Genomic DNA, 62,859 nt, shown 5'->3' on the forward strand with positions numbered 1-62,859 from the left:
GGGGACGAGAGCTAAGGAAGCGTTGTTCTAAGTCAGCCATAAAAATGTTGGCATATTGTGGGGCCATGCGGGTACCCATAGCAGTGCCGCTGACTTGAAGGTATATATTGTCCCCAAATGTGAAATAGTTGTGGGTGAGGACAAAATCACAAAGTTCAGCCACCAGGTTAGCTGTGACATTATCAGGGATACTGTTCCTGATAGCTTGTAGTCCATCTTTGTGTGGAATATTGGTGTAGAGGGCTTCTACGTCCATAGTGGCCAGGATGGTGTTTTCTGGAAGATCACGGATGGATTGTAGTTTCCTCAGGAAGTCAGTGGTGTCTCGAAGATAGCTGGGAGTGCTGGTAGCGTAGGGTCTTAGGACAGAGTCTACATAACCAGACAAGCCTGATGTTAGGGTGCCAATGCCTGAGATGATGGGGCGTCCAGGATATCCAGGTTTATGGATCTTGGGTAGCAAATAGAATACCCCTGGTCGGGGTTCTAGGCATGTGTCTGTACGGATTTGTTCCTGTGCTTTGTCAGGGAGTTTTTTTAGCAGATGGTGTAGTTTCTTTAGGTAATCCTCAGTGGGATCAGAGGATAATGGCCTGTAGAATGTGGTGTTAGAGAGCTGTCTAGCAGCCTCCTGGTCATATTCCAATTTATTCATGATGACGACAGCACCTCCTTTGTCAGCCTTTTTGATTATGATGTCAGGGTTGTTTCTGAGGCTGTAGATGGCGTTGTGTTCAGCATGGCTGAGGTTATGTGGCAAGTGATGTTGCTTTTCCACAATTTCAGCCTTTGCACGTCGACAGAAGCAATCTATGTAGAAATCCAGTCTGTTGTTTCGACCGTCCGGAGGAGTCCATGCAGAATCCTTTTTTTTGTAGTGCTGGTAGGGAGGATTCTGTGGGTTAGTATGCTGTTCAGAGGTATGTTGGAAATATTCTTTGAGTCGGAGACGTCGAAAGTAGGATTCTAGGTCACCGCAGAACTGTATCATATTCATGGGTCTGGAGGGACAAAAGGAGAGGCCCCGAGATAGGACAGACTCTTCTGCTGGGCTAAGAGTATAGCTGGAAAGATTAACAATGTTGCTGGGTGGGTTAAGGGAACTACTGTTGTGGCTGCTTGTGGCATGTAGCAGTTTAGATAGTTTAGTGTCCTTTTTCCTTTGTAGAGAGGCAAAGTTTGTCTTGTAAATGGCTTGTCTAGTTTTTGTAAAGTCTATCCATGAGGAAGTTTGTGTGGAAGGTTGGTTTCTTATGAGAGTATCCAGTTCTGAGAGCTCATTCTTAATCTTTCCCTGTTTGCTGTATAGGATGCTGACCAGGTGGTTTCGCAGTTTCTTTGAGAGTGTGTGACACAGTCTCTCAGCATAGTCTGTGTGATATGTAGATTGTAATGGATTTTTTACCTTTAGTCCTTTTGGTATGATGTCCATCTGCTTGCATTTGGAAAGGAAGATGATGTCTGTCTGTATCTGTACGAGTTTTTTCATGAGGTTGATGGATTTCCATTCCATACGGCTAAATGCAGTGCCTTGCATAATGACAAGGACTAAAGGTAAAAAATGCCTGGATATAGTTTGTATGGGCCAGATCCTTTCCTCTGTGAGGGGAAAAAGCTTGCGTAGGGCACAAAAATTATGCAAGGTTTCCCCTTTCGAGCTTCTGTTCTGCTGCTCACAGTTGAGGTATTGTGGGATGATGCTGGTGCAGAGCGGCGACAACTCCTAGCCCTGCACCCTGCCTTCAGCCAGTGTTTCCAAAGGATTGGAATGACACTGCAGAGCTGACATTACCTTACCTCTTTCCACTTCCCCCACCGCTCAGATCAGTGGAGTTTCATGCCTTCCACTCGTGGAAGCATAGAAAAGATTTGGGCCATGTAAAGCACTTCGGAATCCTTCAGCACAAAAGGACCAGAGGAATACAATATACAGAGCCAAATTCGTTTTACATTTACAGTACAAACCTATGAAATCCTATTAATACCAGTGGAGTTACATAGATGTAATAGAAGGCAGAATTTTGCCAAATCTTATTACAAGGTTGTGGAAAGCTTTAAAATATTGTCCTTAGTCATACTTTTAAAAATGTAAAATTTTTAATTGCAACAGAACACTTTACAGCACACAATATACTATCACACAAAATAACATTGTTTGCCCTCTTGTTGTAGCCATGTTGTCCTGAGAGAGACAAGATGAGGTAATATCTTGTATCGGACCCAGCTTCTGCTGGTATAAGACAAACTTTCAAGCTCCACAGAGCTCTAATTCAGGTCTGGGCAGCAGAAGTGCTTTAAATGCTTCTGTAGTTTGGGTTTTTGTACAGGTTGCAAGGAATCTCCTTCCTATTGAAGGGGCTGTAACGACTTCACGCAAATAATTACATGAATTGAGCTAAATTTCCTTTCCCCTTCTATTTACTGGAAATAACGAGAGAGTAAATATCATGGCGGCGGCTGCTACTGTCCCTGTGCTGTGTGTGCACTGCGGCAAGATCGCCTTTATGGCATCTGTTACACCGCAACCCCTTGTGTGCTCCAGCAGACACTGAGCTTAACTGTTGTGTCTGAGGGAGATACCTTGGGCGGCGGAGTTAAATTGCACACTGAGTCCCTAAACTCTGCAGCTTGCCACCACCGAGAAGAATTATTGTCTTTCCTGCCTATTGCCACCTCCCACACATGCAGTTGCTGTTAAGGCAAAAGGCCTTATTCTCCAAGCACAATACGCTAGAGAATGCACGTCATTTTGCACACACCCCTCCCCCACGCCAGCTGAGCAAAAAGCAACTGAAGAATTTAACGCAAAATGGAAGGCTCTTCCTTCCCTAACCCCAGCTCGGAACAAGCGACAGCTACGAAACTTTCGTATATTATTTACGTAATATGCCGCTTGGCCAGGGTTTTCCTCACAGTTCGTAGGTGGGTTACATGATTGGCATTTTGCGCAGTCGAATTTCGGGAATAGGGAGAGCGTTGTCTCCACACGCAAAAAGCCGACTCAGCTACCAGGCACTACGTAATTTGCGTACACTGTTCTGTTTTTTTCCGGCCTCGTACGTACCCGGATTTCGAGAATAGGCGCAGCGGCATTCACCCCCTCCCCCCGGCTATTCAGGGACGGAGTTTACGCAAAGTTCAAGCCGCCCTTAACGTAAGTAGAGCGGGCTAGGGCGGCGGCGGCCATTTTGTGCCGGGAGTCCGGAGGAAGAGGACGCTGTCTTGTCTCCGCGCTCGACGGGCCCTGACGCTAACCGAGCCGCTCTCGGCCCCGCGAACCAATCCCGGCCGGATCTCTAGCCTCCCCGCCCCCTCCCCCGGGAAGTGAGGCGACCAAGGGCGACTCCGCCGGGACACAACTGCCGCCGCCGGCCGAGCCCCCCGCCCCGCGCCGCCCCCAGCTCGCGCCCCTCGGTGCCCCCTCTGCGGGAAAATGCGAGGCTTCGGAGACCGGGGCCGCGACCGTGACCGCGGCGGGTAAGAGGCCCGGGGTGCGGCAGCCCGGTGTGGAGGAGGGTCGGGGTGGGGCGGAGAAGCCGGGCAAGGCCCCGAGACTTGGGCGGGGGGTGCTCGATCCCCGGCGGGAGGGGGCCTAGCCTAGGTCGGGGCCTCGGAGTCAGGGTCACGTCCTAGGGCCACGGGAAGGGCTGGGTCCGGGCCTGTGAGGAGCCGAGTGACGGGCTGGGAACCCGGAACTGGGGGTGCCCGCGATGGGAGGAGCCCGGTGGGATCCGGGGTGGGGGAGGGGGACGGTGAGGGGCTCTGGGTAGCCACAAGGTGTGGAAGGAATCGCCCCCGCACACCGTTGTTCCTGCTCTGCAGTGTTTGGTGCGAGAAGACAGGGAAGTTTCTCCTGTGGCTGGCAGGATACTTCTTCCCTGTCCCTAGGCCTGATTTCATGGCCTTTAGGGGTGAGGGCTTTGACTTTGCCTTTCCTTCCTCCACACTGTTCCCACTTCGCGCCGTAGGGATCTCTCTTCCTCTACCTGCTAACCTCGCTTTAGAAGCCTTTGCTCACCATGGACGACACACATAACTTGTAGAGTGGGCTGGACCTGATCACTTCTCCGAATGTTATTACCATTAAAATGACCCGAAAGATTGCTGTTAAGTAACAATACATCTCTGCAGTATTCCCAGCCCCTGCTGACTGAGGGAGTGGAAACAGACCTGAAGTTGAACGTGGGTCTCTTGTGTAGTAGCAGAGCCCTGATCCCAGGGACCATGGCCCTGGATTAAGCCTCAGGAGTGTGTCCAGGGTTGGGAAAAAGAAATCAGCAATCAAACACAATCTTCCATATTGCTGTGCAAAGGCCTAACAATTTGGTTCCCTGCTCTTTTTATTATTCTTGATATCACTTATCATGGGGCCTCATTCAGTTTAGGAGAATCAGGTTCAGTTGAGCTCTGATTTTTGGGAGCAAAACAAAAGTATAAGAAATCATCCAATATCATAAAATGCTTGATAGAAAATATATAAATGGCCCAGGGTTGTTGTTTGTGGTGGTGTGGTGTTTTTTTGTTTTAGTAGAAGGGGGTTAAGAAATGGCAGTACCCCAAGATTTCCCTGAAAAAGACAAGTAGTGGGGATTAAAAAGGAGGAATCAGGCCCTGAGAGAGAGCAAATAATAAAATATACTCGCTGCTCCTCTTATTTCTTCTTTGATGATTGATTTTTAAGTCAGGAAAAATGCCTGCTTGTCCCATTTAAATTTATTTCCCCCTTTACTTTAGGTGACGTTCAAGAATGTTTTCCTTGCACATGGAAGGGCTTGTTAACATTATCTTTCCTAGTAGAGCAGGGGAAGCTAGGAGTTCCACTCTAATTTTATATTCACATCCTACATACATACAAACAACCCCCTTATGAAATAAAAAGATCCTTTCAGTTGTATTGCAGAGAAGAGGGCCCCACAGATACTTAAAGGGGGACTATCCAAATTTTAAGGCATCAGCATTTGACCTGCCTTGACATTTACATGATCTCATTTGGGATAAAGAGATGTTTCTTCTTTTTAAGAACTTTGCTTTCAGATTTTAAGCCATCATTGGTGTAGAACCTACAAAAGCACAATACTTTGTTCTCTTTAGAATTTTGCTGACGTTGTTACACATTGCATCATCAAAATGTATTGTGACAGGGTTTAGAGTGACCACAGGAAAGGTAATTTAAAATCTTATTTCATCTCCATGCTAAATGAAGAGATGAGAAAAATATTGTAATCAAATAGAAAAGGACAGAATCGGGAATGGGGAAACTACTTGACAATGGATTTTTTTTTTTAAAAAAAAGTTTAATTCACATAAATGCATAAGTAATGGGCTTTGGCCCTGATGTTATTCCAAGTACTACTTTGCTTTGTTGCATATCTTTATGAACTGCTACAAAAATCTCACAAAACTTAGTTTTCTGTAATATCAAAAACTGGGTTGCATTTGTCTATATCTATATTGTAAATTTGTTTTGATATCGAAAACTCTGTTCCTGGACAGTTTTGTACCAGAAGTTCAGCACATCATGACTTTTTTTGAAAAAATCATTTCTGAGATGTAAAACAATATTTCTAATGATTGCAGTCATCAAAAATTGTATGGTGGTATTTGAAAGATAATTGGGTACTCCACCCAGTGTGCTGGACAAACTCCAGTTGGATGTTTACTTTCTGTTTACTGTTCATTCCTGTTGTAGGGCAAACTAGATCTGGAATTTTTCTTTGCTTCTTGTCATCTGCAACTCATTCAGGACTTTTTAGGACTGGGATGGTGCAGTTTTACTTTGACACTTGAATAAGCTGCTGCTGCATTCAATTCTGGAGATGGCTGCATTTCATTATTGGTGAAGTGATCACTCAATATCTAAGACCAATTTGGACTCAGTCACTTCTGAATCAGGGAAAATGAAATAACTCTATGCAAGTAAATAGAATTACTTGAGATTTACATCAGTGTAACTGGAATTGTAATCTGTTCCATATCAGTATGTAAAATGTCGGTTACCTCAGGATCAGTGAATGAAATGATACATATTGGGGTATTATAAATGCTAAAAGACTCACTTTTTGGAAAGCCAATCTAAAGCTATATTGTGTATAAGCAAAGCAACATGGAATTGAAATTCTGCGAACTGCATCGTGGTTTTGTTTATTGATGACACTAAAGCAAACAATGTCCAAATATCTAAGGCTCTGAATTTGCAAGCATTCATGCATATATTTAATTTTTACTCACCTATGTAGTCCTATTGCCTTCATCAGAAAAATTACTCAGGTGCACACCTTCAGGTTCTAAACTAGCATAGTCTGAAGAATGTATTTAATGATTGTGAAATGCTCCTGTAACTAGTAACTTACATTGACAGTCCTAAGAAGTCATAAAAGATTCAAATCACTATTTAATTACAGATGGTTGTAAACTACTTTTTATATGTTTTATAGTGTTAAATATGATAAAAGTAAATAAGCAGCCGTTTTAGCAATCTGATACGGAATAGAACTACATTTACAGAAAGGAGAAAAGGGCTGTCAAGACTGCAGCTTAAGCAACATTTTTGAACCTATAACTTTATAGTTAATTTGATGTTGGTTAAAACACTTGCCTTCTACAAGTGTAATCCCGTTTCCCGTTCTGCTTTCTCTGAGTTCTGCTCTGTATTATCACTCTAGCTTCTCTTGGGAAATAACTTTCAGAGGACACTTATTTAACATTTAAAACATTTCCTTGCCAATATTACAAATAAAACCATGGATTATTAAAACAAAAACACTTACATCTAATTTAGTTTTGACCAGAGTGTAAATTTAAACATTTTTTTCTCAGCTTGGATCAAGTAAACCTTTTTTGTTGATAGTTTCTAGTTAGTTTCATTTTCTGGTACTCCAGTATTAGCATAATATTCAGTTGTTTCGATGGAAATACTGCAGGAGTCTTTATTCAATTGGAGTTTTAAAAAAATCAAACACTCTTTCTTGTCTACATATTTTTCAAAAGCTTATTCTTTATCATACCTAAATTTAGAATAGCGTTTGACCTGACACTATTTAAAATAGCAGCTTCTATTGAAATCTGGCACAATAGTGAAACAATAACAGGTTTTTCTAAGAACTATTTAAAAGATGTACTATTAAGTAAACATTTATAATTATAATAGCTAAACACTTCATGCCAATCTGTGCTTCAGTTTTCAATACTTCCCAACTGTGGTGTAGGCCAGAAAAAACATGTTTATTCTCCTTTGGATAAGTGAATAATTACATATAAATCCCCACCTCTTTTAAAAATAAATAAAAATTAAAAGCAGGGTGGAGTGTATTCCTTATGTAGCAGATAAACTGTACTAATTTCTGAGTAGCTCTGCCAGGTATTAAAGAATAAAAACTGACATTTTATTTTCTCTCGAGACTTTCTCAGAAGTGTCTAAGAAATGGGACTCAGTTTTTTCCCCCCATCCAAATATTTCTGCTGTGACCCTGGTCAAAATTGTGGCTGCTTTGTAATTGCTTCAGATCTGCCTAGCAAAAACTCTGATACTGACATCAGCTTTTCTCTGTGCTTTATTTGTACGTTGACTGGGGCATATTGATGAGGAGGGAAAGAAAAGGTGAAAGAGGAATGATGAAATAGTTACTTTTAATGTAGAATCTAACATCATTGGAGGAGTGGTAATTGGGCGATAGACTTTACTGAAGGGAGCAAGAGTACTGAAGACCTTCCCAACTCTTGTGTCTAGCAGTATTTTAAGGGCATTTTCAGAGTAACTAAAATTTCAATATTTATTTTAACTTAAAGATAACTATAAAAGCATCTGAGGAATCTACAAATGCCAGAGCTGTGAAATCCTTTTATAAATTGTTTTTTAAAAACTTATGTTGGTACCCCCAGGTTTGGTAGTCCTCTGCCCCCAAAGAAATTTGGTAATCCAGGGGAGCGTCTACGCAAAAAGAAGTGGGACCTGAATGAGCTGCCCAAATTTGAGAAGAACTTTTATGTGGAGCATCCAGAAGTGGCCAGGCTAACCCCCGTAAGTTTCCTTCTCCTGTCCTTTCCGTTTTCAGTGCACCAGAGAATCTTTAAAAGTGGGAAAATTGGGGATATGCAGACTATATTCTAATTGTATTTTCCCGTATTGTTTTATATATACACTTTGGAGAAAGGTATTTTGAGTGCTTGCTCATGTCCATTCCAATGTAGGTGTGTGCTCGCACTGCCACTGGAAAATTTTTCCCTTGGTGGTATCTGTTGGGTTGGCACTGGTGCCCCCTAGAGTCATGTGCTCATAGTGCCAGTGTAAAGGTTCTGCTGACCCGCAACTCCCTTAGTTCCTTTTTATTGCCTGTCACAGTCACTGGAACTTCACCTTGTTCCTGATTTTTTCCACAAGTACTCCTCTCAGTGGACTTTGATTGTAATAGTTATCTTCGTTCGTAGTAGTAATGTTTCAGTTGTTAAGTTAGTTAGGGTACGTCTTCACTACCTGCCAATTCGGCAGGTAGTAATCGATCTATCAGGGATAGATTTATTGCATCTCGTCTAGATATGATAAATCGATCCCCAAACGTGCTCCCCGTTGACTCTGGAACTCCACCAGAGCGAGAAGTGGAAGTGGAGTCCCCTGTGGAGCGCCACCAAGCGCTGCTGAACACCCCCCACCCCCCGGAGCGCCGCTGCCGAACCCCCCTCCCCCCCCCATCAACCCCGGAACTCCACCAGAGCAAGAGGCGGAAGCGGAGTCGATGGGGGAGCCGTGGCTGTTGATCCCGCACCGTGAGGACCCGAGATAAATCGATCTAAGATATGTCGACTTCAACTACGCTATTCTCGTAGCTGAAATTGCATATCTTAGATCGATTCCCCCTCCCTTCCTCCCAGTGTAGACCAGCCCTTAGATTAGCAAACCCTGCTCAGCGGAACTAGTCCTTCCTGGCACCGGGGAGCGCCTTGTGCTTCATGCCACAAACTGAAGCCTGTCAGTGACCCCCATTCCAGCTGCCTTAAGTGCCTGGGGGAAGCTCACATGTGGGAGCACTTCAGAATCTGCAGACGCTTCAAGGCCTGCACCAAAAAAGAAACGGACACCAGGCTTTGGTTCCTCCTAGGAGGCAGCACTTTGCCCTCCTTCAGAGCCTAGTCACTCGGACTTGGTGCCGAGTACTTCAGCCTCAATAAGCACCCTGGCTTCTGTCAGGAACACTCAGTGCCATTCCACACTTCTGGCGCTGAAAAAGACGCTGCTTCTTCTTGGGACTCCCAGCACCATCCATCATCCTACGTGCCAAAGATGATCACTCTGGCAAGGAACTTTCTGCACTGTTCTCCATCGCCAGTGCTGAGAAAGAAACCGAAGACGTGGACAGGGTGCGATCCCTAACTCCAAAGTCCATGAGGCAAAGAGACGCTAACAGAGTGCGACCCATGCCGGGCCACTCTGAGACCCCTGCAACTTGCCTGATGCTGTTGACTTTGGCCCCAGAATGGACACCCTTGAGGCTGGCACCGATGGACTCTCCGCCATACTCAGACATGACTCGGAGCCATCAGAGCTCTGCTGCCCTTGCAATACCATCTGTGCCAGAGGTGTTTGAGGCTGCGAGACATTTACTATCTCTCCAGGTACCACCATCCCCTGCCGTATGGGAGATGTCAGTGGTGGCAAGAGCTCCCATGGCACCAAGGCCCCAGGTGCTGTCATAAGGGAAACCAGTCATCCTGGGGCAGCCCCGGTCTCCTCCCTCCTGGCACTGTTTCCCGGTAGCAGTCGGCACCACTCCACTCTGGTTGCCTGGAAGGGAATCCTTGGAGGCGGAGTCATACGTCTCCTGCAGAAGCCGGCACCAACACTCTAGCCAACATCACTCAATGGCTGACATGGGCCAGGGCATCCCTCCTGCGGTTTGGCCACCAGCACAGTGGCAAATGGAACCTCTGGGTTTTTCCTTCAGTCTAGGGTTCATAGTCCATAAGGTCTTACTCCATTGTATTGGAATCTAGAGCACCCCCAGTGCCGTCCTAGGAGCAGGACCCAGATCTAGGTACCGAGCCTGGGGCTGAATATCAAGACCTGGCACCATGAAACCCGTCCTGTGCTGAGAGCAAGGAGCAGTGCCCCCTGTATGCGCAGGTTTTCTCTTCCTCCTCTCCAAATGAGGCAGTGATGGGAACGGACATTGTGTCCTCTCAGGTTGATTACAGGGCGCATAAGTAGCTCCTCAAAAGAGTAGCACAAAACCTGTGGCTCCAGGTAGAGGCGATAAAGGAGTCCTCACATCCTCTGGTGGATATACTAGCTGCATCGGTCCCCTCGAGTGACTTTGCCCTTCAATGAGGCTACTATGGACCCCATCCAGGCCTTAGGGCAGACCACAGCATTCCTTCAGCCGATGGCAAAAAGGGTGGAGAAAAAGTACTTTTTTTCCAGCTAAAGAGGTACGCTCATCCACCACCAGGCTCACTGGTATAGTATCAGCAGCCAACGAGGAGTGACAGTGTCAGCAAGGTCCAAGGCCAAGGATGCCGAAACTAGACCTTTTTGACAGAAAGGTCTATTCAGCTGGCAGCCTCCAGCTCAGCAAGTGCTCCTGAGCAACTGTGATTTTAATTCCTGGGACTGTGTGGCAAAACGTAAAGAATTATTACTGTAGGAGTCCAGATGCGAATTTGCAGCCCTAGTTGAGGGAAGATTAGTGGTAAGGGTGTCCTTGCAGGATGCCTTGGATGCGGCAGACTCTGCAGCCTGATCCGTGGTCTCAGTGGTGGCAATGTGGAGAAGCTCCTGGCTTCACTCCTCGGGCCCACCCCATGAGATGCAGCAGACATTGCAGGACCTTCCTTTCCAGGATACATTGCTCTTTTTGGAGCGGGCAGACTCCAAACTGGACAGCCTGAAGGACATGAGAGCCACGCTGAAGTCCCTAGGGCTGCGTACACCAGCTCCCTCTAGGAAATACTTCAGGCCCCAACCAGCTACTGGTTTCTTCCAGACACCTGCCTCGTCACTCTACAGTAAGAGGGAGGAGCAGGGGCTATAGGAGAAGACCTCCGCCCCAGTCTTCGTTTGGGGGGTGGGGTGCGACACCGGGCAGTATCTAAGCAGGCCTTTTGATAGGACACTTTGGTACGACGTACCGGGAAAATTTGTGGAGCCAGTTTCCTAATTTTTTTTTTTTTTTTTTTTGAACAGATTATCCCACTTCTATCAGGCGTGGGCCCGTATTACTTTGGATCTCAGGGTGCTATGCACAGTAGCACTGGGACACACCCTTCAGTTCAGTTGTTCCCCTCCTTCCAACCCCCTCTCCCTGTTCCTCTTCAGGGACCCTTCTCACAAACAGCTTCTAGCCCAAGAGGTGCAGTCGTTCCTAAGGGTGAGAGCAGTGGAGGAGGTTCCACAGGAGTTAAGGGGCTGGGGGCTCTACTCCATTATTCTCTAATCCCAACAGCCAACGGCAGTTTCAGACCAATTCTGGACCTGTGAAACCACAACAGATCTATGAAAAAGCTCAAGTTCCGCTGGTTTCCTTGGCCTCCATCATCCTCTCCCTGGATCCAGGGCATTGGTATGCCGCCCTCGATTTGAAGGATGCTTTCTTTTACATTTCAGTCTTTCAGGGACACAGAAGGTTCCTCAGATTTATTGTGAATCATGTGCTCCTGTTCAACCTATCAGTGGCCCCTCAGATGTTCATGAAGTGCATGGCAGTTATGGCAGCCTTCCTGAGGAGACAAGGGGTTCACATCTACCCTTACCTCGGTGACTGGCTGATCAAAGATCAGACCTTGCCCAGGTGGAATCCAATATAAAGTTAATACAGTCAACATTCCAGGACTTAGGTCTGCTAATAAATGTGCAGAAGTCTACTCTCTCCCTGGTTCAAAGAATAGAATTCATCGGGGCGATCCTCAACTTGGTCCCAGACAAAGCCTTCCTCCTGGAAGCTCGATTCCCAGCAATAGGGATGCTTATCGAGAACCTCCGAAATCACCATAGCACCTCTTCAGGCGTGGTTGGCATCTGTATACTCAATGGGCCAACACCACGTAGACACGGTCATCCAGTGATCACCTCCCTTCTTTGGTGGTTGGACCCACTGGCAATGTTTGCAGGAATCCCATTTTCAGGATCCCAACCATCAGTGTCTCCCATAGCAGATGCTTCTCGAATGGGCTCGGGAGCTCACTTAGGGTCCCTCAGAACCTCTAGTCTCCAGAAGAGCTCTCACTACACGTCGTCGGGGGAACTTTTGCCTGGGCTGCCAAGCATTCCAACCCCACATGGCGGGCAAGTGCATGTGAGTTCTCACAAACAACACAACGGTGATGTTCTATATCAACAGGCAGGGTGGCGCACGCTCCTCTCACCTGTGCCAAGAAGCACTTTGCTTGTGGGAATTCTGCTTCACCCACTCAATCCACCTCGAAGCCTCTTATCTCCCGGGGTCACAGAACAAGTTAACGGACTACAACAGCTGATCTTTCTCCAGCCATCACAAGCGGTCCATCCATCCAGATGTTTTAAAACGCATTTTCCAGAAGTGGGGGGACTCCCCAGATCTGTTCATGATGAAGCACAACAGGAAGTGTCTCCAGTTCTGCTCCTTCATGGTTCACAGTCCGCAGTTACTTGCAGATGTCTCTTTTCTCCCTTGGATGGGCTATCTTTTCTACACATTCCCTCCCATTTCTCTCATACACGAGGCCTTGCTGAGGGTCAGAAGGGACGAAGCGTGTCTTATCCTGACTTGGCCATGTCTGCACTGGTTCACCACGGTCCTAGACCTTTTAGTAGAAACGCCAATCCGTCCGCCAGCATTTCCAGACCTGATCTTCCAGGACCATGGCCATCTAAGTCATCCAAACCTCAAGTCCCTTTGTCTCATGGTCTGGAAGCTCTGTGGCTGAACCTCACAGAGCTAGCATGCTGAGGGCTGGTTTGCAAGATGCTTTTAGGGAGCAGAAAATCCTCCACTAGAGCCACTTACCTGGCAGAGTGGAAAAGATTCTCGATCTGGTCTACGAAGAAAGGTGCTACACCTACACAGTTAACTCTACATTCATTCTAGATTACTTGCTGCACTTGAAACAGGAAGGTCTAACCATGTCATCTATTAGGTCCATCTAGCTGCATTCTTGGCCTTTCACCCATGGGTGAACAGCTGTTCCGTTTTCTCAAAATCCATTTGCAGTTGGTTTCTTAAGGCCATGAGAAATTGTATTCCCATGTATGGCAACCAGTCCCTCCCTAGGATCTCAACTTGGTGTTGGCAAGGCTAACAGAACCTTCATTTGAACTGTTGGCAACATGCTCTCTGCTGTACCTGTTCTGGAAGGTGGCCTTCCTGGTGGACATTACTTCAGAACCACCCCACACGATACTCTTCAAGGACAAGGTCCAGTTGTGTCTGCATCCGTCCTTCCTCCCTAAGGTGATTTCACAATTCCATAGTAACTGGGATATCTTCCTACTGGTCTCCAAAGCCTCATGTCAACAGGAGGAACAGAGGCTCCACTTGCTGGACATCAGACGTGCACTAGCCTTCAACGTAGAAAGGACTACATGATTTTGGAAATCTATTCAGCTATTTGTAGCCATTGTACACAGGATGAAAGATCTTCCAGTCTCAGCCCAGAGAATTTCATCATGGATCACCTCCTGTATTCGTACATGATACGATGTGGCCCCTCTCCTCCTGAACTGGTGACGTATTCCACAGGGGCCTAAGCATCTTTGGCAGCATTTATGGCTCAAGTTCCTATCCAGGACGTTTGTAGAGTGGCATTGTGGTCGTCAGTTCACACTTTTGTATCTCACTACACCATCACCCAGCAGGCTAGAGATGATACTGGGTTTGGCCGAGTGGTATTACAATCAGCATATTAGAGAGCACACGAAGAAGAAGAAAAAATGGTTACTAACCTTGCATAACTGTTCTTAGAGATGTGGTGTTCATGTCCATTCCAAGCCCCCGTACTCCCCTCCTGTCCCTCTGTTGGAGTTAGCCAGCAAGAAGGAACTGAAGGGGCTGTGGGTCAGCGGGACCCTTTATACCAGACTTTTTCATCTGTCCTGTGTGCTTCCGAATTTCCTTTTTCCCCATTGTTAAATTGGATTTTAAATACAAGACTTCAATTTAATGATTTTCTAATCCATCATCTCCTTGGTTGACCTGTCTGGTTCTATTAGTGAGGCATATCTGATGCCATGATTTATTATTGTGGATAGGAGCTACATTATTGCAAGCACTACATCAGGAAAGTTTTTGAACAAACTAAACAGTTGAAGGAAAACAAAACACAACAGTTCGTTGGAATCACAGATGCTGCTGCTAATGGATGAGAAATTTAGGAACAGTCTGTTGCCCTTTTCATAATTTATTTTAATCCTATTTTTCCCGTTTTTTTTCCCTTTAGACCCCCCCCATACAGAAAATAATTCAGTTTATTATACTCCTTTTATCTTTTTAATCACCTTTCTTGACAAATTCCATACACCCTCCATAGGAAATAGGGTTTGTTTTTGTTTTTTTGTTTTTTTTATGTTCATATAAGTGCTCAGCTGTAGGATGCACACACCTGTGTGCTCAGTCGGAAGACTGAATCAGCAAGGTCCTCATCTTCACACTATGCAGCCTCGTGCCTCAAGCAAGGATATGTAGAGAGGCACAGATCTGCTGCTGCTGCAGTTCCTTCTCAGACACCTGCAGCTCAAGACAGCAAATGCGTGTCCACTGCGTCCTAGAAGCTCTTTCCAGCCTGTGTTGTACTTATTTATTTCCTCTTACTTTGCACAAGATTGTGCTTTGGAGGGAGGGGGATTCCACCATCTCAGTTTCTTGGGAACATTTCCTTGGCCTTTCTCTTCAACCTAGTTTCTGAGGTATGCCAAAGGCCCCAGAATTCAAATCCTGCCAGACCTGCAATACATTTTTCCCCCAAAGGCAAAAGGTTTTCTAGCTGTCTTCGGTGTCCCAGAGACTCTCACGTCCCATCCAAGTGCAAAGTTTGCACTGGGTTTAAGAACAGGTTTCACAAAGAAATGTTCTTGAAATCAGGGGAGTTTGTGTGCCAGTGTTTTTCCCACAACATTCAGGGTCACACTACTAGAGTAATGGATGGACAACAGGGTGGATGTGTACTATATAAATTGGGGGGGGGGGAGCAAAATCCCAGTCTTTGTGCATAGAGTTACTAAAACTATGGAACTGGTGTATTGCCTATCACATAGAGATCTCCACAGGATCATGTGTGGGAGCTCAATAATCTGATCTGCCACAGCAACTGTGAAGCATAGGGCCCCCCCATAGTGGATCTCTTTGCAAGCCTGACCAGTATGAAATGCCAAATCTTCTGCTCCAAAATGGGATGCAGTTGAACTTCTTTAGGGGAGAACCATTCTAGTCCCCTGGTCCTGTGCTGTTCTCTGTGCCTACCCTGCAGCACCACTAATCCCCAGCACTTTAGTCAAATTGAGGCAGGAGCAAGTGAGGGTCTTCTTAGTAGTACCGTCTTGGCCCAGACAAGGGTGGTACTCATATCTACTCCACTTTTCTGGAGGAATATCTCAACACTTCCCTCTCAGCTGGGAGCTCCTGACACCCCAACTGTGTTTATCTGATGTTCAAGGCTTGGCTTTCAATGGGTCTCAAATTTTAAAATGGGACTGTGTGGTTTAGGTCCAGGCTGTACTTTGAATAGTAGGAAGCCTTCCACATGTAAGACGTACCTGCAGAAGTGGAAACGCTTCCTTTCCTGGTGTTCCTGTCACTCCATATCCATTTCTGAAACTACTCTCTCAAGGATCCTTGGTTGCCTGTTAGAAATTACCGTCTTTTTACCTGAGTTTTCTTTCAGGGTGCACCTAGCAGCTACTATGGCCTTCCATTTGCCTGTTTGAAAAATTGTTTTTGTTTTTGTTCACCCTACCGTGGCCAGATTCTTTAAGGATCTGTCCAACTTTTCCTCATATCTGGAACTCCATATCTCCTGAGGACCTTAACTTGGTCCTCAGTGCCTTAAACTCTCCTTGCCAACCTATGGCCACCTACTCATTCCTTCATCTCTCCGTCAAGACCTCATTCCTGGTAGCTTTTGTCTCAGCTGGAGGCTGATCTGCCTTACACTGCCTTCTGTTGTGACAGGGTCATGTTATGTCCTCATCTTTATTTCCTGCTGAAGGTCAGGATATCAATCTACCAGTATTTTCCCCAAATCTCACCCATTAAGGGAAGAGGCTTGCCACCATACGTTTAGATGTTTTGAGGCCCCTCATCATCTATCTGGATAGGACTAGATCCTTTAGAATGTCCCCATAACTGCTAGTAACCTCTGAAAGAATGAAAGGACAGTCTGTTGCCATTCAGACTATTAAAGTGAGTTTCAAGTTATATCATAGCTTGTTCTGAGGCTGCCAGGGTACAATTCCCAGCTCCAGCTTACAGCCCCCTCCATCAGGACTCAGTCTGCTTCTTTTGCCCTTCTCAATGACATTCCTATCGTAAAAATTTGCAGGGCTGCAACCTGATCCTCAGTTCACGTGTTCTCCAAATGTTATGCTATCCTACCTGTGTCCAAGATGAATGTGTCCTTTGGCTACACAGTTCTCCAAACTGTCCTGGATCCACCTCCTCAGCACCCACCTTCTTTGCTGAGTTACTGCTTGTGAACCTCCTGTGGTGGAGCACCCATAGGGATATATACTTGAAGGAGGAGAAGTTACTTACCTTTCAGTAACTTGAGTTCCTTGAGATGTTTTGTTCCTGTGGGTACTCTACTTCTTGCCCTCCTTCTGCTCTGCTGTGGAGTCTTTGGGTATGTCTACACTACCCGCCAGATCGGCGGGCAGTGATCGATCCGGCAGGCAGCGGTTTATCGCGTCTAGTCTAGACGCGATAAATCGACCCCCCCCACCCCCGGGCGCTCTCCCGTTGACTCCTGTACTCCCAACACCTCGAAAGGCGCAGGCAGAGTCGACGGGGGAGCGGCAGCAGTCGACTCACCGCAGTGAAGACACCGCGGTAAGTCGATCTAAGTACGTCGACTTCAGGTACATTATTCACGTAGCTGAAGTTGTGTAACTTTGATCCCCCCGTCCGCTTCCCTGCCCCCCAAGTGTAGACTTTCGCTCTGTAGTTGAGAAGGACCTGGAGCGTCAGCAAATCTATGCCTCCATATACATCCTCGCTTGGGAGTAAGAGGCTTCGTAGTGTGTAGTTGATTCACATGGCCAGTCGAGCAAGTGGGGGTGCGTGCATCCTACAATGATGCATCCCTGGGGACAAAACATCTTGAACTCAAGTTACTGAAAGATAAGTAGTCTTTCCTTAATTGCCTTATTTACACAATGCAAAGAAATATCAACTTTCACTCATTTAAAAAAAAACAACGAATTTCATTAGTTGCAAGTACTGCACTGCACTTGAATGCCCCTGTTAATTTTTGTTTTACAATCCCATGTTTGTATTTTCAGAATGTTTTTCCTCTCCTCTGTGTCGATGTGAAGGAGTCACACAAATGGGAAAGTAACCACAGGTTTAATCAAAAACGTACATTAGTGGGAGTCTTTCCACTAAGTTCCCTAGGTTTTGGATTAGGCCCTGTACTGGGGGAACAGTGAAACTGACTTTGTGCAAAGTGCTGTCAAATGTGCAAAGTTAAACTGGAAAGGTAGAGAAATATTTTTCCTGATCCTTCAGTTAAGCTAACCTGGGATGTTACTTATAACAATAAATAAGTACAAATGTTTCAGAAAATGTTGTCCGTATCCCACTTAAAAAATATTTGGGCCTTAATTTATCGTTGCTATGTTTCTGAGTAATGTTTTCCCCAAGAAAGGAAATGTTAGTTCACAAGTGGTTCTGAGCAGCAGTTCTGAGTCAGGGTGTTACTGATGGAGCTCTGCATGGAGCTCCCATTTAACTGCATTGGAAAGAGAGGGACCACCCTGCTTCATGCCCCATCCTTAGTGAGCAGAAATCTATTTTGCTTCCTTCCTCTCAGCCAGGCTGTCAGCTAAAGCGTTTATGGAATTTATTAATCTAGGCATGGCGCAATATCTCAATGAATATTTTGCATCGGTGTTTAATGAGGCCAATGAAGGTATTAGGGATACTAGCACCGTTACAGAGGGGCATACAAGATGGGGGATTACCGCATCCGAGGTAGAAACAAAACTAGTACGCCTTAATGGGACTTAGTCGGGTGGACCGGACGATCTTCATCCGAGAATATTGAAGGAATTGGCGCGGGAAATAGCAGGCCCATTAGCGACTATATTTAATGAATCTGTAAACTCGGGGGTGGTCCCGTTAGACTGGAGAATAGCCAATGTGGTTCCTATTTTCAAGAAAGGGAAAAAAAGTGACCCGGGTAACTATAGGCCTGTTAGTTTAACATCAGTAGTGTGCAAGGTGCTGGAGAACATTCTGAAAGAGAAACTAGTTGAGGACCTTGAGGCTAATGGCAAATGCGATAAATTACAGCATGGTTTTACGAAGGACAGATCGTGCCAAACGAATCTGATCTCCTTCTTTGAGAAAGTAACGGACTTATTAGATAAAGGAAATGCGGTGGACCTAATATACCTGGATTTCAGTAAAGCGTTTGATACAGTACCCCATGAGGAATTATTGGTTAAAATGAAAAACATGGGGATCGATATGAAAATCCAGAGGTGGATAAGGAATTGGTTAATGGGGAGAATGCAGCGGGTCGTATTAAAGGGTGAATTGTCGGGTTGGAGGGAGGTTACTAGTGGAGTGCCTCAGGGTTCGGTTTTGGGACCCATTTTATTTAATCTATTTATAACTGACCTCGGGACCGATTGCAAGAGTGGGCTGATAAAGTTTGCGGATGATACGAAGGTGGGAGGAGTTGCAAACTCGGAGGAGGATAGGGATATTCTGCAGGGAGACTTGAATGAGCTTGTGAATTGGAGTGTCAGAAATAGGATGAAATTTAATAGTGAAAAGTGTAAGGTGATGCACTTGGGGATGACTAATAAAAATTTTAGTTACAAGATGGGGACGCATTGGTTAGAAGTAACGGAAGAGGAGAAGGACCTAGGGGTCCTTGTGGACCGCAGGATGACTATGAGTCGACAATGTGACGTGGCGGTGAAAAAAGCCAATGCGGTCTTGGGATGTATTAGGCGAGGTATATCTAGTAGGGATAGGGAGGTCCTGCGTCCGTTGTATAAGGCGCTGGTGAGACCTCATTTGGAGTACTGTGTGCAGTTCTGGTCTCCAATGTTTAAAAAAGATGAACTCAAACTGGAACGGGTGCAGAGAAGGGCGACTAAGATGATCAGAGGAATGGAAAACCTGTCGTATGAAAAGAGATTAGAGGAGCTTGGGTTGTTTAGTCTGACAAAGCGAAGGCTGAGGGGGGATATGATTGCTATCTTCAAATATATCAGAGGGGTTAATATAAGGGAGGGAGAAGAATTATTCCAGCTTAGTACTAATGTGGACACGAGAACGAATGGATACAAACTGGCCGGGGGGAAGTTCAGGCTTGAAATTAGACGAAGGTTTCTGACCGTCAGAGGGGTGAAATATTGGAACGGCCTTCCGAGGGAAACGGTGGGGGCGACGGACCTGTCTGGTTTTAAGATTAAGTTGGATAAGTTTATGGAGGGAATGGTTTAATGGTAAAACATAGTAGCCAAGGAAAACCAAGCAATGGTACATGAACAGCATAATGGCCAACAAGGGTTAGGCTAGAGACTCTTGCCTATATGCTCGGGGTATTACTGATCGCCATATTTGGGGTCGGGAAGGAATTTTTATCCAGGGTAGATTGGCTGAGCCTCTGGAGGTTTTTCGCCTTCCTCCGCAGCATGGGGCAGGGATCACTAGCAGGAGGGTCTCAGCCGATTGAAGTCACTAAAACACAGGATTGGGGACTTCAACGGCAGAGTCCAGGGAAGGGTATTGCGGCCTGCAGCATGCAGGGGGTCAGACCAGATGATCATAATGGTCCCTTCTGACCTTAAAGTCTATGAGTCTATGAGAATCAGAAACGTGTATTAAATTGCTGCTGACAACCTGGAATTTTATGTTTTTTGTTTCCCCCTCCACCTAAATAGTATGAAGTTGAAGAACTGCGACGAAAGAAAGAGATTACCGTTAGGGGGACAGATGCCTGCCCCAAACCTGTTTTTGCCTTCCACCATGCTAACTTCCCACGTGAGTATTCTGTCATTCAAGATGCTGATCAGCTTTGTTGTTGGAGTAAAGGAGGAGTGCTGGGATAACACCCTTCTGATCAGACCTATTTGGTTCTAGACAGAGGTCATCAGATCTAGTGTAGCTTTAGAGATCTTAATCAGAAAAGTAAACCTTTAAGGAATCCTCCAGCTTGTCATATCTGAGATTCTCAAAGTGAGAAACTTTTAAATTGCTCCCAAACTGGGTTCTGTAGGAAAATTTCCCCAGCACTTCTGTCTTCAGACTGATGGCTTTTACTCAGACGTACATAGTTTGTGTTCTTCACTTTTTTGTTTAACTTGCAGAATATGTAATGGATGTCTTGATCGATCAGAATTTCACAGAACCCACTCCAATTCAGTGCCAGGGCTTCCCATTGGCCCTCAGTGGCAGAGACATGGTGGGCATCGCTCAGACAGGCTCCGGGAAGACGTTGGCAGTACGTGTTTGTGACCATTTCCTCTTAATTGCTTTTTATGAGTTTCTTCTTGCTTTGCATCTCTTGGTCATTCAGACATGTGCAAAGGGAGAGTTACAGCATTTTAAAACATGTTCGGTCTGTGTTGTAAGTGGGATAGTTAAGTAGTAATGAGCACGTGGTTTGTTTTGTGTGCCTGATCTTGTCTGTCTTCTACTTGGCTGTCCCACAGCCAATGTTTCCATTTTTTAGAGGGGAGCATATGTTTGGTTTTTTTAAATGGACCTCACTTACTGGTTGACTTAGTTACACATTTTAAAATCACAAAGAATAATACAGGCTTGTACTTCCCACCGACATAGGCAGGAGTTGTAGGCAGTGTTCCCTCTAATTTTTCCACATCACCTCCATAATGTGGCGGGGGTGGGGCCAAGGGGTTCCGCGTGTGGGATGGGGCAGAGGGGGGCTCTGGGGTGGGGCCAGGGACAAGGGGTTTGAGGCTGTGACAGGGAGAGAGGACTCTGCCCAGCTCTCTCTCTCCACAGCAGCACCTGTGCTGGGGAGGAGAGGTGCCTCTCACATGGCCCCGGCAGGTCTGGGCTGGGTTGGAGCCAGGGGAGGGGCGCCCCTCCCCTGGACTCAGCCCAGCCTGGCCCAGAGCTGCCGCAGCTGTGGGAGAGGCGCCCCAGCCCAGCCTGGCCCGGAGCTGCTGCCCAGAGTGCACTCAGCGCTCGCTATTGCCTGGGGGAGCACGTTGAGCCGCCGTTCGGGGCATAATGGCAAAGAGACGCTCCTCCCGTTTCGTGCACTGCGCGTCTGAATTGCCTTGCTGCCAGTGTGCCAGAGCCTTGGTGTGAGCGGGGCTCTATGGCAGCTCTGGGCCAGGCTGGGTTGGGGCTGCGGGAGAGACGCTCTCCCCTGGCCGCAACAGGTCTGTAGCTGGGTTGGGTTGCATCCAGGGTTGGGGGAGAGGAATCTCTCCCCCTCACAGCCCTGAGCACCTGCACAGAGCTTAATAGGCCATGCAGCTTAGAGGGAACTTAGGTTGTAGGTGCTCATTAATTCAGAAAGTCAGGCAGTCTTTTATTATATATCTAAATGTAGACATCCAAGTTTGAAAGGTTTATTTTGTAGCCACTAAAGCTTGTGGTACTTGCCACTGCTTGAGGAAGGATGTTAAGCTAAATTCCCCATTACCAGGATCCAATATGATGATCATTGGCATGATCTAATATGGAAAACCCGTCTCTTAATTTTCTTCTGTTTCAGTACTTGCTGCCTGCAATTGTTCACATTAATCACCAGCCATACTTGGAGAGGGGAGATGGTCCAATTGTAAGTGCTCCTCAGTTTTTTTTCCTTTTTACATGTATAATATGCAGATAACAGAAATGTGTAGATGAATTTTGCACCACAATGCCATAAAGAGGAAGTGTAGAGAACTGCTCATTGTAGCAGTGTGGGTAGCACATTCCGTGTATCAAAAGCCCAGTGATAATTATCAGCATGTACTAGAGCCGCTATTAGTTGTTTTTTAGGTAATTGAATGCTGACAATCTAGTCAATTCTGCCTCTGATATCTGAGCAGAGATGATTAATTATCTTAGCTTGAGACAGTGTTCTCCACTCAGCTATCCTGGATGTATTTTTTTTTTTGTTTTTTCCCCTCTCCCGTAGTGTTTGGTTCTAGCTCCTACCAGAGAGCTGGCCCAGCAAGTCCAGCAGGTGGCTGATGATTATGGCAAATGCTCAAGACTTAAGAGTACCTGCATATATGGAGGGGCACCCAAAGGTCCCCAAATCCGAGACCTGGAGAGAGGTAATGGTATTCTTGTGTGTTTACAAATTCAGTGTTGTAGGAACTGTGCTTAAGGTAGCAGGAAAATATGCTATTGTAAAATATAGTAAGAAGTAGTGGTGTGGTGTTTTTGTTTTTTTAAGCCTGTTTGGGAAGGTGCTAAGCATCATCACAGCCCTATCTACTGCTACAATTCACGGCAATTGTACCTCCAGTCAGAGTGGTGGTGTGCATACAACAGTACCAGTTATCCATATTTGTCTTGTAACTTATTTAGATGGCTGTTTTTCCTCCCCTCTTCTCTGTACATCCTCCCCATATGACCATCTTTACAGTTGCCAACTTCCTAATTGCACAAAATGGAACACCCTGCCCCCACCCCTTCCCTGAGGCCCACACTGCTACACTACCCCTTCCCCGAGGCTCTGCCCCCCGCTCACTACATTCCCCCTCCCTCAGGTGCTTACTCTTCCCCACCCTCACTCACTTTCATGGGGCGGGAGGTTGGGGAGGGGGTGAGGGCTCTGTCTGGGGGGGTGTGCTCTGGGGATGAGGGGTTTGGGGTGCAGGGAGGGAGTTGGGTGGGGCAGAGGGGTTCAGGGTGTGGGAGGGAGCTTTGGGCTGGGGCAGGTGGTTGGGGTGCGGGCTCCATCTGGGGGTGCGGGCTCTGGGATTGGGCTGGGGATGAGGGTTCAGGATGCGAGAGGGGGCTACGGGTTGAGGCTGGGGATTGGAGTGTAGGGTGGTGAGGGCTCTGTCTGGGGGTGCAGGCTCTGAGGTGGGACTGGGGATGAAGGGTTCAGGTTGCAGGAGGGGACTCCATGCTGGGGGGCAGAGCAGAGGAGTGCAGGGTGTGGGAGGGGGCTTTGGGCAGGGGATTGGGTGTAAGAGGGGGTGAGGGCTCCGTCTGGGGGGATGGATTTGGGGGTGGTTGCTGGGGATGAGGGGTTTGGGGTGCAGGAGGGGGCTCCGGGTTGGGGCGTGGGCTTGCCTCCGGCGGCTCCTGGTCAGCGGTGCAATAAGGCTAGGGCAGGCTTCCTCCTGCCTGTCCTGACTCTGCGCTGCGCCCCGGAAGTGGCCAGCAGGTCCGGCTCTTAGGCAGAGGCATGGCAGTGGCTCTGCACCCTGCTCTCATCCTCAGGCACCGCCCCCACAGCTCCCATTGGCCACGGTTCCCAGTCAATGGGAGCGCAGGGCTGCAGCAGTGCATGGAGCCCTGTGGTGGCCGCTCCACCCCCCCTCCCCTCCCTGGCCTAAGAGCCAGACCTGCTGGCCGCTTCTGGAGTGCAGCGTGGAGCCAGGACAGATAGGGACTAGCCTGCCTTAGACCTGCCACTCCGCCAACCATACTTTTAAGCGCCCGGCCAGCGGTGTTGACCAGAGCCACCAGGGTCCCTTTTTGACCGGGTGTTCTGGTCGAAAACTGGACACCTGGTCACCCTAAGTGTCCCCTTCTCCCTGTTTGTTGGGAAGACACCACATTTATTGACTGTGGGTCAAGGTTTAGGACTGACTGACTCCCTCAGGTTGTACTCCAAGCATTCTGCCTCCAAAGTTGTATAAACGGTCAACCTCAATTTCTTAGTATATAGCAGAACTTTCTAAAAAAAACCAAGTTTCCTTCAGACTCTTTTGTTCGCAGAGGCTTGCCTTCCTAAACTGTATATTCAGTTGGAGTGGGGGAGAACTGGCATAATTTCTGGAGTGTGATTTACACTAGAAAATTAGGTTGGCATGACTGTCATTCAGGGGTGTGAAAAATCCACACCCCTGAACAACATAGTTAAGCTGACCCAAGTCCCTGTGTTGACCTAGCACTGTCTACAGAAGAATTCTTCCGTCAACCTGCCTACTGCCTCTCGGAGAGGTGTATTATCTTCGCCATTGGGAGAACGCTTGCCATCAGTGTATGTTTTGCCTACACTGAAAATATTAGTATTTTTTCCTCCAGCTTTGGAAGCTGCTGTTCTTGGAATTTGGTCTGAAGTCCTGGCCTAGAACTAAAAGATTTGGTCTGCCACCAGCATCTGGGAGACTGCTGGATATGGAGTTTCTCAGAGAGGAAAATTCTCCCTTCCTCAGTCTCATGGAGCTGTCCAGTGAGCAGTTTAGAGTTTGGAGGGCTTAACTGTGAGACTCAAGTGGAAATAATGTCTCCTTTTTAGGAACATAAGAATTGTCATACTTGACCATTAGTCTGTTTAGGCTTATATCTCAAATAGTAGCAGATGGTACAGAGGAAAACAGATGTCTATCTTCCATAATAATTACCTAATTTAAATGATATTGTACATCATTTCCTCTTTCTGTATACAAAGCCGTCTGAGCAAATGAAAGGTTGAGCTATCTAGTAGCTGTTGAATAGGGTGTGGCTTCCTGTGTTACTACAAGGGGCTGATTAGATACAGTATTGCAGTGGTTCTCAAACTTTTATAGTGATGACCCCTTTCACACAGCAAGCCTCTGAGTGCCACCCCCTTATAAATTAAAAACACTTTTTTTTTTTAAATATATTTAACACTATTATAAATGTTTGAGGTGGAGGCTGACAGCTCGTGACCCCCCCAGGTCATAACCTCGTGACTCCTGGTTTGAGAACCCCTGCAGTATTGGAAACTTCGCTGGGACTTAAACTTTTATTCCTCTACAAAGTGCGCTCTCTAGAGTTAATAGCTTTGGATGAGGGGGATTCAACTGGACTAGAAGCATAGGTTAATTTTACCTTTTCTGCTGTTGCTGAGTCTTTACATTTCCTCTTCCATGTAATTTCTTGGAGGAGGCGGTCTGCTCCTGGACTGTATTCAAGGTTCTAATGATAGTGTAACAGTAACTTCAGAATGGTTAATAAAATGATTAAAGATACCTAGAGTTCCTAGTAAAGTAGTAGTGGCTCAGTCTTGGGCACACGTATAAGGGAAGTGTTATAACAAATTTACTGTCAAAGGTGGTTTATTATGACTGTAGAAATATAAGCCCATCCCTCTTGTATGTTGAAGGGGTTGAGATCTGCATTGCCACACCTGGCCGCTTGATTGACTTCCTGGAGGCAGGAAAGACCAACCTTCGCCGATGTACATACCTTGTGCTGGATGAAGCGGATAGGATGTTGGATATGGGCTTTGAACCCCAAATTCGTAAAATTGTTGACCAGATAAGGGTACGTGAACCTCTGATTTATAGTTTCCTTCAAATTCCCACTCAAAATATATCATCCAAATAAAGTCTTTTCCCTTTCTTTTAGCCTGACCGGCAAACTCTGATGTGGAGTGCCACTTGGCCAAAGGAAGTGCGCCAGCTTGCTGAGGATTTTCTGCGTGACTATGTTCAAATCAACGTGGGCAACCTGGAGCTGAGTGCTAACCACAACATCCTGCAAATAGTGGATGTATGCATGGAGAGCGAGAAGGACCATAAGTAGGCCGTTGTTCTGCTATCCCAATTTTTTTGAGCGGGAGAGGAGGAGGGAGGCTTAAAACCTTCAGTGCACAGGAGTATTTTTAAAAATAATCAGTCCACTGCAGTTACTTGCAATCATGTAATTTTTCACTACTGAAACTTACTAACCAATATAATCCCATAGTCCTCTAGTTGCTTGTAGATGTTCGCTAATGTTATTAAATGCTAAGATAATTTAACTCTTCATAAATAGTACTGAACCAGTTTTCTCTTAAGTGGTTGCTTATTACAGGCATTCTCTCAAAATAATAAGTTGAAAGTTCTCTCCTGTGTTCTTGTAAATACATCTTAGCTCTTCTTTTTGTTTTAGACTAATTCAACTGATGGAAGAAATCATGGCTGAGAAAGAGAACAAAACTATCATATTTGTTGAGACAAAAAGACGATGTGATGACCTCACTCGAAGAATGCGCAGAGATGGGTGAGTATCTTGTTTACAGTTATTTCCCATTAGGAATCCCTAAACTGTAGTGTGGGGAGGAGGAGGAGGAAATGCTTATATTGCTAGTCTTGGAAGTGGTCTTTCCCTTCAGCCGCTTAGCCAGATGCAATGATGGGGCTCCTGGAAAGTTCCATCACATTGAAGCACTATATAAGAGGGACAGCGTGCTGGCCTTTTTGGGACATACAGAATGCTGCAATGTGTATGAGACTGCCAAAGCAAAGGGATTTTCAGTATAATAGTCACGATTGGATTAAGCACTAGTTCTTAGTATCTGTAAGAAAGATAGGTGCTTTCAGCCTCTACAGAAACAAAGGAGGGAAAGAATGCATGAGTATTTCTTAATGATTTTAATCCTTAACTGTTTTCTCTTAACATTAATAAAGCTGCTTGTTACCTCTCTAAAATCCATGTGCATCTTCCATTTGGCAGCTGGCCAGCTATGTGTATCCATGGAGACAAGAGTCAGCCAGAAAGAGACTGGGTACTTAACGGTGAGTGCAGTGCCTGGGAAAGCTGGTAACTTGAACTATTGAAGAACTTCTGCTTGGTTTAGGCAAACACGTTTCCCCTTGTGTTTCTGTTTTTTCTCTCAGATGCACACACTATCTGTGTTAATTGATTTACCTGTAGTCCTACAATGGTTTTTGTTTAGCCTTTGTATTTGTTAATTTCAGTACTGGGAGGTTGTTGCAGAGAACCACTCCTCTGTGTCTAACCCAAAAGGATTTGACAACTTCCAAGCAGTCTTTGTGTGCGTCCCATGTTTCTCTCTTTAAAAAATTCCCATCCTGTTTGGATTCTGGAAAGGTCATACATAAGTTAAATCCACAGCCTTCAGCATAGTTTGTGACTCCTAGTCTGTTTTCACAGTGGATTCTTGTCTTGCAGAATTCCGTTCTGGAAAGGCTCCTATCCTCATCGCTACAGATGTTGCATCTCGTGGGCTAGGTTTGTACATACAGGCCTCTCTTGCCTGCTGCTCCATATTTTTCGTCTTTGAACTCAAAAATATTTTCTTAAAAAATTCAAAGCGTGATTTTCCCCCACATGTGAAATACCGTTTTTTAACATTACTCTTTTTTTTCTTTCATATTCAAAGTCTCTTCCTGCTCCTAATGAACAGGCTTTGGTCTGCAGCAAGGCCTAGGCATGACTAATCGATCGCCAAGAGGGAGAAGAGACGTCCAATTATGCAACCCAATCCTTCCACTGCACCCCTTCCTCCCCACTTCCAGCTTTTTGTGGCTGGATGGCTAGGGCTGGATTGCTCCCAATTTACAGAGGGGATCAGATAAAAGTTGAAATAGAGTCGTGTGGGAGAGTAGTTCAACATATAATAATTAACAATACATAGGTGATATATACAAATAAATCCCTGCATACACATAATTTTCCCATCAGATGTGCTCACATCTGGGAAAGCATTGCTCCAGCTTTTCTATTTTCACAAATAGCCTTCCCGGCTCTGTGTTGGTTGTAGGCAGGTTCTATTATATGCCTTCAACATATACTGTCCAAGTGTTGTGTTGGATCAGAATTACATAGATCATTTTCACATCAGTGAAATAAACTTTCTGGATGCATAAGTTAAAACACCCCCTTTTAATAAGTATATTTGTAGTATGAAACCTTTGTGTTTAAACATTAACCTTTCTCCCTTTTACATTTGCCCAGTGTAAGTTTAGAAATATTCTAAAGCAATTTGGGTCCGTCTGCATTCTTACACTTCCCAGACGTGGCAAAGACCATTCCTGAGGGCCATATACCAGAGTTAGTGCCTCAGTGGTCTGATCCATTGTGGCAAATCTTAAAGTAAAACTATTGCAAGTGATCCATCAAGAAGCACAGAGGGAAATTCTGTGATTACAGAAGAGTTTTAGTTATTTGAAACTGTTTTTTATATCCTGAAAGGGTGGCTGTACTGAGCATCTCAAGGTCATTTAAATGTTGGCAAACTAGTGTGAGACTTGGCAGCCTTCATTCACATAACCTTCACCCCACCCCCACCCCCAAAATTGTCCAACACTTCCTCTAAGAGGTGATCATATGGACTTCAGTCTCTGCCCTCTAGGGTCATGTCTGGACCTGTGCAGTTAGAACTTGGGCCTGTTGGGAGAAGGGACTGAGGCCGGAAACTAGTTTTTATGAAAGAGAGCTGCTTTCTGTAGCAGTGTTTTTTTAAACAGGCTTGCTATGTGCTGGTAGCTTCTTTGTGCATCTTGCCTAGACATTTAAAACCGCCCCACCCCCAAAAATGCTTCCCCAAAACAACTCAATTGGATACCTCTCGAGAAAACACTCTCCCCCTTCCCCACTTCACCCAAGCTACGGGGGAAAGGTACCATAGTCTGTTTCTTGTTACTAAACAACATCTCTGCTTGTTTTGGGGCCCTGAGTTTGCTGCTTTTTAAAATAAAGTCACTTAACTGGCAAACTTCTGGACGACTTCCTCCAAGATCCTGGAAAGTGAAGGCTGCTACATAAATAACTTAAAACAGGGGTGCGCGCTTTTTGGCTGAGTCACCAGGGCTTTCCCTCATCCCAATGGAATATTGGTTTCCAAAAAGCTCCTTCCAGGTAAGTTCTGGGTCCCATAATAACTTCTTTGTGATAATCTCCAGGAGAGAGGTCCTCCTTCTGCACTGATTTTTTTTTTATTTATTTATTTTTTTTTGGTTACTCTTCACTCTGTTAAACTAAAAACATTGAATTTATTTTGTTTTGTTTTCTTTAACAGAAGCTTTGATATCAGCTGCAGATCATTCTCAGTGCAGGGTCGGGGGCATATCTGCACTGGTGGTCGAAGCAGCTCTCTAGACAAGCATGTCTGCTAGTTTATATCACTCCTGATTAACAGTCAGAGACTTGATCTGTGCCATAGGGTATTCTGGTTGTCTGACAAAGGGTGCGTGTCCCAGGCAGCTGGCCAGATCACTTTTACAATTTGATCTTGCTACAGTATCTTCTAAAAGCGCAGGAAGATTGTGACTGTGCACAAATACATTGGAGCATGCTAGACTGGAGAAACCAAATCTTGTACTTGCTCTGATCTTTCTTCAGCCTGATATGTGCACATACAGGACCACCTTTTTAATCTGGAGAACATCCCCTGCCTTTTCTGGCCTTCCCCTCAAAAAAATCAAGTCAGCAGTGTCTGTGCTATTAGCTACAATTCCGGGTGCTTTCTGCCAGGAAAGCGCTTCCCTGTATCCACTTGGTAATTCAACTCGCTTTGCTGCTCATGGATGTGCGGAATGGGATTGGCTAAGGATCACGTAGCCTGCTGCTTGTCAGACTCTAGTTAAACTCTGGCAGTGAAGATGTGATTGTGCCGATCATATTTTCCCCTCCCTTACCTTACACTTTTCCCATTAAAATATTTTTTTATTGCACCAAGGACCCTAGTTGGAGACTCGCGCAGCCCCCTGTGAAATCTGCCTTCTCACCCCCTTTTTGGTGTGATTCAGGACTTTGGAGTCAGCAAAGAATAAGGGGACCCCTTTGCTGTAATAAGAAACAGACATAAAGTCCCCTCTTGCCACTACAAACCCCTTGTTTTTATTTTCTCCCTGTCCCCTCTTTGAAATTGATGAAGTCTGGGCAATAGATGCAGTCTGACCCTTTGGATATAATTTTTGTATCTTCATTTTTTTGACATTCGCCCCTATTAACCCCGGGTGGGGCCAAAAAGCGTTGGAGGACCTGAAATTTTTACCTGAACCCAGGTTCTCCGGCACTTCACAACCAAATGGGGCTACAGAGAAGCATCTAAGCCAGTTCACAGAGCGAGCGTGTGTGGGGACTTCTCGCTGCCATGGACCCTTGATGCATGCTCCCCGCGCTCCAGTGGTCCCGTGTCAGAGGGCGGAGTTTTCGAAAGGAGGCCGCCAAAAATAAAAGGCAAAGAGACGGGATCGGCTGCAGCGGTTTCCCACAGGAGGAGGGAGTGTGCATCGGTCTGGTAACAAACAGAGAATGTTTCTCTCTTTTAAAAAAAAAAAAAAAAAAAATACAAAAATCTGTGTTTTATCTTGGATATTTTCTGAATATTCTTCTTAAAATGCAGATTTTTTTTCATGAACTGTAAGGACATTTTTTATTGTAATACCATTCTATTTTAACATTGCTTATCATAGCAAATATTTCTGCTACTGTAGGTGTTTTAACTAAAACGTTACACTAACATTTACTTAGTTTCTGCCCCATAAATTTACAAAAATCTGATTTCCCAACAGAGAATAGAATATTTTGAGATCTCCTAGGGTTTAATGCTATTTTTGCATATGATGCAGCTTTTTTGTCTTTTTGGACACTCAGTTACCCAGTTCAGTCTAACATTTGAAGTTTTGACTTGGACAATTTTAAATTCTTTGACTCAAATTCAGAAGTTTGCTAACACTGGGCTTAGTAGCATGGTGAAATGTTAGTGCAATGCATTCTCATGATAACTAAGAAGGCAGGTAAAATGTCTTAGTTGTGGTTTGATATATTTTTTTTAAAATAAGAAGTTGGCAGAATTTGACTACCGTGGTATAAGTGGGATGCCTTAAATTCTAGGATAGGGGAAGTCATTCGTTATATTTTATAGTCCTTAAAATTCATAGTGAAGTAAAAGCCTTTCACTTTTAATTTGTATGTGCTTGATTGGAAGGTAAGTGATCTCATTGCAGTTAGTCTTTAATAGACTTCTCCCAACAGAGTAAAAGTCCCTGTGGCAGATCTCTCCCTCTTCCACCCCAGCTTGCTGTGTCCACAACAATGGTGGCATTTTTATTTGTTCCAGATCATGTTTCTCTGAAGGAGAGGGGACTAAAGTCAGTTAACAAATTCAGATGATATTGTGTAAAGAACCTCTCACGTGGCACAAAGATGCAACAAGGGAAGGGTGAATTTGAATGGAGAGAACTGCTTTAAGACTTGCCATCAGTTTTCAGGTCATTGGCCTTTGACCCATGCATATGGCTCAAATTTAAACCTTCTGCTCTTTTGGGATGAGTCTCTTGTTTTTATTCCATTCAGTTACTAACTTGTTTTTTTCTCTTATTACTGTCACCTGCATTCGTGCTCCCCACCTTTCGTTGGCACGTCCTTCTCTTCCTCTCCCCTTTCCTCCACCTACCCCTTCACTGTGCTTCGCTACCTGGGCACTTCGCAAGATGTGGAAGACGTTAAGTTTGTGATAAACTACGACTATCCGAACAGCTCTGAGGATTATGTGCACCGAATTGGCCGCACTGCCCGTAGCACCAACAAGGGCACTGCCTACACCTTCTTCACGCCGGGGAACCTGAAACAGGCCAGGGAGCTGATCAAAGTGTTGGAGGAAGCCAACCAGGCCATCAATCCAAAACTGATGCAGCTTGTGGACCACAGAGGAGGAGGAGGTGGTGGTGGAGGTAAAGGCAGACGGGAAGGGGTTAGAAGGATGGAATAGGTGCTCCATCTTGAAGGAGGATAGGTGTAAAGAGGCAGAGCAAAACACCTTAATTAAACCATCTCAACATCAGACTGCTGCTGTCTTGCTTATTATATGTAAACTTATAGTAGTAAATATTTTATTTACTAATTTTTATTAGTAAAATAATATAAAACCTATTAATTTGGGGCATACATATCCAACTTAGGGTCCTTTTAGCTAACTGAAGGAGGGTGTTCAGTGTTTTAATCATAGCCATAGGATTTATTTCCCCAAACAGTGTCCTGCAGAGACCTGCCTCTGAGTGAATCGGTAAAGTAGTTATATTTCCTGCAGCCATGTCCTGCTTCCCACCTAATCGAACCACAGTCAGTAATCTGATACACTCCCCCTTCTTACTGGGTGGAGTGCTGCCTCCCGGCCCACAAGGAAGCAAATGAAATTTGACCCAGTCCGTTTTAAGTCAGTGCTATATTTCTTCCAGTGTGTTTCTGTTCTGCTCTCTCTCATATCTTGGGGTAGATCATGATACAGGTTTTGAATTTGGTATCCACCACTTGGATAAAAAGAGGGTCCATGGCAAAGTTGTGCAGGAATATTTTGCAACCCAGTCAATTGAAAATGTTATGGCTTCTGGCCCTATTGTCATGGAACTGTTGACTTCAGTGGTGAGGGAGTAATTAAAACCATTGTGAGAATTCAGTGCTTTACAGACCTTCTTATTTGAGTTATCCACAGTACTGAACCCCACTGTATTCACTACCAGGAGGTCGTTCTCGTTACCGTACTGCTGCCAGTTCAGCCAACAATCCTAACCTGATGTACCAGGATGAGTGTGAACGGAGGCTCCGGGGAGTAAAAGATGGCCGGAGAGACCGTGACCGTGGCGACAGTTTTGCCAATGGAGCCAACAAAACCTATGGCAGTGCTTATGGAAGTCCGAATTCCGCCTTTGGGGCACAGCAGAGCCAATATGGCTATGCCCAAGGGAGCTATGGAGCAGCTGCCTATGGCACAAGTGGTTATGGCACTGCAGAATACAATGCTACTGGCTATGCTGCCGCTAGCACTGCCACCGCTGGGAGAACCGCTCAAACCGCCACCCAACCGCAGTATGCAGGGATAGCTCGGTCAGGCCAGCAGCCTCAGCCTCTCATGTCACAACAATTTCCTCAGCCTCCGGCCACTAACATGATAGGCTATATGGGACAGACTGCCACATACCAGTATCCACCCCCTCCCCCACCCCCTCCTCCTTCACGCAAATGAGACCACTTGGCTGCTGGTGACCAGTCTAGACCTCTTGCATTTAAAGGAACTTTTCTTTTTCTTTTCTCCCCCACTGTGTTGTCTTTCTCATGCAGGTTAGATTTAGCATTCATCATCCCAATTCCTCCTTCCCACCAAAAATGGACCCCCAGTCCACAATTACTTATCTTGTGGGTTTTTAACTATATATATATATACATATATATACACACAACCACAATTGACTGGAATTTTATTTTTGATTTTTTTTTTCTCTTGCATGTTGAGGAGATTGGGGCAACTTTTTTTTATTTTCTCTTAAAATAGGTATAAGGCAGATAGGTCCCAGCCCAATCTTTTTCGTGAGGTTTGTGTGTGAAAACTTACTGCAGAGCTGAGGAGGCCTCTCTGCTATAATATGCTAACTGAATTTCGGGAGGTATTGAGAGGTGGGGAATTCTGGGGAGTCAAGGCACGCTTCCTTTAATGTAATAAATCCAATGGAGCAGTGCTCATTTGTTTTCTAGATCTGAGGTGGTGTGTTTTTTTTTTTTTTTTAAACTGAATATTGACGCTTGTACTCTGGCATAAGTAAACTTCTAAGGAAAACTCTGCTTGTTTGGCTCAGTTTGGAGGGATTCTGAGTGTTGCCCCACAAATAAAGTGTAAAACTGTTCTGGTTGGCATTTTTGCAGCTCCTGTTGCAGCAGCCTTCCTTCTGAAGTAACTTCTATGATGTGTGGTAAGGAGAAGGGGAATAAAGCCCCGGTGTCAGAGACCAGAAACTTGTTTCCATTTGGTGTCTCAAACCCCAGATCTAATCACTGTAAGAACTTCTATTGTTAAAATATAACATCTGTTTGAAATATTTACCACTGAAGTTCTTTCCCAATGATCGTTAAATTGCAGGAATGGATGGAATCTGCAGATGGATGGAATCTGGTTACTGACTTCTTAAATCAACTTCTGCCCTCAAATTCCCATTGCTGGGGTCACTAAGATAACTATTCAGTAGAAGGCACAGAAACACTGACCAGAATTAAGATGATGATCAGTACTGTTTGTGTATATTCTTAGTGAGCAAAGCACCTGGTCATGGGGAGTGTTCAGAGTGCCACTCTCCTGAGTGAAATGTAGCAAAGTTTTCTCACTTAAAACTTAATGGGATTTGGTGTGGAGCGGGGGAGGTGCAACTGGAAACCCCTCTTCATGAGGTGAGGAGAGAGCTGGTTAGTGTCCTGATTCTGAAGCTACTTTTCCTTCATACCTTGGATTGCCTAGTGCTTTCCCTGGTATTTCCCCAGCCCCAGCAGTCCCTTTTGAGATCAGCTCTTGCAGGTAGGTAGCATTCTAGGAAATGTTAGAAAAAAATGGAAATTTAGTAAACATTTTAATTCAATCTTGTTTATTCTGCAGGCCAAGGTAGGTGTGGGGGTTTTCCCCTTTAAATAGTAAAGTTTGTCTACTGTGTGATTGCCATGAGCAGGCGGTTCTGGGGCAGTAGATCATAGAGAGAGTTGGCTGCTCTTGTGTTCGGATAACTTGGCAGGAAATCAGAGCCATATACCGATTTTGCGAGGCATAATCCTTGCGTTACAAGAGTTTGTTGTGATTTTATTTTCCTTTGGGGGAGTCTGTAGTAGTCACAAACAAGGCATCTCAACCCTTCTGAAAGGCAGCCCAACCCTTTGGTAGGAGAGCAGAACATTTGATAGCCCCAGGAGAGAGGGCTTGCTTAAAAACTTTTTTTTAAAGACATCTTCCCCTTAGGGCTTAGTGTGAAGGGTGGGATGAATATATGGTTTGTGTGCAGCATACAGGTAGGTTATCAGCACAATCTCAGGGGGACAGCTAACTTTCCCTTAACACCCCCATCTTTCTTAAGTTGAGGCTATTTTAAAAATTAACTAGTACTTTGGCAAGAAATTTTTGTGCTTGTGTGTTTAAATGATGGCCACAAATGAACTCTTACTGTCCCAGCACTGACTGATCTGTTGTCTTTTATCTCCCCCACAAGCAAGCGTGGAACTGTTCTTCATTTGTGAGTTTCTGTGGGCGTGGAAGGGCATGGGGTGGGACACACTGCCTGGCTGGCTTTACAAAGGGTCTCTGGAAAGCCAAAACTGCCTTGTGGTGTGCTGTAGCTTTCACTTCTTCCTTCAGGGACTTGGGTAGATGTAAAACAGTTATGCTGAGGTCTTGCAATGCTTTATTGTAACTTGATGTCAGCTGCAGTCCAGTCTCTCTCATGCCCAATCTTGAATGTTAATTTGATTGTTGAATGCACAGTAGCATGTGCTGCCCTGTCTCACCTGGTGCTTGCTGTTCTGTTCCATATACCAGCTGAAGAGCCCTTGTTGATACAGTGTTAACATCTATTAATGTTTGCATTGTTCTCAATCTGTAAATGTTTGTGGGAGTGTCAAATGAGTCTGGCATCTCCTCCCTTCCCAGTTCCTGAAACAACTTACTGTGTGGATTTCTCTCAACAACTGAAGGGTTAGTGGCTTTTGTGGGGGATCAGTGCTCTGTTCCACACCTTTGCTGGTCTCTGGACACATTCCTGTTGTATTAACGAAGACTTGAATTGAGAGATTCATAAACTTGTGATGTTCAGACAGGATGCTAAGAGCTATGTTACTATTCTTAGTTTGTAAATTGTCCTTTTTGATACCATCTTGTTTTCTTTTGTAGGTATAAATAAAAACACTGTTGTCAATAAAATGTAAGCCTTTGTTTTTGTTTCCAGACTGTAAATGGTTTTTACCCCCATTCTCCACTTACCCCTGTGGGGGGCGACAACTCACCCTCCCAGACCCTGGTGCCCTTTGCCCAGGGGTTCTGCCCACCACAGTACCCCCTCCCTCTGGGTCTCCCCTCCCAGGGGAACCTCCAACCTTCTAAACCCACCTTGCCTCAGTGGCTACTGCCAATCATCATCTACCCCCGTTTCCTGGGGCAGACGGCAGTCTGTAAACCAGTCATGGGCAAGGGAGGTTGGACCAGCTGCCTTTGCCTATCTCTGGGCTGCCCCTCTGCAGCCCTAGTACCCTTTTGTGGGCCCTCAACTTGGCCTGCAGCCTGAGGCTTTGCTAGGCTGGAGCTCCCCAGGTCCCTCTGTCCTTCCCCAGCACTGCTCCACCCTAGGTACCCTCAGCTTCCCAGGCAGCCAGGTCCTTCTCTCTCTAGAAGCTGAAGAGAGAGTGTCCTTGTCTGTGGCCCTCAGCTCTCTTATAGTGCCAGCTGTGGCTGCTTCCCCCAATCAGCCTAGCCTTTTTCCAGCCACACTCCTCTCCCAGGGCTGTTTTAAACCCTTCAGGGCAGCACCCCGCTACACACCCATTTTATATAACAAAAAATAATCCAGGGAATAGTCACGTCTGTCAGCAACCAAATATATTTTAATAAAAATGCTATCAGTAGAACATCAGGGACTGTGATCGAAAGGGGTTGAGTAGAGCAGAATGTTTGAATATTTACAATATTGAAAGGTCTTCAGATGTAATCCTTGCCATTTTAATGGAAAGATGTTCCCTTAAAAATATTACAGGGCCTGGATAGACTGGGATATGGGGAATTGCACCTCTTTGATTACCAGTTCATATTGGCTTAAGTGGCAGTAATCACATGGCTGCAAGACCACTGCAAACACATGACAGTAATTGTAAGTGGTCTGTCTGCCACTGTTTTCCGAATATGAAATCGACTGGTGGTTTTTGGTGTTTTGGGTACCTGTTTGCTAAGAACTGAGCAACTGTTTTACAGCTGGCAGTCTTTGAAAGACTAAAAAATAGGCTGTGGAAACCAAACTTTTCACTCCTTGAGGTGATCCCTTGGGGTCAGGTTTAAGGCAGATTTTGGAAGTGGGTGGGGGGAGGAAAAGAGAAGAGAGAATAAAGCTTGCACTTCTGTATCTACTATGAGAATAGAGGACTTCAGTCACTAGCCAGAACCATTCACCAGTACAAAATTCACTTAAGAAAAAAACACTAGCACACATTTAAGGAAAAGCCCTATGCGGATCAAGAGCTTATCAGCCATCCAAGCCACACTCTATTACTGGCGCTGAGTTGAGATGCCATTTTTGTCAATGTGGGGCAGAAGAAGAAAGCTGTGATCTTGGAACTGCATCTGCAGGAACTTCTTGTGTGGTGCTGTTTTCAGACGGGCATTGGGAGACTTAGCTTCTTTCCCTTCAGGACTGTGCAAGGAAGAGGAAGAAAGCATAGTGAATGAAACTTGAGGAAAGTCACTGTTTCACTTCCCCAGTAAAGTCCCTGTGCCTGCTCTCTAAAGCATAACACTGTCATCTGCAAGGTTAACAGCTCACAACTAATTAGAATGGATGTCAGCAGGGGATTATTGGTGGCAGAGGCCTGCCAGGGAGAGAGAGAGTTACTTTTAAGCCTCACATGATTTTAGTGCGGGTAGAACATCCTTAACACCACCTTGTTCCTTAGTCACTAGGACAGCACTAGAGCCTGCTTATCTTCAAGAGCCAAATGCCTTGTCCTGAGTTTAGTGCCATATGCTACCACCACCAGAGGATACAACCTGTATTGCCAAGTTCTTGGATGTCCCCCTCTCTAAGGGTCTTGAAGAACTGTGAAGGCTTAGTGGGATTAATGTGTGCAAAACGAGCTTTGGGAAGAGGGAGACATTCATATTCAGTTCTTGGTTGAAAACAGCTGCTGCAACATGGGCAGGGGGCCCTAGAAATGGAGGAATGCTCTTCATGAAAATGAGTCATTCTGAATTATCTCCATCTTTCATAGCCATCTGGGTCATGTGTGGGTTCACTCTCTTCACTTATGAAATCCTTAATTTTTCTCAATTAGTGTAAAATCGTGCAATATGTGGTCAGGGATCAAACTTTGGACCACTGAGTGGTGCTACTGGGACTGTAGCCTGAACTCTACCAAAAAGCGTGTATGTTTGCTAAGTATTTCACAACTTGCTGTTAAATGTGCAGCAACAGTTTGGGTTTGCCATCTCATTCTTCAGTTGGACGATGAAACTGGGCTATTGTGGCTGGCTGTCCTCCACTCGAGGGACAAGTGTGGTGATCGCATATATTAAAGGGAGAGCTGGTGCTGACGCTTTATAAAGGAAAGTGTTAGGCAACCTTAACGAAGACCCTGTTTTCAGAAGTTTCCAAAACTAATCATTCAAGCTAGAGGTTCCCATGACTTAGGCTGACTTTTGGGAAAGTGTCAGTGAAAACACTTCTGAAAATGAGATTTGGAGAAAGTGCATTGTTTTGCCCATGTTTAATTTAAAGCAAATTCTTGCAGCAGTTTCATTGAGAATCTCTACTGTCTCCATGCTTTGGTGCAGGGACTTGAAAATTGGCAAAGGCAGTGGTTGCCTTTGTATAAGGGATGTGCTTTTTGCTGTTTCCATGAAAATCCACCCACATTTGACTCAATTTGTTGGAAAATCTGTCTGCATATGCTCTGTAGAGACTTGGTAAGAGTTTTACAGTTAAACTCTCTGAAGATTCAGTCTACTGCGCATTCCTCAGGAGTTGGGCAGGACCTTCCCTGTAATTAAAAGTTGTGGGGAGCTGTTTCTGCACTGAGATATGGGAGACTGTCTCTTAGGGCAAGTCTATACTTAAAACTCTGTCGCGATGCAGCTGTGTTGCATTAGTGCTTCAGTGAAGATGTATGCCAGCATAGTTAATCCATCTCTGCAAGAGGCAGTAGCTATGTCGACAGGAAAAGCCCTCCTATCGACAGTGCTGTGTACACCAGGGGTTGGGTTTGTATAACTGCATTGCTTAAAGCGGTGGATTTATACCCTTGTAAGTTGATAGTATAGACCTGGCATTATGCTTTTGTATTTCCTTTGCTGATACCTGAGCAGTGTGGAGAAGAAGAAACAGCCTGATTGAAACAGAGGGTGGAGGAATCAAGGCAGGGGGGCAGAGACTGCAGTAGGGATCAGAGAGGCTGTAACGGAACAGGCAGAAGGAGGGGATGGTGAAAAAGGGGTCTGAAACCACTGAATACACTCTTCCAAAGCCTGGAATGGAACCTACAGTTGGAGAGTTTCAACATTCCTCTGCTGTTCAACAAATAGCTGGCAACGTGTCTCATCCCCCTCTAGTGGCTTGCCCTCATAAAATGACAAGAGGCAGCAGTTGCTGTGGATTTAAAGGTCTCTCCCTTGCTGATGACACGAGTGTGTGTGTGTGTGTGGGGGGGTCAACATGGTTCCATATAAATTTTCCCCAAAAAACCTAGGAAACTACACATTGAGGTTGCAAAGTCAAGCACTCAAAAGTTAAGAAATACCTGAATTAGAGTTCTCTATACAACTTTAATTTGGCCACCTTGTATATATGCATTATGTGATGGTCTTTAATTACATGATCACAGAGGACCCCTTCTTTTTCCACAGGACCCCTGCCTCAGTACACAGGATAAACCTACTCTGGGGAGGAACCAGGATTGTGAAGGAGGTTGTGGGCTTGCAGGACCCCTGCCTCATTTGTTGCAGTACTTGGAAGGTACATGATAAATGAGGCAAGAAACTTGAGCAAGAGAAAGGATGGTCGTCTGGTTTAGACAGTTAAGTGACACCTGGATAGTTGGATTCTATCCCTGCCTCTGCCAGAGTTCCTATACGATGTCAGGCAGGTCACTTAAACTGCATTTCAGGTGGCCATTGTTTGTGTTTCTCATTGTCTGCCCAGCTTGAGACCTTTGGTTCTGATTTGCAAAAGTATTCATCATTCACAACTCCACTAGCTCTGGTCTGAACATAACATGCTATAAAAATGCAGAGTCCTTTAAAAACGCGGGCCAGAAGTATCTCTGTATAGGAACCCAACATTAGTGGACATGTAACAATTTTGGCCTTAATCTTTCTGTGCCTCATTTTCCCCATGTTTGAAATGGAGATACTTGCCCCCTTTATAGGGGAGTTGAAGATAATGTTTGTGAAGCACTTAAATATTGCAGTGATGAACACCATAGAAAAGTCCACAAGGACAGTAATTGTATATGCAGAGCAGGATTTGGACAAAGTACAGCAGTGGTCACCAACCAGTTGATCGATCCTGGAGCCTCTGACAGTCGATTGCTAAAAGTCTGGCGGCACAGTGGGGGTAAGGCAGGCTCCCTGCCTGCCCTGGCCCCAGGCTGTCCTGGAAGCACCACCCCCACAGCTCCCATTGGCCGGGAATGGGGAACTGCGGCCAATGGGAGCTGCAGGGGCGGTGCTTGTAGGCAGGAGCAGTGAGTGGAGCCGTGTGTCCCTGCCCCATGGCTGGCCGCTTCTGGGAGCGGTGTGGGGCCAGGGTGGGCAGGGAGCCGGCCATAGCCCCACTGCACCATTGATTGGGAGCTGCTGAATCCCCTCCCAGAGCCAGTACCCCAAACCCCCTCCTGCACCCCAATTCCCTGCCCCAGCCCTGAATCCCCTCCCAGAGCCAGCACCCCGAGCCTCCTCCTGCACCCCACACCCCAGCCCTGAGCCCCCTCCTAGAGCCCGCACTCCACACCCCCTCCTGCACTCCAACACTCTGCCCCAGCCCAGAGTCCTGTCCTGTATCCAACCTCCCTCCTAGAGCTTCCACTCCTCATCCTCTCCTATACCCCAACCCCTTGCCCCGGGCTCAGCCTGGAGCCCCCTCCCACATTCCAAACCCCTTGGCTCCAGCCCAGAGCCCACACCCTAACCACCTGCCCCAGACCAGTGAAAGTGAGGGAGAGTGGTGGAGAGCGAGCGATGGAGGGAGGGGGAAATGGAGAGGGTGGGGCAGGGCCTTGGGGAAGGGGAGAGCTAGATCCTGGGTTGCACTTAAATTCAAAGTTATTTTGTGCATAAAAAGGTTGGAGGCCACTGATGTACTGTAAATAGGACCTGGAACCACATACTGAATGAGGAGGAGCAAACAAAATAGTGAATAGCTTCTCTTTCAATGAGCACTATCCCTCCTTTTGCACTGACTGAGGGAGAGGCCTTACATTGGGGGGGATGGAGCATGTGATCATGTAATTAAAAACTGTCACAATGAATTTGTACAAGGGGGTTGAATTAGGTTACACAAGCAAACTTCATTCTGGCATTTCTGATTTTTTTTGGGTGCTTGACTTTGCAACCATAATGGTTTAAATATTGTTTTGTATGTAACTGTATCCCTTGCATCCGACATGCATCCGACAAAGTGGGCATTCACCCACGAAAGCTTATGCTCCAATACATCTGTTAGTCTTAAAGGTGCCATGAGACTCTCTGTTGCTGTATCCCTTGAAAGACTGAAAGTCTGAAGAGGGGTGAAAACAAATGCAGTCTGCTACAGTATCTCTTGTTTTAAGGGTAGTTATGAAGATGGTCAAATGCCTAGCTTCCATCCCCACCCTAACCTGCTTATGGAGGTGAGCCAAATATACCCCTTTTCTTCCTGTTTTCACCCTCAGCCCAGCTCCCTACCTACCTTTAGTGACGTAGAGATAGAAGAAATCACAGTAGAAGATGGTCTGTACCACCCCAGAAACCACGGCAATCTGGTCATAGAAATTCTCTGTGTGGTAGCGCCAGATCCAGTTGGCAAGGTAGAGCGCACGATAGAGACCCAGGAAGAAGAGGTAGTGGGTCGTGATGGTCTCTGCCTCCCCTGTCTTACTGATCATGAAGAGCTGAGGAAGGATGGCCACTGATTCCAGGTAGATGGAGAAGGTCCAGAGGATCTGTGGGAAGAGGGAAACAATTCAGAGGAGAATCTTACTGGCCAATTAATTTCAGTAGTCTTTAAAGGCTTCACTCTGGAATCAGAGCCTGTTGTGCTGATGCACGGTACAAACTGTCCCTGCCCCAAAGAGCTTTCAACCTATTCTAAGGCCAGAAGTAACAAGTACGCATAGCAAATAATAGGGGTAAAGGGGAGGATGAGGGTAACAGTGCTACTCTGTTTGCGTAGGCTGACAATGCCCAATTTGATGATTCTAAATCATTTAGATCTTCGGCTGGGAGAAGGAGAGTGTTTAAATACATAACTCAGCTGTTCCTACTGGCCCTTTACCTAATCAGACGTGTCCTGTTGAATGCAGGTGCCAGTCTCATTTCATTTCTTTGTGAAGTGGGGAGGCTCAATCCTGAAAACCACTATACTCATTGGTTTTGGTTGGTTTCCTTGTTAGTAATATTAGCTGAAAAGCCGAAGATTGAATTGAGTTATGAAGAATGAACCTTTAGGTGTAGCTCTTCCAGGTCAGGACTGAGGCATGAGTGAGGTGAGGTTGCAGAAACTTGAACAGCTGTTTGTCTTGTCTGTCAAAGAGTCTGTCTCCAAAGACTGCCTGTCTGGCCCCTTTCTTCACAAAATTTACTTCCATGCTCTGCTGATCATCTAAATCCCAACTAGTTTCCACTAAGTGGTTATCACCTTCTTTTTTCCCCTCCCATCCCTTCAATTTTTGGACTTCCTTACCTCTAAGGGGGTAAAGCTGTGGTTCTCCAGAAATGACAAGCCTGTGACGGGGACCAAGAGGAATTCCAGACGGAAAGAGTCATGCTCTCTGTCAAATGTTTTCTGGAACTTCACGTAGATCATATACACTGTGATGTAGGCGCACACCAAGAAAATGACCTGCAGAGCGGGGAAGTAGCAAAAAAGGTCTTTTGAAAGACATTTGTCTTGCATCCTATTGTCTTCTCCACTGAAAAGGGACTGGCTTGTTTGCTTGCCTAATTCAAGTCCTGCTTTTAAGCTGCTGGTGGTGGGGAAGTTAGTGCTCTGGACTGCCCTCTGGAAGACCCAGGATTGATTCCCATCTCTGCTGCTCTCCCTCCTGGGGATGCTGCAATGGCTGGGTCACGTGACCCTAGGACAGAGGTGGGCAAACTATGGCCTGGGGACCACATCTGGCCTGCGGGACCATCCTGCCCGGCCCTTGAGCTCCCGGCCGGGGAGTCTAGCCCCCGGCCCCTCCCCTGCTGTTCCCCCGCCCCCGCAGCCTGAGCTCGCCATGCCGTCTGCACTCTGGGTGGCAGGGCTGCAAGGTCCTGCCGGGCAGTGTGGCGGTGTTGCTGGCTCCAGCTGGGCAGAGCAGCTGCCAGTCTTGCTGCTCTGAGTGGCAGGGAGCGGGGGGTGGGTGGGTGGGATTAGGGGCAGGGGGCCATGGGGGCAGTCAGGGGACAGGGAGCAGGGGGCAGATGGATGTGGCGGAGCTTTGGGGGGGCAGTCCGGGGATGGGGAACGGGGGGGGGTTGGATAGGTGTGTGAATCCTGGGGGGCCTGTCAGGGTTGTGGATAGGGGTCGGGGCAGTCAGGGGACCAGGAGCGGGGGGTTGGATGGGAGTGGAGTCCCAGGAGGGTGGTTAGGGGTGAGGGGTCCAGGGAGGGGGCAGTCAGGGGACAAGGAGCAGTGGGGGTTGGATGGTTCTGAAGGGGACAGTGAGGGGGTGGAGAGGGGTGGGGGCCAGGCTGTTTGGGGAGGCACAGCCTTCCCTACCCGGCCCTCCATACAGTTTTGGAACCCCGATATGGCCCTCGGGCCAAAAATTTTGCCCACTGCTGCCCTAGGAGATACTGCTCCTGTACTGCCATGTAGAAGACAAAGGTCTTTTCTCTTGCTACTTTTGTCTTGACAGGAGGTGTTGGTCCTGTGCCTACTGTGCAGGACACCCAGGTTTGAATCCCAGTCTCCTGCTTCTGGATTTGGTGGGCAGTGGAATCAGCTTGTTGGAGCTGCTGTGGTGAGTTGGCTGTTGTCATTTGTCTCTGGTCAATGGAGGAATAGTAGATCTAAAGGACAGTTTTATCCCTCCCAGGCCAAAGGGAAGTTTACTGTAATTTTGGGGGTCTTGTAGAAAGCTCCCCGCAAAATTTAAAATCTCGATTTGGTGAATGTCTGTCATCACTTTCCCCAAGTAACTACAATGAGGAGCCTATGGGGTTGCTTGCAGTGGGTCTCCTGCAGCGCCTCCCTGCCGTTACCTTCATCACGGTGTTATAGAGTGAGATGAAGGTGGTGAACAGGTCAAGATAGCGGGTCGTGAAGACAAGAGTGAAAAGGATCTGGCTCTTCCCGGAGATACCTACACATCAGGGGAAGGAACGGGAGATAAGACAAGTAAGAGAGGAAAGGTTTGGAGACACACACAGCTATTGAAAACTCCACGTGCACATGCCCCCTCATCTTGTGATCAAGGTATCTTCTCCTCTAAGTAACAGTTCAGGGCAAAAAATCCGTCAGCCTTGTTACCTGGTTCTGTTGTGTTTGTAGGACAATAGCTGTTATACAAAGTGGGCATCAGCCCCTCCTTCAAGTGGGAAAGCAGCTACACGTGCAGTCAAATTAATTCACTGAACTAAAATGCAAAATTGATTTGGAAAGTAAATAGCTATTGGCATTAATATCCTACCAGACCCATGTCTTCCTTCTCTGCCTAACTAGCACGCTGAAGCTCATGTTTGGCTGAGCCGTGCATGGCCCAGTAACTGGCCACTTTGCCCTGAGCTATATCTTCCCTGAACTAGGGGAGTGCTCAGCGCATCATTAACCACCCTGTGCTAGATCAAAGCAGTGCAGGGGGTGAGTTACATTGAATACATAGGGAGAAGAGATGGTGGAAGGATTTTGTTGCAATAGAGCCAATGTGTTTCAAACCATTTATCTTGGCCTGTGTTAAGTGAGCTTGGCACAGGCAAAACAAGCCAGATTGACAGAACAGGTCTTGTGTGGGCAGTGGCAGTGCAGGATTCCCCAGGCTTGCCTTGCAGGGCTCAGCTCTGGGGTGAGAGGGTGGTCATTTTTCATGCCCCATTCAATACTGGCTCCCCTGAGCCAGGGCCGCCCAGAGGATTCAAGGGGCCTGGGGTCTTTGGTGGCAGGGGCTCCCCGCCGCCGAATTGCCGCTGAAGACCCGGAGCGGAAGAAGCTCCAGGCCCCGCGAGAGTTTTCCGGGGCCCCCGGAGCGAGTGAAGGATCCCTCTCCAGGGGCCCCAAAAAACTCTCGTAGGGGTCCCTGTGGGGCCCGGGTCCTGGGGCAAATTGCCCCACTTCCCCCCCCCCCCCGCCCCAGGGCGGCCCTGTTCTGAGCATGCCTTTCTCCTCTCCCCCTACATCTTGTTCACACTGATGATATTTTGTGCAACGTCTGCTTCGGGAGCAAGCTGGCTGAGAGATCAGGTCCCAGCCCGTAAATGGTAATAGCTTTCAGTCACCAGTGAACTTGGGGGCAAAGTTGAGGTGCACTGATGAAGAGGCTGGGGTATGGAGGGAAACTGGCATTATTTCCACCTATGATGTCCCTGCTGTGAAAGGATAATGGAAAAAAAAGACTCCAGGCGGTGGGGCTCTCAGTTCAGCTTCTTTCATCAGCCCGAAAGTCACTCCAAAATTGTGTCAAGTATCAGGGGGTAGTCGTGTTAGTCTGTATCCACAAAAACAACTAGGAGTCTGGTGGCACCTTAAAGACTAACAGATTTATTTGGGCATAAGTTTTTGTGGGTAAAAAACCCACTTCTTCAGATGCATGGAGTGAAAGTTACAAATGCAGGCATTATATAATGACACATGAAGAGAAGGGAGTTACCTCACAAGTGGAGAACCAGTGTTGATAGAAATTGTAAACGCTAAAACTGTTCCCTCTGCTAGGAACCAATGGCTTCTCCTTGCAGACAGCAGCTCAGCAGGGGGTCTCCCTGTTCATTCCCATGGCCTAGCACTTAGAGAAGGGAAAGGACCCTACAGTTGAATTCTGTTCCCAGCTTGGTCACTAACTCACTTGGTGACCTTGGCCAAATGACTTCACCCCTTTCTGCCTGGGTTTCCTCATTTGTAAAATGAAGATAAAACCCCCCTCACAGGGGGTTAAAGCTAAAAGAAGGTTTGTAAAGTGCTTTGAGATGCTGAGAAGGTGCAGAGTATTATTACAGCTCCTCTGCATCATCTGGCCAGCAGATGCGGCCTGTGGGGAGGGACAGCCATTCATCTCCTGTATTGTTACACACCTGGCATTCAGTTGCCCTTTAGCGGGGATGCCTCATAGCCTTTCTTTGTTTCTTTTGCCTGGAAAGGTTTTTACAGCTGCATGCATGCTAATCCCTCCCTGCCTTTCTCCACCCCTAATAACAACTCTCATGTTATCGCCACCCCAAGATAAGCACCTGTGCTAAGAGCTGATGCTTTTTGCCACGTCACAACACCCTCCTCCCAATCAGATCCCTGTCCCGCCCTCCGACGGAAATAATGTTGAGCCAGGATGGCTTTGTTGGCCCCTCTGTGCGGTGGAAGGGTCCTAACAGGGCAGCCCACCAAAAAAAGTGGGGGACACAAGTGGGGAAGGAGGAAGATGGGGGAAGAGGTAGTGAGATGGCAGAGTGGGAGGGATGGAGAGAGAGAGATTTAATTCTCCCTAGGAACCCAGTTAGGGAGGGCACAGAGTGCCACTAACTCGCAAGCCATTGATTCTATATATACACACACACACACACACACACACACACACACACACACACACACACACACACACACACACACACACACACACACACACACACACACACACACACACACACTTTTGGGGGAGAGAACTCACCAGCACAGGACTTGGATCTCCAGATTTTGACCAGTAATATGATCATAGCCAGCAAATGGGAGACATCTCCCAGGATCCGGAATATATTCATTGCTCCAAGAACTTCCCCGAGGCAAATTAATCAGTGCAGTTTTGAAGAGGAGGGAAGGCTCGGGGAGTTCTCTTGGTTTCTCCCAAGAAATTCTCTCTGTTACCTGGTAAAACTCTGCAGTGAATCTTTTCCCTTTCCTGTCCCGGATCAGTTAAACTCTCTCTCCCAATTAAACTTTCTTTCTCTGTGGGTATGGAGTCCCCTGTTCCTGTCTCCTGGCAGACGAATTAACTCTCTCTTTCCTAGTATAAAAACTTTCTCCAGTGATATTCTTACCTCCAGAATGAACTGGTCCCCTCACTTCTCCTGATATATTTAATCTCTGTTCTATCAGACACAATATCTACCTACTCTATGATCTGCCTACGGCCCTTTTCCTCCTGTGTGCCAGTGCAAAGTAGGGGATTGTCCCCCAGAATGTCCCTCCCAGTCTGAGCCTGCTTAGCTGTCCCAGTGCAGGCTGGGTGACGTGGCTGCTGTCTGCATGGGAAGGGCGGAGGAGGAGGCGGGAGAAACTCAGCCAAGTTATTTTCTTTCTTTCTTTTTCCCCACTTGGTCTTCTCAAGTTACAAACCGAAACGTCCTTAAAGGGGAAAAGGCAGATGGAAATGATCAGCCCTTGTCAGAGGCATGGAGCCTTTAGTGATGGAAGAGATCCATTAGGTCACATCATGTTCCTACCCTGATCTGAACAGGGCAGGTTGTTTCCTGCAGTATAGTCCCTGGGGCTTTGTTCAGTCCCATTTTAAAGGCCTGCAGAGGCCTGATTTCCCCCCTCTAACAGAGGTCGCAGGTGGGAAATATTTCTTGATATTCATGTATAATCCCCCTTTGCTCAATTTTGTCTCTTTTTAGTCACTTGTGGGCAGAGTGTTTAGAAGATGACAAGTGCAGTGTTATGTCCCGGGTTGTTTGTTTATTGCGTCTCATTGAAACCTCCTGATCCATTTCCCCTCCTGTTCTGGTGCTGCCGCCCCTCACAGAATCACAGGGTTAGAAGGGACCGCAAGGGTCATGTAGTCTAACCCCCTGCCAAGATGCAGGATTTGTTGTGTCTCAACCATTCAAGACTGACCGTGATCTAGCCTCCTTTTGAAAACCTCCAGTGAAGGAACTTCCACAACTGCCCCACCCCAAAGGAGGATGGGGTATGCATACCACACAACATTGAGATTTAATCTAAATCTGCTATGCTGTAGTGTGAACCCAGGGCCTTTTGTCCTGCCCTCTGTGGCAAGAGAAAACAACTTTTCTCCATCTTTTTTATGGCAGCCTTTCAAGTATCTGAAGACCACTATCATATTCCCCCCCTTAATCTCCTCTTTTCCAATCTGAACATACCCAGTTCCTTCAGCCTTTACTCATAGAGCTTGCATTCCATCCCTTTGATCATCTTTGTTGCTTGCCTCTGGGTCCTTTCCAGTTTCTCTCCATCCTTTCTGTACATTGGTGACCAAAATTGGACACAGTACTCCAGCTGAGGCCTAACCAGCACCGATTAGAGCAGAACTATCACCTCCTGTGTCTTGCATGCTATGCCTCTGTTGATGCAACCTAAAATTGCACCTGCTATTTCTGCAAGAGCATCATATTGCTGACACATGTTGAGGCTGTGATCTACAACTCCCAGATCCTTCTCAGCAGTGCTGCTGCCAACCCAGATTTCCCCCAGTCTGTATTTGTACATTTGGTCTTTCTTCCCTTGGTCCCTTGTTGAATTTCATTTTGTTGTTTAGAGCCCAGTTTTCCAATTTATTAAGATCCCTCTGAATTTTAGCAATATCCTCCAAAGTGTTGGCAACCCCCCCAGCATTGTGTCAGCTGCAAATTTGATCAGTGTGCTTTCCATTCCTACATCTAGGTCGTTAATAAAGATGTTAAACACCAGACCCAGAACAGATCCCTGTGGAACCCCACATGAGACCTCCCTCCAATCTCACATCATGTATCTGCCAGGGTGCTCCCCCCCTTTTAAATTCAGTGCATCACCCCCAAGAGGGTGGGGCCATGTGGAGTTGGGAATAAATCAGTAAAGAAAGGGATTGTGAGGAACTCTTGCCCTTTGAATAGCTAGGAAATAATCTAAGGATGCCAGTGGGGAGCATCACAGAAGAGGTCATAGGCTCCCCTCTGCCATTTAACAGCTCTCTCCATTCTTTCACAGAGAGAGAGAGAGCTCCATTTTCTTTTGTAGCTGCACAAGCATGTGCGCGCATGCACACACACACTCACACACAGCTCTCTCTCCTATATAAAAGCCCCTCCTCCAGACACACCCAGAGCCTCCCTCTCCCAGACGCTAGCCCCTCCCACACTCAGCCATACACAGCACTTCCCTCTCCCATACAATATAATAGCCTCTTCCCAGGTACACATCTTCCTTCAGTGTGGCAGGTTTAAAGAACTGACCTACTTCAATGATTTTTTATAAGGGGTGCCAGAACATATTTTGAGAACCAAAGGGGTGCAGGCTGCAGTAAAGGTTAAGAACCATTGCTTTCAACGAATGGTTCATGTACAATGGTGTTCTACTCCATGGGGAAGAGCCGCCTTGGCTCGTCTGGGAACTAAAACCAGTAGGTGGTAAGTAAGGCAAATCAGGCAGGTTGTAACCTCACCAGAGAGGTACCACCTCCTGGGGACCCTCACAGGTACTAGTTCAAACTGGATTCTCTAGAGACCAACAGACAAAAGATTTTGGGCTAAATAGCTCACTGACTCGGGACTTACTTTCTGATCCAGCAAACGGATAGGACCTTCTGTCTGAAAGGGCATGGCCCAATCCTGGATTGGAAGGGCTGACCCTGACCAGAGGCCAAGGCTGGAGTTGGGATAACCTTTTTAGCATGTGAGTAGGTTCTTTTATGATTGTTAATTCATTTTTCTCTGTAATGCTTCCACCTTAAGAATAAATGTGCTTGCTTAGAAGGAGCTGTGTGGTAACTTGTAACTGTGAGCAAATGTGCTTTTCATAGCCCTTGAAGAGAGAGCATGATGCAGAAGCTAGCCTTTTAGGCAGTCTGGCTTGCTGGGGATTTCGCAGTGTAGGTAGGGAGATGTGCAGCCTGGAAAAAATCATGATCAGGAGGGAAAGAGCTTCAGGTCTCTGCCCAAGAGAGATGGCAGCGGAGGAGCCAGGAGCCTAGCGTGGGTGCCCTTGGTGGACCACGGAGGGGGTGGATAGGTGCAGTTATCTGAACTATGACAACCCTACCTATGTCTTCCAGAATGAGTTCAATAGGGTTCATACCCTCCCCCATTTCTCAGTCTTCTAGCTGGTCCTCTCTTTGCCCCCCAACCTCAATTTTCCAGAAGCACAGCCAAGCATGAATAGGCAGGTTACAATCACATTTCCTTTCGCAAAATCTTGAACTGACTGGACAGACAGCCTGCGTGAATGAGGCAGCCACAAGGTAAAGGAGTGAAACCCACCAGTGCCCACACAACATTGAAGTTGGTGGCTTAACTTTTCCCCACTGAGGGGCATCAGACTATCTGAGCCCACTTTGTTCAGAGATCACCAGCGCCTCCCTGAGAGGAGTCAGATGCTGTCAGCCCCTAAACACACCAGTCTGTCCTGTGCTGAAGGAACCAACAGCAGTAGTGATCTCACATGCTATTGTCTGGGCTTGGGCCCTTCGCTCCAAGGCAGAGTCATTGAGAAAGACATGGTGGAAAATCTCCAGCATTATCTGCCTGCCTCAAATATTTTGGATCTCTTCCTGCCAGGTTTAGGTCTGAATGTGCCATCATGGCTGCACTCTTGGCACTGATAGATCATCTGTGGAGCCCTACCAAATTCATGGTCCATTTTGGTACATTTCACAGTCATAGGATTTTAAAAATTGTAAATTTCATGATTTCAGGTATTTAAATCTGAAATTTCATGGTGTTGTAATTGTAGGTGCCTGACCCAAAAAGGAGTTGTGGGGGTTGGAGGGTCTCAAGGTTATTGTAGGGGGGGTTGCGGTGCTGCTACCCTTATTTCTGCTCTGCTGCTCATGGTGGCGCTGCCTTCAGAGCTGGGCAGCTGGAGAGCAGCGGCTGATGGCCAGGAGCCCAGCTCTGAAGGCAGAGCCACCACCAGCAGCAGAGCAGAAGTAAGGATGGCCTGGTATGGTATTGACACCCTTACTTCTAGGTTGCTGCCTGCAGAGCTGGACCCTCAGTCAGCAGGCGCCTCTCTCTGGCTGCCCAGTGCTGAAGGCACCGCAGAGGTAAGGGTGGCAATACTGCAATCCCCCCTAAAATAACCATGTTGGAGCTTGCGATGGGGGAAGCAGGGCATTCTCAGTGGAAGGCCTACATTTATGAGACTTATTTCTGTAGGGCATCATACTGAGCTTGAATATCTCTACCTTCAAATCATGCCATATCTGTTCAAAGCTTGTATTGCCTCCAAAAGCCAGAGCACAAGACACCTCAGACAGACGGAGAGTCAACTACCCGCTTCCACTCATACTGGAAATCCGCTTCATAGGTGAGTTCTTCCTTCAGAGGGCCATGATCTAGCTCTAATCTCGTAGGGTGCTCGCCTACTACAGTGAGATGAGTGCAGCAGATGCCTATAAATAAATTAACCAGGACAAGGGCAATGGAATAGTGATCAATTGTCCCTGTCTCAAGAGGTGCCATGTTTCACCCCAGCCCTCATCAATCCCTTCCTGGCTCTCTGATACCAACTCAGTCTTGCTGTTTTTAAGAGCTGTCGGTGTTTTCCTCCCGTTTTGATGCTCCTTGAATACAGCTGTTCCTCCTACGAGGTGCAGCTTCACTGTAGTAAGCAGAAGGGAAATGGTAATGCCATTGCCTGTGGCAGAGGCTCGTTCTTTTTAACCTCTGACTTCACAGGATCTGCTGGTCCCATGTGACACTCCACCACCCAAAGGGTGAGTTCTGTCCATTGCTAGGCTGAGCACCCCGCTGAGATTGTGGAGCTGTCCCGGAAGGGCCAGTCGGAGGGGTTCCATGGATGTCGCACTGACTGGGCATCATGGCCTCTGTGTGGGGTTTTGGCAGAGATGCCTGGGGCAAGTTAGGAAATGCCTTGACAGTGACACCACATCCATTCTTCTCTGTCACTGGCTGGGCTTTGTTGCAAAGGAGCAGGCTGGGAAGTGAGCAAGGGGAGCTCTGATTGTCAGCTGTGGGATCCCTGTGCCACCAAGACGCCTGAAAGAGGAGGTGAGGGAGGAAGGGCCTGGAGGAGGGGGAAGAGGCATCCAAACTTGGAACTCTTAAAAAAAGAAAATTGGCACATGAAGTGGGAACACCTAAAAATAAACCTCTTCTCCCCCCCCCCACCTCCTTCCCTGCCACTAAATAAGCTTGAAAGCCTCACACCAGGTGTCTCCCTGCCTCCCAAAATAATCCAAGACACTGCCACTGTCTTTCGCTGTGATGCTCTCTCTCCATGCCTCGAGTTTCCATGGTGACTGCAAGCCATGTCGCCAGGGTGACAAGGAGGAGAGGAAGCTGGGATTTGGCAGTTGAAACTGGAAGTTTTTTTGGATTCTATTTATTTTCTCTCCATTTGCTAGTTTTGGGGCCTTGTTTTCCCCTCCTCCTGGGGTGAGGGTAGTAACTTTTTGGAGAACAGTTTTTCATCACAGGCCCTTTCCTTATCAGAGCCATTCCATGACATGGTAAGAGGGTGGAGGGGAGGGGAAGGAAAATGTGTTGCTAACTCAGGTTTGCAGCTCGCGTTAAAGCCCAGAGGGAAGGCTGGGGTTGAAAGCCATGTCTACACTGCTGTTTTAAGCCAAGTTAACTAACTAACCCAAGTTGAGAGCACACTTTTTGTTGCAGTGTAGACATACTCTCTACCCCAGGGGTGGGCAAACTTTTTGGCCCGAGGGCCACATCTGGTGGGGAAATTGCATGCAGGGCCATGAATACAGGGCTAGGGCAGGGGGTTGAGGTGCGGGAGGGGGTGTGCGGTGTACAAGGGGGCTCAGGGCAGGGAGTTGGGGTGTAGGAGGGGTTTGGGGTGTGGGCTCCGGCCTGGCGTGTGGGTGGCAGCAGCGCGAAGTGGGGCTAAGGCAGGCTCCCTACCTGCCTTCCCTGGCCCTGCATCGCTCCCGGAAGCGGCTGGCACTGCGGCCCCTGGGGACGGGAGAGCAGAGGGCTCCGCAGGGACATGGTGCCAGCTGCTTCCAGGAGTGGGGTCAGAGTGGGGTCAGGTAGGGAGCATGCCTTAACCTCACGGCACCACAGGGGTGGCAATCCCACAGGCTGGATCCAAAGCCCTGACAGGCTGGATCTGGCCCATGGCCTGTAGTTTGCCCACCGCTGCTCTACCCTCTCCTTCCTGCCACACCCACCAGAGCAAGGCTGCTGTGCCTCCCCACTTAACCAGTCAGTCCCCCTTCTCACCCCGATCACCCACCTCCATTTTCTTTTGGTCTGTGCCTATGCTGAAAGCCAACCCCACCACACTGGCTGAGCTGGTGCAAAGCCTTGGTAAGCTCCCCTTAGGACCCCCAAGAGTTGAAAGGAGAGTGGAGGGATTTTTAATCCTTTCAACAGGCTAAAAACAGAGCCTGGCTCCAGTCTCCCGCTTGATCTCCATTGCCAGCACCTTAGCCAGCCAAGGGGCTAGCTCTAGGGAGTGTCTCTTACCCCAGTGAAATGGGCATGTCCCAACATGCTGCCCCATTCCCCTTGCCCACCTCTTCACATCTCTGGGCTGTACATGCTGCTGACACTCTGACGCCAGAAGGTGGAGAAGTTAAAGTGGTCGCTGCCTTCTCTGAATTCAGCCCCATGAGCAGATCACCACGTCTCAACTTGGCATTGTTACCTGATCTTGGCAGATGCTGTGGGGCTGTGGCTACACTGCAAAGCAATAGGGTTTGAATCCTGGCTTGACTCAGGCTCAGACCCTCCACTCCTGTGGGATTCTAAGACCCTGGGTCCAAGACCTGGTTTAGCATGATGGTGTGTATAAACAGAAAGGGGGTTAGGCTTGAGCCTGAATTCAAAACCTGGGCTTACAGTGCAGTGTAGACATACCCCTAGACAACTGCGTATTTATATAGAATCATAGAATATCAGGGTTGGCAGGGACCTCAGGAGGTCATCTAGTCCAACCCCCTGCTCAAAGCAGGACCAACCCCCAACTGAATCATCCCAGCTAGCGCTTTGTCAAGCCTGATCTTAAAAACCTCTAAGGAAGGAGATTCCACCACCTCCCTAGGTAACCCATTCCAGTGTTTCACCACCCTCCTAGTGAAAAAGTTTTTCCTAATATCCAACCTAAACCTCCCCCACTGCAACTTGAGACCATTACTCCTTGACCTGTCATCTGGTACCACTGAGAACAGTCTAGATCAATCCTCTTTGGAATCCCCTTTCAGGTAGTTGAAAGCAGCTATCAAATCCCCCCTCATTCTTCTCCTCTGCAGGCTAAACAATCCCAATTCCCTCAGCCTCTCCTCATAAGTCATGTGCTACAGCCCCCCAATCATTTTTGTTGCCCTCCGCTGGACTCTTTCCAATTTTTCCACATCCTTCTTGTAATGTGGGGCCCAAAACTGGACACACCCACTTGCAGAACTCCAGTCCCCACCCCAAGGTCAGAGCCTTCTAGTTCAGGACATGGCTTGCAGGCTGGAACATGGAGTATTCTTCCCCCACCTTGCGTTCTTTGTCCTTGACTAAACTGACCCCTTCCTTCTTCATTTGTGTTCCAGTGTGGCTTTCTATTTAACCCTCAACTTTCCAACTTCTGGATTCCTTTGTTCTGTCTGTTGGGTAACTTTCCATTCCTCCTCTCCCCGCCCCCAACAAGGATAATATAAAACTGCTTTTCCAAGAAGGAAGCTACTTTGTAGCATACCTATTGTTACTAAAGTACATTGTTAAAAGTTAAGTACCTTCCTATTGTTCTCAGTCTGGGGGAAACATGCTTTTCAGGCTGGGAAGACATGGCAGATACATGTACAGAGAGACAAGGTGGGTGAGGTAATATCTTTTATTGGATCAACTGCTGTTGGTGAAGGAGACATGCTTTCGAGCTCCACAGAGCTCTTCTTCAGGTCTGGGGAAAGCATTCAGGATACAGCAGTTTTGCTAGTAGCACTTCATGATAACTTCATAGTATCAACCAGAAGTCATAAGCTGTATAGACAAATGCCCCAATCATCACAGCCTGATACGGAGCTGGTACCACTGGGTTTTGGGCAAAGACAATGTGACCCTCCTATCTAGGGGAAAAAGCTAAGACTGGCTGATACTTCCAGCAACTAGTAGCTTCCTTCCTGCCCTGCTCCCACAGCACATGGTATTCCCCCTCCCCAGGCTGCTGTTCGCCCGCAAGCTAAGCCTCCTCAGACAGCCAGGTGTGGCCCTGGCCACACTCTGCCCGAGGCCCCTTCCTGCTCTTCCCCTGTGGCCCCAGACCAGGCTGCTACTCTTCCCTGAAGTGGGTGGGGGCTGGGGCTGGAGTTAGGGTGGGCCGGCCTGCAGCCCGGGACTCAAGGTGGCTGGGACCGTTGCTTGGGTCACCTGCCTGGTGCTACGGGGCTCGGGTGGGGCAGTGGCTGCAGTGGGGAGCTCGGGGCTCCAGCAGGGTAGGGGGGGGGGAGGGGAAGGGTTGGAGGCTAGCCTCCCTGAATGGGTGGTTCACATGCCACCGGAAATGCCATACTGTAAACCTTTCCTCCCTCCCCACCTGCCCCCCGTTGTTGTATGCAGTGTTGTTGTAGCCATGTTGGCCTCAGAATATTAGAGAGACCTGAGGAAGAGCTCTGTGTAAACTCGAAAGCTTCACAGAAATTGATCCAATAAAAGATCTTATCTCACCCACCTTGTCTCGCTAATACCATAACCCTGTCAGGCAAGCGCCGACCTGATATGCGTGAAGAACAGGCCAAAACAGGAGAGCACAATAATGGAGCAGGGGAAAGTGCAAGGGAGAAACTCCAGTGATTGAGCCTTCTTCCTAGCATAGAGCTTGACAGTGGGATGGCCCAGGCTACTGCTGTCTAGGCCAAAAAGAAGGATACCCAACTTCAGATGTTTAAGGCCTGATTTTTCTCTGGGCTGCTGCGCACACACAGCTCCCATTGACTTCAGTTGACCCCTCTGAAACTCAGAACCACGGTATGTCACGTTTTGGCACTGTGACAAGAGCTGGAAGGGAGTGGTGGAAGGCAGGTGTATCTGTGCTAGAAGGCTGAAGACACTTTTCCCTCTGAACTGAAAAGAGGTTACCTCAGGTTAATTAGAGACACCTGTGTCCAATTAAGGGCTGCTGGGGACCTTTTAAAACCTCCCTCTTCCAATGAGAGAGAGAGAGAGGAGGAGGAAGAGGAAGAGACAAAAACAAGAAACAAGTTGCTGCAGGGAGAAAAGGCTTCTCCTAGCTGCAGGGCTGCTCTTCTCCCAGTAGAGGAAAGATTGAGTTTCTTTCTGTTTGGGGAGGGGCTAGTGACCAGATGCTAACATTAATAAGTCAATGCTCTGGTGGAGGCAAGGAGAGGCATTTCTTTTGTGTTGTGGATATTTTTGCGTAAGAGAACTGCTCAGGTCTACCCTGAGGCCTACCTTTAAATACCGTGACTAAACCAAAGTTAAGGATTAAAAACCTCCAGAGTAGGACTGATTTACTCCAGCCCCGCTGCCAGTGGGAGAAACGTTGAGGCTGATGGGGCAAAAGAGGTGTTAGAGGTGGGATTTGATGGAGTGGAGTACCCTGGGGACAAGGTAGATCATTCCTGAGCATGGATCACATGGTGAGGGTGTTGTTGCAGACCACTATGGCACAATAAGAGGCTACTAGAGTCCAGACGGCCACTCAGCAGGAGTCTGTACAAATACAAGAGATGACTCAACTGCTGATGAACCCAGTGGTACAGGAGTGAGCCACCCTACAGGAAGTAGTGAGATAATTGAAAGCGCTGACTGCTCTGAGAGGTGGCTACAATGGAACGCAATCCTTAAAGGCCGACAGTTACCTACAAAAGGTGACGACAGAGTAGATGTTGAGGTTTTATCTCCTCGCATTTGAAAGAACAGCCCTATGTGAGTTCTGGCCCTGAGACCAGTGGGCAAGTATCCTCGCTTCCTTCCTGTGTGGAGAGGCCCAGAAGGCCTACTAGGATATGGCAGCGTAAACTGCTAAAGACTACACCCAGTTGGAAACTGCGATCCTGGGGAGACCCAGAGTGACTACAGTCATAAGAGCCCAGAGATTCCATGAGTGGAGGTTTCAGGAGAACAAAAGCACTAATACTGCAACTGTTCTACCTGATCCATCTAACGTAGAAGTAGTTGAGTCCCGAGACCCACACTGTGGAAAAGATAATACAACTATTGGTTTTGGACAGATTCCTGAGAGGACCTGCTGCCAGATCTGTGAGGGTGGGTTTGCTGAAATGACCCTTCCTCTTATGATGGTTTGGTCACCCTCACAGGGAGACGTATAATGTCCAAAGAGCTTTCTTGGACTACCAGAGAAGAGATGCACCAGACCAGGATCCAGCCTCAGTCCTGAAGGTCCGTACCTCTGAGAGTTCAGTTAGAACTATACTGGGGAGGAGGGATGCTGAAGAGGGGGTCTGAGGCTGTGAAGGGACTTGGGGAAAGAGGGCCATGGGATAAGGCCTAGTAGCCCAAAGAATAGGGGGGATATCCAGGACTACATATATGTGTCATGCTTATGGGGAACTAGGGCATATAGCTGTTCAATATCCAAACTATGAGGAGCTCATGCAGTGCAACTTGGGGGGATAGTGAGCATCTATGTAGAGTAATCACTCTTGTAGGTGTAGCTATGACTCCACGTAGATATACGCGGCCAGTCAGGATGAATGGTGTAGTGTTGCTTTAGTGGACTCAGGAAATGAGTCTCTGGGTAATTGGTGGGATGGAGCCAATTGTCATGGACTCACAGATCGTGCCCACTCTTGGCCCCGTGCGGTTCGTGAGGGGGCGCCCCTTTCAGTGAGACAGCCCTTCTCCCAGGGGTCCACTCTCTCTCTCAGGGGTAAGCCCTCCTGGAGCCGCACCTCTCTGAGCCTTAGCACACCTGTTTCTTGCCGTGGGCCCCTGCAGGGAGTCCACTTGCTCTGGACCCCCGGGGCCTCCGCCCCCTGAAGAGGATGATGCAACCCTGTTCTAGACCGGAGTGACTCTCAGCCAGCGTAAAACAGGAGGGTTTATTGAGCGTTGAACACAGCACAGGAAACTCTCCCAACCCTCAGGTCTGGCCTCCCTCAGCACAGCACATCCAAGTCTGCTCTGCATCCAGGTGCACTCTGCCTGCTCCCCCTCTCCAGCCCAGAGCCCCCCTGCTTCCCAGCTCGGCATCTGATATCACTGGCCCCAAACCCCGCCTCTGTCCATTGTCTTCTCTCCAGGTAAACAGGTTTGCCTGGGCCTCCTCTCCCCTCTTCTGTCCTCTGGCCCCCTCTGGTTGGAACCAGCTCGTTAGGTCCCCGGGGTCCTCTCTTCACAGTCCATTGTCCTCCCACTGGCCAGAACCGGCTGTGACTCCTGAGCTGGGCCTCCGGGTCGCCAGGTCACCAGTTGCTGGGGTATCCATCCTCCAGGCCATTGGCTGGGGTCCCAAGTTCCCTCACCGGTCCTCTGTAACAACAAATTCTCTCTCCCCTCGCCTTGTTAAACCAGTAACACCCAGGGAAACTGAGTCTCACCCCCTCTGCATGCAAACCATTGGAAAAACAAGGAAAGCCAAGAAAATCCCCCACTTTGTCACACCAATGTCTCAGGCCAAACACACAGAAATAACCTGCATACACGGGACAACTAGTTATTACCCATCCATTCCTATACAAATAGAGGTTCAGGGAAGCACAACAAGGTGGACAGACAGCCGTTGTAATTCCTAAACTTCTATATCGCATGGTCGTAGGATAAGACTTCCCAGGGTCTGGAAATCTCCTCCCAGTAGATGGATTGAGGGAAAGTAGTAGCCCCCTGCTGATTATCATGACTCCAGTAAATAGACCACCTTCCATCTTCTCCGAATCAGCCCCAGATGTGTTTTCAGCATCTGGTAAATCCTGGAAGACTAAGCGAGAAAGGAGAGCAGACCCCAGAATCAAAAGGTGGTGCTTGTAGGTAACTGATCTCATTCAGCTTGTGGGGAGGCAACTTGGACTGTTGTTGAACTGGAGGTTGTGCCAACTTCCACAGAGACCAATCCTGGGGGTGAAAATAAAATAGACTCCCTTGAGTTTGGACATATTGTTCCCTTGTATAAGAATTTTGGGCAATGACCCTGTATACTGAAATATTAGAAAAGAACTCGGTGAGGTAAATGGGATCCCAGAGAGGAGAAACCCAAAGGTCCAGGGCCTTACTTTGTGATTTAAAAAAAGGACCTGTTATGTAGACTAGTCCGACTACAGGACCGAGAACTGCAGCAGCTTTTAGTAGTACCCTGAGGACCCAGAAAGGCCGTATTAGACTTAGCCCATAGTCACTTGTTCAGGGGACATTTGGGGGTGGATAAAACACTGGATAGAATCCCATGAAGGTTTTTTTGGCCAGGAATCTATATGGAGGTTCAATGCTATTGCACCTCCTGCCCTAAATGCCAATTGTACAGCCCACACCCTCACGCAAGGGCCCTTTTAGTACCCCTACCAATAATTGAAGTCCCATTTGAGAGGATAGTGAGCCTGATAGGTCTGCTGGAGAAGTCACCCCAAGGTCATCTTGCTGTGCTTGTGATTCTGGACTATGCTGCCCAGTACCCAGAAGCTGTACCCCTGTGAAACACAATGTCCAAGAGGATAGCAAAGGAGTTAATCCAAATTTTATCTCAGATACTGAGTCAAGATGGAAAAAATTGGAATAACTTGCTACCCTACCTGATGTTTGCTATAAGGGAGGTTTCCCAGGCTTCCACAGGCATTTCCCCCCTTTGTGTCGCTATATGGTAACCATCCCCAGGGCATATTGAACATTGCTAAGGATGACTGGGTGGAACAGACTAGTCAAGGAATGATGTAATTGAAAATGTGATGCAGATGCAGGACAGAATAGCCCAAGTCACCCCCATAGTGCAAGATGGGAGGGGGAGCACAAAAGGCCCAACAGGCCTATTATACTTGTCAAGTGAAGGTTTGGAAATGCCAGATAGGGGATTGGATAATGGCGCTGGTGCCCACTGCGGAAAGCAAGCTCTTGGCCAAATGGTAGGGGTTATACAAAGTAACAGAGGGGAGGTTGACTATAAGATTTGACACCTGATCACTGAAAGCAGGAGCAAATCTACCACGTCAACCTGTTAAAGCCCTGGCAAGACAGAGGAGCTTATATGGTTGCCCTAGAGACACCACTCCAGGAAGATAAACCTTAGGGATGTGTAAAATATGCCCCAAATTGAACCCTGAACAATGTACAGAAGTCGTCAAGATGATCAAGCGAAATCACAATGTGTTCTCAGGGAAGCCAGGCAGAACCATGGAAGCTCGTCATCATGGATCCAGAAGTAAAGGTGAAGAATTAACCAAACCAAATCCCTGTGGCAAAAAGATCAGTACAGCAGTTGAGGATGCTGGAACTGGGAGTCATCAAAGAGTCCCATAGTCAGTGGCCCAGTTCAGTCATTCTGGTACCTAAACCAGATGGTACCATGAGGATCTGTAGTGACTTCCGAAAATTAAATACAATGTCCTAGTTCAATGCTTACCCATTCCTCAAATAGACAGGCTAGTAGACCCGTTGGGAAAAACAATATTTTTGTCTACCATCAACCTGACTAAAGGACATTGACAAATCCCTCTGGCAGAGGTGGCCAAAGAGAAGACTGTCTTTGTTACATCAGAGAGCCTATACCAGAACACGGTCCTCCCTTTTGGATTACATGGGGCTCCAGCAACCTTCCAATGCCTCATCAATAAGCTAGTATGCCCACATGCCAAGTATGCAGCTGTTTACTTGGATGATGTGATCATTTGCAGCCAAGACTGGGGGATACATCTGGAAAAGGTGGAAGCAGTACTGGATACCCTGAGGAAAGCAAGGCTCACCACTAAGCCATCCAAATATGCAGTATTGGTAGTGGAAGCCAAATACCTCTGGTACATCATGGGGAGAGGCATAGTGAAACTCCAGCTGAACAAGTTAGAGACAATACAAAGTTTGTCTCGACCTATCAGGAAGAAACAGGTGAGAGCATTCCTGGGAATAGTGGGGTATTACAGGTGATTCATTCCCCACTTTGCCACCAGGGCATAGCCTCTGAGAGATCTGATAAAGGCCAGAGGCCCAGATATAGTATAATGAACTGGTGTGGCTGAAGAAGATTTTGTGGATCTGAGGACAGCCCTCTGCACTCATCCAGTTCTAGCAGCCACAGACTTTGAAAAGGTCATAGTACAAATGGATGCCTCCGAGGTAGGCTTGGGAGCCATGGTTCTCTCAAATAGAAGGAGAGGAGGAACACCCAGTCTTGTACTTCAGTAGAAAATTCCTTCCCAGAGAACAAAAATATGGTGTGGTGGAGAAGGAATGTCTTGTGGTACAGTGGGCCATGGAAACCCTGCGGTACTACTGGCTTGGACGGAGGTTTACCCTTGTTACGGACCAGGCTCCCCTGAAGTGGATGCACCAGAACAAATGGAAGAGTAACAAGATGGGTCCTGTCGCTACAACCCTCCCACGTCGGGGCGCAGCACAGGGCAGGAATCAAGCATGGTAACGCTGATGGCCTGTCATGAGTACGCTGTTTCCTGGCCCATGTAGCCGAAGTTCCTAATGCTGAGCCGGACTTGGGGGGCCAAGATGTGACTAAGTCGGAGCAGCTGTAAGTGAGTGGTGGAAGGCAGGTGTATCCGTTCTATAATGGTGAAGGCTCTTTTCCCTATGAACTGAAAAGAGGTTACTTCAGGTTAATTAGAGACACCTGAGACCACCTTTAATAACCCCTCTTCTGGTGCTAAAGGCAGAGAAGGGAGAAAAAAATTGTGACAACAGGGATGGAGCAGCAGGGAGAAAAGGCTTCTCCTAGGCGGAGGGCTGTTCCCCTATAGGGAGGAGAAACATACTCCAATCACCCCCTCCACCAGAGGCTGACATGGCCAAAGAGGAGCCTCGCTACAGCACCCAAAATCAGAAGCCACTTTGGCAAGTGTGGCTGTTAACTTCAGTTTGGGCCAGGCCGTGTATTAACTCACATTCCAGGGAGCGCCTTGTCCTCCTCCCCCCTCCCTCCCTCCCTCCCTTTGCTTCCCCCATCCCCACAGCAGCAGCAGGAAAGGTTGGCGGAGTGGGGCTATTTTTGGGAGCATCTCCCTAGCAACGGCTGCCACCACCGTCTGTGGTGGTTTTTCCATAGGTGCTAAAATATTCTATGCTGCTTATTAAAGAAAGCAGCTGGGGGAGAGTGGTGGGGATGGGGAGAGGTAGCCATCCGCTGCCTCACCCAGCAGTTTGCTGCTGGCAGCGTGGGGTACTGCCAACCCTGGCTGGAGAGGGTGAGAGTGAACCAGGTGTATTTAAATGAAGACTGTCTCCATTGTGGGTCAGTGAAGTTCTCTATAGAAAACACATGACGCCCCCTGCTGGCGGTAGTCCATCTGTCCTGCAGTGCTAAGTCTATAGAGAATGGCCGAGGAGGCACAATCAGCCGCTTGTTTGGGAGATGAGGGTGAAGAGTTCGTGTCTCATGTCTCATCCTTTCTTTACCCACCATTCCTGACCTATGGCTGAGGTCAGATTGGCAGTGACAGCATTTTGGGGGGAGTTATGTCCAGGGAGGGGGAGAACAGAGTATCATAGAAGATTCTCATAGACTTAAAGGTCAGAAAGGACCAATATGATCATCTAGTTTGACCTCCCGCATGATGCAGGCCACAAAGCCGTCGCAACCCTTTCCCTTGACTCTGCTGTTGAAGTCCCCAAATCCTGTGGTTTAGAGACTTCAAGTAGCAGAGAATCCTCCAGCTAGCGATCCCTGCCCCATGCTGCGGAGGAAGGCGAAAAACCTCCAGGGCCTCTGCCAATCTACCCTGGAGGAAAATTCCTTCCCGACCCCAAATATGGCGATCAGTAGAACCCGAGCATGTAGGCAAGATTCTCCAGCCAGACCCTCATTGACCATTATACTATTTACCAGCGATGGCACGCTGTTCCCTTTGACTAAAATCATGTTATCCCATTAAACCATTCCCTCCATAAACTTATCTAGCTTAATCTTAAAACCAGACTGGGCCAGGATGGGAACACCCCATGGGGCAGGGAGTTTCAAACTATAGCCGGGA

The 62,859-nt window shown here is 47.2% G+C and overlaps 2 protein-coding genes across 5 annotated transcripts; one reads left to right on the plus strand and one right to left on the minus strand.

Annotated features, from left to right (window-relative positions):
* The first annotated feature begins 3,171 nt into the window (after nt 1-3,171).
* On the plus strand, nt 3,172-35,700 carry DDX17 (DEAD-box helicase 17). Of its 4 annotated transcripts, none has more exons than XR_004646532.1 (13): nt 3,172-3,477; nt 7,879-8,017; nt 20,075-20,174; nt 20,501-20,634; nt 21,883-21,948; nt 22,291-22,432; nt 25,408-25,568; nt 25,653-25,825; nt 26,178-26,288; nt 26,742-26,803; nt 27,201-27,260; nt 30,038-30,273; nt 31,469-31,606. XR_004646532.1 is itself a non-coding variant. In XM_034776580.1 (13 exons), exons 1-13 carry the CDS (start codon nt 3,434-3,436, stop codon nt 32,995-32,997), a joined length of 1,935 nt encoding a protein of 644 aa, XP_034632471.1. In that variant the 5' UTR covers nt 3,172-3,433; the 3' UTR covers nt 32,998-35,700. The 4 variants fall into 4 exon arrangements, 3 of the variants coding, with proteins under 3 accessions (XP_034632471.1, XP_034632494.1, XP_034632480.1); XM_034776580.1 differs by lacking the exon at nt 30,038-30,273 and adding an exon at nt 32,495-35,700 and having other exon boundaries at nt 31,469-31,708; XM_034776603.1 differs by lacking the exons at nt 30,038-30,273; nt 31,469-31,606 and adding an exon at nt 27,412-29,761.
* A 632-nt stretch (nt 35,701-36,332) lies between these two features.
* On the minus strand, nt 36,333-47,103 carry KDELR3 (KDEL endoplasmic reticulum protein retention receptor 3). Its single transcript, XM_034776614.1, has 5 exons — nt 46,531-47,103; nt 43,925-44,025; nt 42,416-42,574; nt 41,423-41,675; nt 36,333-37,177 (listed from the first exon to the last, which is right to left on the minus strand). Exons 1-5 carry the CDS (start codon nt 46,619-46,621, stop codon nt 37,137-37,139), a joined length of 645 nt encoding a protein of 214 aa, XP_034632505.1. The 5' UTR covers nt 46,622-47,103; the 3' UTR covers nt 36,333-37,136.
* Between the last annotated feature and the right edge of the window lie 15,756 nt (nt 47,104-62,859).

This window comes from Trachemys scripta, chromosome 1 (genome assembly GCF_013100865.1).
Source record: "Trachemys scripta elegans isolate TJP31775 chromosome 1, CAS_Tse_1.0, whole genome shotgun sequence".
Classification (NCBI taxonomy): Eukaryota; Metazoa; Chordata; order Testudines; family Emydidae; genus Trachemys; species Trachemys scripta.

What these genes read in the sequence shown, in the direction of transcription:
- DDX17 (XM_034776580.1), top strand. Translation starts at nt 3,434, where the DNA reads ATGCGAGGCTTCGGAGACCGGGGCCGCGACCGTGACCGCGGCGG. An exon ending in CGCGACCGTGACCGCGGCGG is followed by an intron (nt 3,478 to 7,878) that starts GTAAGAGGCCCG and finishes TGGTACCCCCAG; the next exon opens with GTTTGGTAGTCCTCTGCCCC. An exon ending in GAGAGCGAGAAGGACCATAA is followed by an intron (nt 25,826 to 26,177) that starts GTAGGCCGTTGT and finishes TTTTTGTTTTAG; the next exon opens with ACTAATTCAACTGATGGAAG.
- KDELR3 (XM_034776614.1), bottom strand. Translation starts at nt 46,621, where the DNA reads ATGAATATATTCCGGATCCTGGGAGATGTCTCCCATTTGCTGGCTATG. An exon ending in TCTATAACACCGTGATGAAG is followed by an intron (nt 42,575 to 43,924) that starts GTAACGGCAGGG and finishes CCCGCTCTGCAG; the next exon opens with GTCATTTTCTTGGTGTGCGC. An exon ending in CTATCTCTACGTCACTAAAG is followed by an intron (nt 37,178 to 41,422) that starts GTAGGTAGGGAG and finishes TTCCTTGCACAG; the next exon opens with TCCTGAAGGGAAAGAAGCTA.